The sequence below is a fragment of the Schistocerca serialis genome, chromosome 12 (genome assembly GCF_023864345.2).
Source record: "Schistocerca serialis cubense isolate TAMUIC-IGC-003099 chromosome 12, iqSchSeri2.2, whole genome shotgun sequence".
NCBI lineage: Eukaryota > Metazoa > Arthropoda > Insecta > Orthoptera > Acrididae > Schistocerca > Schistocerca serialis.
The window spans coordinates 98,371,528-98,443,616 of NC_064649.1; positions in this window are offsets into that span (position 1 = coordinate 98,371,528).

Consider the following 72,089-nt stretch of genomic DNA (forward strand, 5'->3'; position numbering starts at 1 on the left):
CTGCCCGCCGCGCACGGGGTATTTAACGCGAAACGTTGGCCAGAATTAGTAATTTGTATTTTCTATAGATCGTATTTATAGAATGATGATGTATTGACATACATCGTAACATGAAATGAAACGGAAGTATAATATTGTTATTAGATTCTCTATTTCTGAAGCTGTAATACTGCACTACTGGCCATTAAAATTACTACACCACGAAGATGACGTGCTACAGACGCGAAATTTAACCGACACGAAGAAAATTCTGTGATATGCAAATGATTAACTTTTCAGAGCATTCACACAAGGTGGGCGCCGGTGGCGTCACCTACAACGTGCTGACAACAGAAAAGCTTGTAACCGATTTCTCATACACAAACAGCAGTTGACCGGCGTTGCCTGGTGAAAGGTTGTTGTGATGCCTCGTGTAAGGAGGAGAAATGAGAGAGAGATCATCACGTTTCCGACTTTGATAAATGTCAGATTGTAGCCTATCGCGATTGCGGTTCATCGTATGGCGACATTGCTGCTCGCGTTGGTCGAGATCCAATGACTGTTAGCAGAATATGGAATCGGTGGCTTCAGGAGGGTAATACAGAACGCCGTGCTGCATCCCAACGGCCTCCTATCACTAGCAGTCGAGATGACAGGCATCTTATCCGCATGGGTGTAACGGATCGTGCAGCCACGTGTCGATCCCTGAGTTAACAGATGGGGACGTTTGGAAGACAACAACCATCTGCACGAACAGTTCGACGACGTTTGCAGCAGCACGGACTATCAGCTTGGAGACCACGGCTGCGGTGACCCTTGCCGCTGCATCACAGACAGGAGCGCCTGCGATGGTGTACTCGACGACGAACCTGGGTGCACGAATGGCAAAACGTAATTTTTTCGCATGAATCCACGTTCTTTTTACAGCATCGTGATGGTCGCATCCGTGTTTGGCGACATCGCGATGAATGAACATTGGAAGCCTGTATTTGTCATCGCCATACTGGCGTATCACACGGCGTGATGGTATGGGGTGCCATTGGTTACACGGTCACCTCTTGTTCCCATTGATGGCACTTTGAACAGTGAAGGTTACATTTCAGATGTGTTGCGATTCGTGACTCTACCCTTCATTCGATCCGTGCGAAACCCTATATTTCAGCAGGATAATGCACGGCAACATGTTGCAGGTCCTGTACGGGCCTTTCTGGATATAGGAAATGTTCGATTGCTTCCCTGGCCAGCACATTCTTCAGATCTCTCACCAATTGAAAACGTCTGGTCAATGGTGGCCGAGCAACTGCCTCGTCACAATACGCCAGTCACTATTCTTGATGAACTGTGATATCGTGTTGAAGCTGCATGGGCAGCTGTACTTGTACACGACATCCAAGCTCTGTTTTAATCAATGCCCAGGCGTATCAAGGCCGTTACTACGGCCAGAAGTGGTGGTTCTGGGTACTGATTTCTCAGGATCTATGCACCCAAATCACGTGAAAATGTAATCACATGTCAGTTCTAGTATAATACATTTGTCCAACGAATACCCGTTTACCATCTGCATTTCTTCTTGGTGTAGCAACTTTAATGGCCAGTAGTGACGTCTCTCAGTCTTCAATAGCGAGCATCGGAATCTCGGAATCGTGGTTGTCTAAAAATTTCTATTGTAAATGAATTCATGAATTTGCTGTGAACCATCACTCCCTCCCCCCCCCCCAACCCCCACCCACACCCTCCCCCCGTTTATACCTACGTTCCAATTTGGAAGATCGTTTAAAACCTCTTCCAAATGTAATATTAATCGCTCTCATCTCTGACTAGACGAGGATTGAAGTTTAACCTCCACAAATGTGACAGTCACCTGACAGGATTCAGTCACAGGGCAGCACTGCTTTATAGTATCTTCAAAGGTACTGAAACACAGGTACACCTATTTATCAGCTGTTCAGATTATTTCGAATTGTTTGCTTGTCAGCGAGGCTGCTACAAGGACTGACAAGGGTTGTCTGTAGGAAATTTTTTTTCCGATCTAATAGTTTCTGTAAGTAGCTCCTCACGGAACGGAGAGCAAGTAATAGATTCAACCATTATGGTACTATCACCATTTCCAAATTCTCGGATCTTCATTTGACTGGTGCACGTCAACTGAGTGGCTTCAAAATTGTTTCTCAGTATCTGTGTCTTGCGTCTTTTTCTGCGTTCGCTTAGCTTTAGGAACAAATTTGACGGCCAATCAACTCGAGTTTTGCATCATGGAATTTTAGTGGTTTTTTGCAGCCAGTTGTAATTATTTTTTAAGGAGGTACTGTCCAGTTTGTGTGAAGTAAGCTATAATTCCTTTAATTGTGACTTTATGTAAGGAATTTTATTTTTAAAATCTTCATTTTCTTCATTAGGGAAGGCAGGATCTGATTATATACAATTTTTCACGAAGTCTAATCTTTTTACAAACACTTTTCCACATCTCTTCATAAGATCATGGAGGACTTTCGAAGAGCCTGAGATAAAAACAAAATGATTTCAGAATTCATTTCTGAGGTATTTTTATAGGTGACAAATCAGATATGTGGCACAATCGTACAAAATCAAACTGCGGTATTCTACGGCTATTTTTTTTTTTTAAATTTCGAGTAGAGGAATGATTTTTGTATCACGCCCTATTAACAAGAATGCAGAGAAACGCCCTGGACTATACCAAAAACAAGATTAGTGATAGAATTGGTAAATAATATGAATGAAAATAATTACAAATAACGGTACATTTTCTGATATTCGGAAGCTATATTGTTGTTCACGACGCACACTTTGACACGGTAAAAGGAGAATCATTTTAAGCCAGTGGAGAAGCATCACATGCGCTACAAACGAGACGTACATACGGACAAGCTCTTGTATCAGCGCACAGTACGCAAATAGCACACAGCCTCAGCAATGCCCCTTCTATCAGACTATCGCAAGAAGTAACGCATTCCGGCAACGACGCGAATTTGAAAAGCAGATTCCAGAAACATCAACTAACGTTACGATGTTCCTAAGAGTGTAGGTTTCTTGTTCAGTAACAAACAAAAACACTCAGGGTGGATCACGTCGCAATTTCTCTATATGTATATTAAGGATCAGAAGCTTAAAGACTCTACTGGCTGAGCGTATGTTACGTAGCTCGTAGGCCAGTAAGTTCTACAATCACCTGCACAGAGATCGCGTCTAACCAGACGTATATACAGGGTGGTCCCGAATTCATGGTACAAACTTTAATGGTAGGTACAGGACATTGTAACAAGGATTTATTGTATAGGAATGTATAGTCGCAGGTGACGCGGTGAGGCGTAAACAGGGGAAAGAGAAATGGAGTGATCGGTTGGTGTCACTGCCGGTAGAGGGCAGTAGATGAACATGATGTATCGCAGTAGGGACAAGCGCCATTCACAATTGTGCTGCCGTAGACGATGGGTGACTTTACGTATGCAGAAAAAGCAGACATGCATTACATGTACAGCCGTGCAAATGGTAACGCCAGAGCTGCGTTACGAATGTATCGCGCGGAGTATCCTAATCGACGAATGCCGGATCATAGAATTTTTCAACGGTTACATCGTCAACTTTGTGAAACAGGTACGTTCGACGTCAACAGACATGACGCTGGTCGATTAAGAGCTGTACGCACTCCAAGACTGGAAGAACGCATCTTGAACATAGTGGCTGATAGACCCGAGTCAAGCACAAGAACTGTTGCGCGTGACGTACATGTGAGTCATCAGACTGTATGCAGAGTGTTAAATGAAAATCGCTTACACCCCTTCCATTTTCAAAAAGTACAAGCATTGAATCCGGCAGATTATCCTCTTCGCGTGAACTTCTGCCAGTGGTTGTTGCAGCAATGTGCGTTGCAGCCGGATTTCGTAGGTCATGTGCTATTTACAGATGAAGCGACATTTTCACGCGAGGGTGTCTTTAATGCGCACAATTCCCATGTGTGGGCAACAGATAATCCACATGCAACGCGTCCACATGCGTATCAACAACGTTTCGGTATTAATGTGTGGGCTGGTATTGTGAACGACTTTTTGATTGGGCCATACTTACTACCCACGCGACTCTGTGGCGAAAGCTATCTTATTTTTCTGCAAGAAGTGTTACCAGAACTGCTGCAAGATGTTCCGCTCGCCATTCGTAACCGCATGTGGTTTCAGCACGATGGAGCGCCAGTACACTTCAGCACTGCTGTACGGAATTACCTGAATGCCACGTTTGGTGCTAGATGGATTGGGCGTGGTGGACCAGTCCCTTGGCCACCCCGATCTCCTGATTTCTCTTGCCTCGATTACTTTTTATGGGGACATCTTAAGAGTCTTGTTTATGAGACTCCAGTTGACTCAGATGAGGATCTCGTTGCTCGCATATCTGTAGCTGCTGCAGGTGTGCGTGAAATACCAGGCATCTTTGAACGTGTACGCCAATCGCTGCACCGACGCTGTCAAGCATGTATCGCTCATGGTGGACGCAATTTTGAACACTTACTGTAAACATGACACTTGTCAACAACGATTTCAATAAAATCTTTCGTTTTCCTTTCGGCCGTTATTTCCCCTGTTTACGCCTCACCGCGTCACCTGGGACTATACATTCCTATACAATATATCCTTGTTACAATGTCCTGCACCTACCATTAAAGTTTGTACCATGAATTCGGGACCACCCTGTATAAAATTACGAAGATTAGTAAAATTATTCTTTAGATAGGTTCATTCCACGCTAGCGGTAGAGTTGTAGGCGCTGAATAGTATAAATGCTTCTGAAAAATTATCTTTGGGAATCTTTACGTGAACTGAAACCAAATGCTTTCTTCTATTAGTTCATCTATTACTATACGAACCACGATCCGCCGGCACAATTATCTCTCGTAAGCGCACCAAAATTCGCAAATGCAGGTACTTTTTAATTATGTAATTTGAGTTCAATTTCGACGTCTCTTGAGTAATAAAACTGATAATGTTTAACTGATATACACTATCAGATCATTATGCTTTGAAAAGCTCTGCTAGATTCACAATTCATATAACTTCTCGTAAACTCAATAAGTCAGAGACTAAGCACGACTTTCTCTTCGCGTCGTAAGATATATAAATATTCCCTCAGTAAAAATCATCGCTGTTCCTGATTCCCACAAACATCTCAGTATAAATAGTCATCGATTTCCAAAATAATTAATTCTTCGACGTTTTGTCTTTTTAGAAGTCACAAACGTATTTCGTAACATCTTACTCAAATGACTGCTACGCAGGTATTCCACTGTACATGTGGCATCACGAAGCGTGGCTCTTTCACAACAGGTAACATAGAACTATGATGGAGGACTGAAGTAACAACATATTTTCGTTTGTGTCTGTCGTCTGCGTCCGGTGACTTCAATTTCCGGCCCTGCTGGAAGATTCCTTCCGCTGCCGCTTAGCAGCAGCGCCGCTCATGTAACGTAAGGAACAGAGCCCACCCACCCCTCCTCCCCAGCCCCTAAACACACACACACACACACACACACACACACACACACACACACGCACACGCACACACACACACACACACACACACACACACGCACACACACACACTCTGTGTAGGTTTCAATACAGAAATTAACGTAATTCCTACAAACATCGTCTGTGTTTGGTATACTCAATATGTATAAGATCAGCCAGACTCTGCCATATGTCGTAGCTGCGTTAACTCATACTGTGAAAAATACTGTACCATCACAATACGTGACAGCAACATTTCAAGGCGTCGTTAATTTTAATTGCCGTCGGTGAATTTGACCGTGAGCTAAGTATAGTGTGCCGCTTGTGTCAGGAGCAAAATTGTATGTAGCGCGGCCACTGCGGGCTTAATGGAAGTGAGAAGGGGAATATTTTACTATTTGTTCCCCAAAGCTGACAAGTGAGCGTGAGAAGCACCGATAGGTTGCTATGGTACAAATGTCATACGGAAGTAACATGGATTCGTGAACGCACGTTTGAGTCAACATTTGTGAAACTCTAATTCCCTCACAATTCCGAAGACGGCAAGAGCTGACAAGTGCGAGAATTATCGCACAATCAGCTTAACAGCTCATGCATCGAAGCTGCTTACAAGAATAATATACAGAAGAATGGAAAAGAAAATTGAGAATGCGCTAGGTGACGAACAGTTTGGCTTTAGGAAAAGTAAAGGGACGAGAGAGGCAATTCTGACGTTACGGCTAATAATGGAAGCAAGGCTAAAGAAAAATCAAGACACTTTCATAAGATTTGTCGACCTGGAAAAAGCGTTCGACAATATAAAATGGTGCAAGCTGTTCGAGACTCTGAAAAAAGTAGGGGTAAGCTATAGGGAGAGACGGGTCATATACAATATGTACAACAACCAGGAGGAATTAATAAGAGTGGACGATCAAGAACGAAGTGCTCGTATTAAGAAGGGTGTAAGACAAGGCTGAAGCCTTTCGCCCCTACTCTTCAATCTGTACATCGAGGAAGCAATGATGGAAATAAAAGAAAGTTTCAGGAGTGGAATTAAAATACAAGGTGAAAGGATATCAATGATACGATTCGCTGATGACATTGCTATCCTGAGTGAAAGTGAAGAATTAAATGATCTGCTGAACGGAATGAACAGTCTAATGAGTACACAGTATGGTTTGAGAGTAAATCGGAGAAAGACGAAGGTAATGAGAAGTAGTAGAAATGAGAACAGCGAGAAACTTAACATCAGGATTGATGGTCACGAAGTCAATGAAGTTAAAGAATTCTGCTACCTAGGCAGTAAAATAACCAATGACGGACGGAGCAAGGAGGACATCAAAAGCAGACTCGCTATGGCAAAAAAGGCATTTCTGGCCAAGAGAAGTCTACTAATATCAAATACCGGCCTTAATTTGAGGAAGAAATTTCTGAGGATGTACGTCTGGAGTACAGCATTGTATGGTAGTGAAACATGGACTGTGGGAAAACCGGAACAGAAGAGAATCGAAGCATTTGAGATGTGGTGCTGTAGACGAATGTTGAAAATTGGGTGGACTGATAAGGTAAGGAATGAGGAGGTCCTACGGAGAATCGGAGAGGAAAGGAATATGTGGAAAACACTGATAAGGAGAAGGGACAGGATGATAGGACATCTGCTAAGAAATGAGGCCATGACTTCCATGGTACTAGAGGGAGGTGTAGAGGGCAAAAACTGTACAGGAAGACAGAGATTGGAATACGTCAAGCAAATAATTGAGGACGTAGGTTGCAAGTGCTACTCTGAGATGAAGAGGTTAGCTAGCTCAGGAAAGGAATTCGTGGCGGGCAGCATCAAACCAGTCAGTAGACTGATGACCCAAAAAAAAAAAATAAAATAAAAAAAAAAATAAAAAAAATCCTGTCTCTCAAACCCCACCCTATGGAGAAAAGGGAGTGTTTTAGAGAATCAAAATTTACGAAGTAAATAAGTATTTTTTATTTATCCGTAACCATTTTCCACGCATAAATGAGAACATGGGTTTTTGAATTGTAGCGCCAACTACCAAGAATCAAAACAAATATTCAAGACAAAATGTACGTAGTTTTTTATGTAGAATCTGATACTGCAATAAGAAATGGGGGTTCCCATTTTTAATTTTAAAGTTGCCTCGCGCCCCACCCCCAGGAGGCAGGGGGTGGCGGGCTAATTTTAGCACCAGGAGATGTCCCCCTCGAAAATAATCAACTTTGGATTCTACACATTTTTCGTGTGAAGCTTATTTTTCCAGTTATTCTGGTTTGTCAACTTAAAATTTACACCCTGTAGAGACGATCATAACTCTTATATAACTGATTTACCTTACCTCTCGTCTATGGGAAGTAATAATTTTTACATCAGTGTTTAAACAATGTCTTTTGGCCTACAACTGTAGTTCTTTATTATTTATTTCAGTTTGGTAGATTCCTCTGTCGACTACTAATGCTGGCATGATGTACGATAGTGAAAAATGGCCAGACTAGTCATCGGGAAAACATGCGAAGGTGGTCATCCCCGTAAGAGTTAGTTACTTCCAAAACATGCGCATGGTACAACAGATAAAACCGACTTCTGAAAACTTCCGTGTACAAACCTATCATCCACCATTCTATACATTTGTGAAAATTTTGAATAAATTAAGTTACATTACCTACAACCGTTTCTCTTTTTTTCTATTAAGCCTAATACGAAAGGAGGATCAAAAAGAGTCTGCTGCAGACGCTTAGTATTCTTTCAGACAGTAAAGTGTGGAGATACGTAGAAACTGCTCCAGGAAATCAGAAAAGCAAACAGGGTATCCCATTTAGACGCGGAAGACTGGTCGCTATTTAAGCCTTCAGGTTCAAATGGTTCAAATGGCTCTGAGCACTATGGGACTCAACTGCTGAGGTCATTAGTCCCATAGAACTTAGAACTAGTTAAACCTAACTAACCTAAGGACAACACTAGTTAAACCTAACTAACCTAAGGACATCACAAACATCCATGCCCGAGGCAGGATTCGAACCTGCGACCGTAGCGGTCTTGCGGTTCCGGACTGCAGCGTAAGCCTTCAGGAAAATGCATGTAGTGCTAATATATTATTTTATGTTTCACTGTCCGCCCCGGGTAGCTGAATGGTCAGCGTGACGGATTGTCTATTCTCTGGGCTTGGGTTCGATTCCCGACTGGGTCACGGAATTTTTACTCCGACCAGGGACTGGGTGTTGTGCTGTCATCATCATCATCAGTTATTCAAAAACAGTCTTAATCGCATTTGTTGTTATTATACCGCCAACCGGTTTCAACCCGACATAGGGGGTTATCTTGTGGCGTTTACACCATTGGTCGACTGCTGGTGGTGTCACTCCTGTCTACATAACGGCAGGAAACTATCACTATAAGAACCTTCAACATCGCAGCGCGTCAGCAATCGTTTTCTTTTTCGTTTATAAATATATAGCTATGGTGTTCTTTTAATCATTGACAGGTCTTCTTAGGCACTTGTGGGTTTTATTGTTGTTCTGAAGAAGATGTAGTTATCTACGCTGAATCCTGGGTTAACACTAGGTGCTTTTGGCGCAATCGAGGCGGGTTTTTTGTTTTTTTAAAAAAACTATCACTATATCCTTTTGTCGGGTTGAAACCGGTTGGCGGTATAATAATAATAAATGCGGTTAAGACTGTTTTTGAATAATTGATTAATCATACTAATTGTTGCCTCATCTCCACAACCATGTTGTCCAAAACCCTCATCATCATCATCATCCTATCATCCTCATCGAATGCAGGTCACCGAAGTGGCGTCAAATTAAAAGACCGGCGCCTGGCGAACGGTCTGCCCGTCGGGGGGCCCTAGCCATACGAATAAATACAATTTTATGTTTCACTTCAAAATGTTTGCTCTTATACCATGCAATATGCCGATTCACATGTATAATTCCTAAGCATCTATCAACAACACTTTGGTAAAAACTGAATTATTCTTGGAGTGGCCTCTTTACTCCCTCCCTCCCCCCCCCCCAACTCCTTTCCTATGGGACTCGAAGTGTCGCTCTGCAATGAGTAAATTGACTGCTAAGGAAAAATGTTTGACGACAACTGACCTGAGAGGTCCATCAATTTTCCATTGTTAAGCCATCAACAATAGTATTCCAGTCGGCACTGAAGCTTCATTTGCCAATGCTGTGTCTGCTTACCCTGTAGAGGACCGAAGGTTGAACTGTCAACCTGTATTGCGTTAGTGGCTAACAGAAGCCGTTTCGAGCTCATTGGGGAGACCACCTCAGGTGAAGCAGCAGCATTAGGCTATCGGTGAGGCAGCGGCGGCGGCAGCAACAGCAGGTGTTTGTGGAGGCTGGCAGCCCCGAGGCGATTACAAGCGGCGGCGCAGTCACCGCCGCAGACGGGAGGCCTAATGGACGCCGGGAGCGAAACTGCACTGGCTGGCTTTTCAGTCGCGGAACGAGAAGGCGCGTTAGTGCAGCAGCGCCGCCGCCTCTGGCTTCAAACGCAGATAGCGCGGGCAGCACGCGCACACAATCGTTCTTGCGTCAATATGCTGTCACTACCACTAAGAATATTTCCTCGTGTCCATTTGGATTGTACGACAATGCTGATGGTACATTTAGATTCAGCGGGTAAACCCCTCAGCCCTGATATTATTTTGGGAATCGAATTCCCTTACATAAGAGCTTCAGATGTCAAACTACTTTATCAGCGATAGCGATGGAAATGTTACCGAAGATGGTGCCACTCAAGCGGAGTTACTAAATGCAGTTTTCCGTGATTCCTTCACGAATGAAGAAGAAGTAAATATTCCAGAATTCGAAACCGTAACAGCTGTTAGCATGAGTGACATAAAAGTAGATATATTAGGTGTTGCTGAACCACCCAAATCACTTAAGAAAGGCAACTCTTCTAGTTGAGGCGCAGCGCCGTATAACGATCCTACCTTGGAGGCGGTCAAGTGGGAGATGTGTCTCAGAGCTGGATAGTGACAGATGGTGACGCGAGACTGGACGCGCACGTAGTTTATGTATCAGCCGATAGAGGACAGTATTGGATAGGGGACTGAGATGTAGTTTCGATTGTGCACAGTAGAGTGCACTAAAGTAATAGAATGTTTTTCGCAAACTGTTATAGTATTTTGATAAAGTGTTGTTATGTCGTTATCTGTATGTAAAATGTTACAAATGTGTTTCAGCAGTGTAAATGATGCGTGTGGTTTAAGGTTAATAAGAAGATAATTGTTTAACGAGTTATGTAGTAGGATTTAGTGTGGGAACATTTCGAAGAAGTATGGATATGGACAAGGGGACTTTTGTAGAATAGATTTGTAAAGTAAGTGTATGGTAAAGGGAAAGTTAATTCAGGTATAGATAACAATAGTAAATAAGTTTATGCATAAACAAAACTTCAGCATATTAGATAATTACGTCGGTAAAAAAGTGCAGTCGTTATGTTTACTATTTTACGATTGGGTATTGATGGAAAGCGCGGACTGACGCGGGAGAATGTTGGTTTGCTATTGGCTGTTGAGTAAACTGACCAATGGTAAAGCAGTATTCTGCACGCGCCTTTCTCTGCTGGTAGAGAAGACTTAGAGTATGCTAAGGAGGAGTCGGAGCCTAGCCATGAAACAGTTCGGACGTCTGTAGTAGCAGTTCCGATGGAAATGGTAAGTTGCCGGATCTAGCAGAGTTTCATACATCAAAAGTGTGGTAAAATGACGGCATAATTATTCCGATGGGCGTGTAGAAATTTCGGAATTTTTACGTGAATTTTGTGACGAGAAAAGACATATATTCCACTTGGCGTATTGAGCAGGTCGGTGGCTAAAAGCTGTGACTGCATTTGGTACCGACAGACTTAATATTTGGCGAGCATCATCAATCAAAAACAATCAGTATTTTTGTAGCTATTACGTTTCCGGGAAATGCAACACCATAAACTTGCTAACGTGGGTGAAAGGGATTGTGAGTGACTGTGCTAAGACTAGCACGGGCTTGGCAGTGATACTTGTTCACCTAAGTTTCAGAACATATTAACTGAGGACACAATTTCCAAACTTTCATTTGTTTGAAAACTTTCTCCCGAAAGGTAGTTTAGTGACTTAAATTGCAGCCTGGCTCACGTCGAAGCACAGTAGGTTTCAATCGGCTTTCCTACTGATGATCTGTGGAGACAATGTTCACAGGTAGGTGCAGGTCCGTCGTAAAAGGGACGGAAAGAACCGCGCCGCCGCACAGTCCAGATGGTGTAACAATCAGATTCCTTTCAGAGTATGCTGACACAACAGCGCCTTTCTTAGCATTCATATACAACCGCTCACTTGACGGAAGGTCCGTTCCTACAGACTGGAAAGTAGCACAGGTCACACCAACATTCAACAAAGGAAACAGGAGAAACCCATCGAATTACAGACCCATATCACTGACCTCAATTTGCCGTAGGATTTGGGAGCATATACTGTACTCGAACATTATGAATCACCTTGAAGAAAATGACTTATTGATCCATAACCAACACGGATTCAGAAAATATCGTTGTTGTACAACACAGCTACGTGTTTATTCCCATGAAGTAATGAGTGCTGTCGACAAGGGATCTCAGATCGATTCCATATTCCTAGATTCCCACAAGGCTTTTCATACCGTTCCTCACAAGCGACTATTAATCAAATTGCGTGCATATGGAGTATCGTCTCAGTTGTGTGACTGGATTCGTCACTTCCTCTCAGAGAGGTCACAGTTCGTAGTGATAGACAGTAAATCATCCGGTAGAACAGAAGTGGTATCTGGCGTTCCACAAGGTAGAGTCATAGGCCCTATGCTGTTCCTGATTTACATAAATGATCTAGGTGAAAATCTAAGCAGCTCCCTTAGATTGTTTGCAGATGATGCTGTAATTTACCGTCTAGTAAAATCATCAGACGATCAATTCCAATTACAAAATGATCTACAGAAGTTTTCTGTATGGTGCGAAATGTGGCAATTACCACTAAACAAATAAAACTGCGATGTCATCCACATGGGTACTAAAAGAAATCCGATGAATTTTGGGTATACGATAACTCGCACAAATCTAAGGGCTGACAATTCGGCTAAATACCTAGGAATTATAATTACGGGCAACTTAACTTGGAGAGACCACATACATAATATTATGGGGAAGGCGAAACAAAGACTGCGCTTTGCTGGCAGAACACTTAGAAGGTGCGTCAAACCCACTAAAGAGACAGCCTACATTACACTTGTCCGTCCTCTGCTGCAGTATTTCTGCGCGGTGTGGGATCCTAACCAGGTAGTATTGACGGAGGACATGGAAAAAGTGCAGAGAAGGGCAGCTCTTTTCGTGTTATCACGCAATAGGGATGAGTGTGTCATTGATATGATACGCGAGTTGGGGTGGCAGTCACTGAAACAAAGGTGGTTTTCTTTGCGGCGATATCTATTTACGAAATTTCAATCACCAACTTTCTCTTCCGAACGCTAAAATATTTTGTTGACACCCACCTACGTAGGGAGAAATGATCATCATAATAAAATAAGAGAAATCAGAGCTCGAACGGAAAGGTCTAGGTGTTCCTTTTTCCCACGCGCCATTCGAATATGCAATGGTAGAGAAGTAGTATGAGAATGATTCGATAAACCCTCTGCCAGGCACTTAAGAGTGAATTCCAGAGTAAACATGTAGATGTAGATGTAACAGTGAGTTAAGGGAGATGTCCATGAAAAACACACTCTGCTTAAAACATATAACAAATTCACAGTTTTGAAGATAAGGAATGCAATTTTGTACCATATTTTATATTAAATTAACACACTTACGGAACTTCTTTGGTTATATGTATTTAACCTTTTTACTGAATTTTATTTTCAGAACATAGTATATGTACCTTCTTCTCAGAAACTATTCCCTAGCAAATTTTCTGTTTAATCTCTTTTCATACAGTAAACGTCTCTGATAAAGTTTTTCGTATATATCGAATAGGAGAATTTAAATAATTTCTTAATTATGACGGAATAATACGAATTTCATGCAAAATTCAAGCACTTTGCCCCGTATCTCAGCTTATGCTATCGTTTTCGAAATTGGCTCTTGAGACATCATCTACTCAGTGTGAAGAAATACGTGCAGAAAATCTCATAATTCTAGCTTTCATGCAATCTGAGAAAAAGGTAAATAAACTAAAAAAATAAAATTTTCAGAAATTTTAAATTTCAGTACAGTTTTTTCTCTAGTCATCTCTTCAGAAAGTTCCAGATGTGTACTCAGTGTCATCCTTTCCCTGAGGACTTCTCTTCTTATTTCTTCTATTTTTGCTTTCTTTCCTTTACCAGGTCTTCAACTGACTTTTCAGTTGCAGAGACTCGCTGTAAATCTACTTTCTCAAGACGTCTTGAGTGACTTTTTCTATCTTAAAGCCCATTCTTCATAATATCACCCCTCTGCCTACGTTCCCATCTACCAGAACTGCATAATAAGGTGCAATTCTGACAACTGTAGCAGGCGAAAATGGGAGTTCCAGGGCATCGTTTCCATATGAGTGAATTTAGAGACTCACTTGGATTCTGGGTTTTGCCATGAATACACTTGTTTTGTAAATTCAGGTTGGTCCAGAAACTTGTATGTGGACTTGACAATATGCAATGTATAGGATACATTTTGAGAGCCTCTCCTTGTGAATATAAGGGTTGTTATCCCTTTGAACCTGAAGATATCTGCACTTGTTTATGTGGCACAGATGATGAAGTACATGTTATCTCTATTTTTCAGGCACTTCGGATGCGATTTCATCATTGGGACTTATTGTCCATGATTTCTACTAATAAATAAAAGATAAATTTAATACTAACACTTGCGGTCATTTTCATGAACGTCCTCCCTTAAGGAGATAAATATTTGACGTTAACCATTTATATCTGAAAGGCTTCAGAAAATGTTGAAATCATGTTTAGCTCGTTGCTTGCAAGCCGCAAAGTGGTTCCACTATCAATCACTGCATGAATACAATCGGTGAGATTTTCCTCTCCGTTTTAAGCAAACGCACGCGTCCATGTAATTTTGATTACCGTGGCTTGAGGATATGCGGATGACCAGGTATTTTTTCCTTGGCGGGAGGACTGGAATGTGTTGCACTGACAAGGAGAGCGCGCCTACTCCACAGCAGCCATATCCTCCAAACATTTTGGTCTAATCAAAACGACAGAAGTGGAAACTCCGGATGCCCAAGCGTTTGGGAAAAGTACCATTTTTGAGGGGGGTCAGCAAGACATGAGCGACTTATTTTAACGTAGTTTCTGGGCAGCGATTTCCGTACAGGAAAGGCTACAGAACGGTAATCCGACGGTCTTGAGGTCGAGTCCCTATGTGGAAACGTATTACTTTTATTCTTGTTTTTTCAACTTCTACGTTACTTAACAACGCAAACAAACCGTAATATAACTCACTCGTACATTGTATCAATAGCTATTGTAAAACTGTGTTTTTGTGTGTGTTTCCTACATCTTCTCCTAATCCACTTGGTCGATTTCAGCCAGACTTCGTACACACATCCCTTACTGTCAGGCAACATGAGCAAGAATCACTACCTATCACTGTTCAGGAGCTACGACGACGTAAACAGTGATATGCGTGAGAAACTGCTGCAGCATACACAACGTTTAAATGTGTTACTTCTGTGCTACTAACTGTATTCGTAAGAAATTTCGCAGACATCCATATACGCTGGTAAATGCACCTACGAAAGTGTATCATGGTAACACACGTAGCTCAAGAGATACGGCATCCTAAACACTGACATGCATGTAGAACTACTGCATCATGTATGGCTTTTAAACTAATTACGAGGGCAGTTCAATAAGTAATGCAACACATTTTTTTTCTGAAACAGGGGTTGTTTTATTCAGCATTGAAATACACCAGGTTATTCCCCAATCTTTTAGCTACACAACACTATTTTTCAACGTAATCTCCATTCAATGCTACGGCCTTACGCCACCTTGAAATGAGGGCCTGTATGCCTACACGGTACCATTCCACTGGTCGATGTCGGAGCCAACGTCGTACTGCATCAATAACTTCTTCATCATCCGCGTAGTGCCTCCCACGGATTGCGTCCTTCATTGGGCCAAACATATGGAAATCCGACGGTGCGAGATCGGGGCTGTAGGGTGCATGAGGAAGAACAGTCCACTGAAGTTTTGTGAGCTCCTCTCGGGTGCGAAGACTTGTGTGAGGTCTTGCGTTGTCATGAAGAAGGAGAAGTTCGTTCAGATTTTTGTGCCTACGAACACGCTGAAGTCGTTTCTTCAATTTCTGAAGAGTAGCACAGTACACTTCATAGTTGATCGTTTGACCATGGGGAAGGACATCGAACAGAATAACCCCTTCAGCGTCCCAGAAGACTGTAACCATGACTTTACCGGCTGAGGGTATGGCTTTAAACTTTTTCTTGGTAGGGGAGTGGGTGTGGCGCCACTCCATTGATTGCCGTTTTGTTTCAGGTTCGAAGTGATGAACCCATGTTTCATCGCCTGTAACAATCTTTGACAAGAAATTGTCACCCTCAGCCACATGACGAACAAGCAATTCCGCACAGATGGTTCTCCTTTGCTCTTTATGGTGTTCGGTTAGACAACGAGGGACCCAGCGGGAACAAACCTTTGAATATCCCAACTGGTGAACAATTGTGACAGCACTATCAACAGAGATGTCAAGTTGAGCACTGAGTTGTTTGATGGTGATCCGTCGATCATCTCGAACGAGTGTATTCGCACGCTCCGCCATTGCAGGAGTCACAGCTGTGCACGGCCGGCCCGCACGCGGGAGATCAGACAGTCTTGCTTGACCTTGCGGCGATGATGACACACGCTTTGCCCAACGACTCACCGTGCTTTTGTCCACTGCCAGATCACCGTAGACATTCTGCAAGCGCCTAGGAATATCTGAGATGCCCTGGTTTTCCGCCAAAAGAAACTCGATCACTGCCCGTTGTTTGCAACGCACATCCGTTACAGACGCCATTTTAACAGCTCCGTACAGCGCTGCCACCTGTCGGAATTCAATGAAACTATACGAGACGAAGCGGGAATGTTTGAAAATATTCCACAAGAAATTTCCGGTTTTTTCAACCAAAATTGGCCGAGAAAAAGAAATGTGTTGCGTTACTTATAGAACTGCCCTCGTACATTTATTCTTTACTGCTAAGGCAGTAGAGTCAACGTAAGGAAATCGCTGATTCCTAGCAGCACTTTTGATAGCTTTCAGTTGCGAAACAAAAACGGCTATAGGCGAAAGTAGAGCTCTGTAGAGTTATGCAGAGGGGTTGCTATAGATACGTTTAGCAGATCGCATTGTAGACACGCGAAGCAGCTGCGAGCAGGGTACAGTGTGTGTCCGGGATACTGTTTCTTAATCTGGATACTGTACCTGTATATTTGTACATTATGCGTATTGCTTTGTACGACTGTTCCACAATTTCAAACGTGTTTTCACGATTTCATGCAAATGAAATTATCCCGACAATACACTACAAAAGGAGTTAATTTTTTTCGTTTCTAATGGAAAACGGAAAAATTAATACCTGAACAATGCCGAGTTAATCAGCTAGTGTATTAATATTTTCAAAAAAAAATCATGGAAAGGAAAGGCAGTGGAAAATCTGGGATGGCAAATACATTTCCAAGAGAGGCTTATACTTACAGCATCCGCGAGGATTCTGCAAATAACTTTTTAAGAAGAGTACAGGATTTGGTGTTTCGTTAATTTCATTTTGACTTTGAAGCAGCACGCGCCAGCTGTACAATCACCATAGGTTCCCTGCGCAGCTAAAATCGACCGATCTGCCGCTGGTAACAAAACTAGCTGCGCCTAAGGAGCTCATTCGCTTGCTAGCTTTCGGCCGAGCAAGGTGAATTTTCAAGAACATTGTGAGAGGACAGTGGGAATATTGTGAAAAATATCCAGTCAACCAAAAATGTCTGACAGTACTAGTGAAAATACTGATGTGTCTGCAACATCGGCAGAATAAAAACGGAGCCACGTAATGGTATTCTTCACGGCAAAGAGTCAAAGCAAGAACTGAAAATGGTGAAGTAGTATAATATACATCTTTCGCCCGAAAGCGATCTGCTCACATCATAATGTTCCATGGTAACACCTGAAGAACTGATTTGAAATTGAAATAAAATATATGAGAAAGTATTCGGTGTGTGTGTGTGTATGTGTGTGTGTGTGTGTGTGTGTGTGTGTGTGTGTGTGTGTGTGTGTGTGTGTGTGTGAGCATTTATGAGGTCACGTGGTCCGATGAAGTAGAGGATCGAGAGGAATATGAATGAAGTAGTGGAGGGTGACTTCATGTGAGGTAAAAAAGTTGAAAATAATAAAATTTTTCTGCATAGGAACTGCCGTTCTAGGCCCAAACCGCACCAAAATGTAGCTTTCAAAGTGAAATAGCACGGAGAGATACGCTGTAAAGTAACTCCGTTACCATTTAGGAATACTACCTTCTAGTACTGAAGCTCAAAAATCTTGTCAACGTAATATCCGGTCTGACGCGTAAAATTAGTCTTGCGTTATTTCAGCTTCCCGTAAGAAAACTATCTAAATTTTACTGATCAGTGCTTTTCTTTTAATATGAGTAATATGCTCTGCTGCAGGAGGGAAAATACGGGATTCAGAGGAAAAATACTATCGAAGCAAGAAATGCAAATATATTCCTGTTTATTTAAAAGCGTGTGACTGAAAAGTGCGGCACCAGCTGCCTCATTCTACCTTCCTTTTTTCTCAAAAAGTTTAGCATACGAACATATTCGCCCTTTGCTATGCTGTGAGAGAAGAAGACAGTGACAGTGGAAAAGAGACGGAAAAGTAATGAATACTAGTAGACAGTAGTTGTGGCACAGAAAGAACGCTGGAGACAATGACACAAGGACGCAGTTGCAGTGGGACAACACTGACAGTGAGAGAACAATTCTAGGAAATGAGTGAACAGTGACAGAGGGCGGGTGCGGGCGTGGGAGACCAAAGAGCTAGTGAAGGCGGAAGTAGGTGAGAGCCAGTGATAATGAGGCAGAATATATGATAACGAGGAAGGGAGGGAGAGTGACAGGGAGAAGAGAGAGCAGCAGTGGGAGGGAATGAATGAACTATTAGCAGTTAGAGAGAGAAAGAGGGACACACTAAAAGTGAGGGAAGACGTTAGTAGTAGGACAGAACGGAGGAGAGTGTGGCTGTGAGACTGGAAGCTGTGACAGTAGAGAGACAGAAAGAGATAACAAGAATGAGTTGGGCTGAATGAGTGAGAGAGAGGGCAACTGGTATCGGATGGCTTTGAGCGATTTACAGTCATGGACTAGTGGACGTGAGCTAGTTAGGGGAGCTTATGAGGGTGAGAGGTGAGCTGCATGTTAAACAGACCGCGAATATGCTCACATGCAAAAATTGTTGGGAAGATTTTTAAAGATGTTGAGGAAGATAGAATGAGGTAGCTCGTACGACACATTTAAGTTAGTCTTTTTAACACGAGCATATTACCTTTTTTAGTGCTCGGCTAGGAGCATTTTTCCACTGGTTTCTATAGGTATGAAAATAAACTATACATTATTTAGTTAAGACTTTCTCACAATTCAGCTTGGCGCACATAGGATTACAACGGTTCAGAAAGTATCTGAGGCGAACTGCTTAGCTGAACCGATCTGTGTTGATAGAGTTGTGACTGCGTTCAGATTCCATGGACCCATCTTCAGATCTGAGTATATCGGCTCCTAGACTAACCCGACGGATTCTGTAAACAATGTCTATCTACGTACTAGAACAAATCTGCAAATTGAAAATCATAAATGTATTTTTCGGTGTTTCTTCTAAACCTTCTCCCCATTACTGTACCAGTTTGGTTAGGTGTTTCTCGACTTGCGGAAGGCTTTCGATTACATGAGCGCTACTGCCTAATGAACTAAATAAAAGCGTTCGAAATATCGGTCACGCGCTGTGACTCTGAAGTTTCTATCAAGCAGGGCGCAGCATGTCATTTCTCAGTAGAAGGAAATCTTCAAACTAATATTTGCTTCGGGCGTGGCCCAATGGACTGTTCCTAAAACTTCTTAATTCCGTCCACAAACCCTGTCGGAACCATTGATTTCATCCATCGCCAGTGGCGTCATTGGATGCACTGTGAATATGCGTGGGGCTAGTACACAGACCTTCCGGCTGTGGTCAGCTGTCGTGATCTACAGCCACTAATGTTCGGTCAAGTGGGTCCTCAGTTCGCATCGCGAGGCTGAATTCGCACCGTTACAGTCGTTTCACCAAGGAACCAGGGGTCCTTCTCAAGGGATTCATCTGCGCCGACCACTCAACTGGAGGCAGACTGTTAAACCATCACTGTCTACAGCATATATACGGTACTTAAAGTAAGACGCTTGCTCAGAGTCTGGGTGTTCGCCTGCCCGTATATCGCTTAGTCCGGTCTTCGGACAGTAACACTGTGCCCAGGCCCCCTACACTATATGACAGAGTATACGGTGTTTTCTTCTGAGATTTTTGTGAAATTTCTGACCGCTATCGTTTACACGAAGAATCAACGAGTATTTCTTTTGTTGAACTATGCAAAAACAGAATCTTACGTGGAATGTCGGTTCACATCCATCCGAAAATTTCCTGGTATGTTCCTTCGCAATGATCAGCGATACACCAGGGTCTTTCAATTAGTAATGCAACACTCCCCCCCCCCCCCTTGAAGAAATGAGGGCCTTGTTGAGGGACATCGTGGAATATTGCCGCTTCAGCCCCCATAGTTTTAGGAAGTCCCGACGAGGAATGGCGCTAAACGTAGCTTCATAATCGCCTCTGTGAGGAAGTGGGTTCCAAGCACAGGGCTGTCATTGAGTTCCCTTTGATGGAAAACCAGAGCATCGCAAATAATCATAGGGGCCTGCAGAAGGTCTACAGAGATCCGGGAGTGGACAAAATCACTGAGTCGTTGGGCCAGGTGTCTGTCATCATGACAACCTCTCCGAGCTCCCACGTGCCACCCGTAGTGGCCGAGCGGTTCTAGGCGCTTCAGTCTGGAACCGCGCGACCGCTACGGTCGCAGGTTCGAATCCTGCCTCGGGCATGGATGTGTGTGATGTCCTTAGGTCAGTTAGGTTTAAGTAGTTCTAAGTTCTAGGGGACTGATGACCTCAGATGTTAAGTCCCATAGTGCTCAGAGCCATTTGATCCACCTCCCGCGTGCCGGCCGGTCGCACTCTGCTGTGACAGTGTTGGAACGTGCGGACACTCTTTCCAGATGAGCGACGAATCACGAAGAACAGCGGGCGCTGGGCTCCTTGCCCCCTAACAGAAGACCATAAACAGCAACGAACGACCATTTGTGCCGAGTTGCTTGCGCTTTACGAGGCTGATCGTGATAATTTTTCGTCTAACACCGTCACACGCGACGAAACACGGGTTCATCACTTCGAACCTGAAACCAAACAGCAGTCCATGGAGTGGCACCACGCCAGCTCTCTCCCGAAAAACAAGGTACATAGCCGCGCACACACACAGCCCGTAAAGTCTTAACGGCGGTATTCAGGGACTCGGAAGGTGTTATTCTGTTTGATGACTTCCCTCATGGTGTATTGCGCTATTGTCAGAAAATTCAAGAAACGTGTTCGTCGCCACAAAAATTCAAACGAACTTTAGCATGACAATGCAAGACCTCTCACAACTGCGCACCCGAGAGGAAACTTCACTGGACTGTTCTTACTCATCCACCCTACAGCTCGGATCTCGCACCCTTCGACTTGCATCTGTTAGGCCCAATGGTGGATGCACTCCGCGGGGAGCAGTAAATGGATGACGGGGAGGTTATTGATGCAAGGTGAGTAGTAGAGTGGTACCATCGGACATACAGGCCCTTTCAGAAAGGTGCCTTAATGCCGTCGCATTGAAGGGAGATTACGCCGAAAAATACGGTTTTGGACTCAAAGAGTGGGGAATAATTAAGCCTATTGTTAGCGTGAATGTACCAACCTGCTTTCTGAAAAAAAAGGTGTTGCATTTCTTACTGAACCTCCCTCGTAGATGAGTGAAGAAATTTGAAGAGTAGAGTCCACAGCCTCTGGTCTCGCGGTCGCGGTCTCGCGGTCGCGTTCTAGCTCCCAGAGCACGGGGTCCCGGGTTCGATTCCCGGCGGAGTCAGGAATTATCACCTACCTCGAGATGACTAGCTGTTTGTGTTGTCCTTATCATTCATGAAAGTGGCGAGACTGGACTGAGCAAAGGTTGGGAATTTGTACGCGCGCTGATAACCGCGCAGTTGAGCGTCCCACAAACTCATCATCATCATCATCATCAAGAGAGTAAATTCGTGTTAGACAAACGAAGGTCTAGTGAACCCAGTGGTTTAACTGAAAATTAATTAGACAAGGTAGGATAGGCCTTCGAAAGAAGTCAGAGAGAATCATTCAGACTGGAGTGTCAGTAAAATCAGCTCTCAAAGCCTTGCACAATCTCAAACTGAAGCGGTACAAAGTAACGGCAGAGCATCGACGGCTAGCTCTACTGTCACTCGTCGTCATAACTGCAACTGGTTGCTACGAGGTGTGTATGATGGGGATGTAGATCCTGAAGTGGGCCTTTTGCTGTTGAAACATTGCTACATTTGTCAGGCTACGTAAACTGAATTGTCCCATTGTGGGATGTTACACGCAAAAAAGGTGTCCAGATAGCATTCTAGATATTTCTATAAGAAACAACAGAAAGATTGAGCAACAGAACAATGATTCTCAGTGGAAGAACACTAGAGAACGTCCTGATGTGAGAATAGTTGTCACTGTACATTACCCTGCAAGGTCGAAATGAGTCGCGGTCAGAATCAGTGGTACACTGGCGTGTCTCGGTCCGGCAGCGCCCCATTGTGGTCTCGTCCTTTACTTGTAATAAGACTCGAAATTAGAGTGACAGAGAACTGCAGGTGGCGGTTATACAGAGTGAGTCACTAACTATTGCCACCTAGAATAACTCCGAAAGTATGATAATAGCTGAAAAGTTTGTGGGGGCAAATGTTGCATGGGGCAACGGGGGCCGTAATATGACATTTGTTTTTCATTACTAGGTGGGGTCGCTTCAGAGATGCGAAGGTCAACTTTGTTTTCTAAATGGGATGCTGCAGTTTGGTACTTCTTTTCTGATACAGGCATCGAGACGAATCCAATCATGTGTAACAGAAAAGTCTTTTAAGGTCAACGAAGGTCACAAAGGTGGCATGAACGTCCATTTACAGAAGGTGATCGAAGTGATGATCATTGGTACCAATGCAGTGCTGCAATCTCCTTATCATGGATTGAGTGGTATTCCTTATCACATCGGTACTTATCGAAGCCAATGATCTGACAATTCTCTCTAGTATGTCGTCTAAATAGTAAATATTCGCCGAATACAGCGTATCAATCTAACGTCCCATTGACATGCAGTGTGTATCATAATTAATGGCGTAAACGCATACAGTTGAATGTACATATACTAGAAGAAAAAAGTCTTAGTAAACGTAGTGTAAAAAATGCATACCTTAAGAAATGGCTCTGAGCACTATGCGACTTAACTTCTGAGGTCATCAGTCGCCTAGAACTTAGAACTAATTAAACCTAACTAACCTAAGGACATCACACACTTCCATGCCCGAGGCAGGATTCGAACCTGCGACCGTAGCGGTCGCTCGGCTCCAGACTGTAGCGCCTAGAACCACACGGCCACTCCTGCCGGCTGCGTATCTTAAGAGCTACGAGCAATTTTTCATCTTCGTTGCTATGGAGCAAATCTCTTCTACTGCAAGCTCTTTGCTTTCCATATTTTGGGAACTGGTAGTATTGGCCAAAACAAGAAAAAAGTCCACTAAACATGTGCTCTAAAAAGCATTCCTTAAGAGCTATGAGCACTTTTTCATCTTTGCTACTTTGAAACAACTCTTCGAATGATAAAGTGCTCGTAACTTTTATGATATGCGCTTTAGAGCACATGTTTGCTGGACATTTTTTTCTTATTTTGGTCCATACTACCACTTCCCAAGATATGGAAAGCATAGAAATGGCAGTAGAAGAGAATTTTTTTCACAGTATCGAAGATAAAAAATTGCTCGTAGTTCTTAAGGTGTGTATTTCCGACCCTATGTTTACTGAGACTTTCTTTCTTCTAGTATCGTTTACCTTCAACTGTTTACGTTTACGCCATTATTTATGATACACCCTGTAGAAACACAATTCGACGATTTCGCAATACAACACTAATACCAACGGTAAGGCTAGTATCGTCGAATCAAGCGAATGATGTACTCCTTCGAAGAACAAGTCGATATGTTTCTGATTTACGGAGAATGCCAACGAAATTCAGTGAGAGCTACTTACACCCTGAAAGATGTCCTCAACGTACTCACCATACACGTCGTAGATTTAAATGTGTGTATTATAAATTGAGAAGAACTGGATCCTTTACGCATCGGAAACATATCCGGCAAAGGACCCGGAAATTCTTACTCCTGCCGCTGTGGTTCGAGACCCTTGTGTTAGTTCGCGTCATATCGCAAGGGAATCTGCCACAGTAGTAGTGTTCATGTTCTGCCATGAATATCATCCTTACCATATCAGTCTCCACCAAGAATCAACTGGTACAGAGTGTATGCGTCGCATTCAATTCTGCCGACACATGAATTAATTTGATTTTATTTACTGACGAGGCTACATTCACGAACTACGGAAATGTTAATTTGCATAAGATACATTATTGGGCAACTGAATATCCATGTTGACTGCGGCAAGTTGCACACTAAAAACCGTAGCCGGTGATTGTATGGTGTGGGATTCTGGAGGACAGAATAACAGGCCCCTGTTTGATCGAAGGAAATCCGAATGTTAGGAAGTATCCCTGCAAGAAACATTAGGTCTGTTATTGGAAGAAATACCTTTAGGAACAAGGAACAGAATATTGTATCAACGGAATGGGTGGGCGGCACATTTTACGCTGATGGCTAGAAATGAGTTGCAGAGACAATTCCCAAATCATTGGGTTGGACGCGGAGGTGATGTGTCGTGGCTGGCTCGATCGCCAGACTTGACGACTCTGGATTTTTTTTCCTTGTGAGGATTCGTAAAAGACATAGTTTATAGAGACTTTCGAAATACACCTGAAGATATTCGAGAGAGAATTGTCAGAGCATGTGCTTCGATAAGTGACGATGTGATAAGGAATACCACTCAATCCGTGATAAGAAGATTGCAGCACTGCATTGATACCAATGGTCATCACTTCGAACACCTTCTGTGAATGGGCGTTCATGCCACCTTTGTGACCATCGTTACACATCATTGGATTCGTTTCGATTGCCGCTATCAGAAAATAGCTACCAAACTGTAGCATCTCATTTAGAAAAACAAAATTGACCTTCATATCTCTGGAGCCACCCCACCAAGCAACAAAAAATGAACATCATATTATGGCACGTTGTCCCATGCAACTTTTGTCCCACGAACTTTTCAGCTCATATCGTACACTCTGAGTTATTTTAGGTGGCAATAGTTACCCTGCAGAAAGGCCGGCCAACTTATGAATAATAGGAAGTGTCCGGCGTCAAGTGTCTTTTCGGATACGAAACGGTGCCGGCTGGTCCGATTATAGTGGAGTCCACCTTACTGCAGCTAACGGCGCAGTGAAGTCGCGCAGCGACAGCTGCAGGCGGTTGGCTTCTCGGCAACCCGCAAGGCACTGCAGTTGGGCGGGATTGCCGCAACATCAGGCACCAATGACACACGACATTCGCCTCCCATAAGGAAGGTAATGGCGAAACCACCTCGATGCTTAGACAGAAGCCTCATCGGAGGCGGCAGCCACTGACATGTCATAAATTCTCATAAGAATCGGCGTTCAAGCTCGTAAAATCCTCATCAGAAGCATAAGTAGCCTCTGCATGAGGAAACAGAAGCTTGGTGTGTCATTACTACAAGACGAATTATTGTACCAATTTTTTCGATGAAAAAATAACTTCTGATAGTTGGGTCAACAATATATTTCATCCTTTTCTAGAGAACTAACACCCAAAGAAAAGACATGCGGTTTTTCATTCAGGAAAATGCAAGATCTAGGGCTTTTGAAGAAATATCGATATATCGCCATTATTTTAAATAAGGATCGATAAATATGGGGACATTTATTCCACCCACTATCGATATCAAAATGGCAATATCAAGAACAGATATTTTTATTTTGTGCTATATATTTTCCACAATTTTCGATAAATATTTGAAGTAGAACATAATCTTACTTTCACTGTGCGAAGGAATCTTACAATTTCTTACGCTTTCATCATGTTCAGTCTTTCTCTTTGTGCGAAGCAAGTATAGATGCCACAGAGTTGTAGTCAGATTGCACTGGTATGTGGTGGTGTGAATGGAGTAACAAGATATCCGATGCGAAGAAAACCGTTTTTAGCGCAAGTAGTGTGCTATTTCTTCACATCGGCAACCTTCAAACACTGAAACTGATGAAAAAACGTAAATGACAAGATTGGTCTATGCGATAGGCGGTGACTGTGTGTGTGTGTGTGTGTGTGTGTGTGTGTGTGTGTGTGTGTGTGTGTGTGTGTGTGTGTGTGTGTGTGTCTGGGGAATGCTGACGTAATCAGCACTCGGCGTTACTAACCCAAACTAAAACGTTTAATTTCACCACGGAATTTTGACACTACAACTGATACCTCGCTGGCGTTTTCAGAACTAAAAAAACGCAGGGACTTCGACATGAAGCGTTCCGCACAAATCTAAGTGACGAAACTGAACGACGGACCATCGTACACTTTTCATTGTGCCACTTAACCTGCAGTTATCATGTTAACGAAGTGGTTATCGCCAACGTGAATGTGCGTCATCTTTCTTTCAATTCTTGCTCTTAGGGGGATAAGCAGGCTGCTAGTTTGTTGATCCACAGAATATCTAATAATAAATCAATACTTAAATACACAAGTCTAAAACTGGCTGTATATTTACAATGTACAGCCATAACTGTGTTTCGGCCGGTGCATCGATAACTTTTTCCGTCAATAAATCGCATTTCCGATATTTTTTAAAAGTACCAACAGTCCTAGCAATACCATACACAGCCAATGCTTCTATTACAGTAATAAGAAGTGTTTTCGACGATAGGATAATCGACTGGCCGCCTCGTTCTCCGTAAGTAAATCTGTGTAATTTTTATCTTTGGGGGAATATTACACTCCTGGAAATTGAAATAAGAACACCGTGAATTCATTGTCCCAGGAAGGGGAAACTTTATTGACACATTCCTGGGGTCAGATACATCACATGATCACACTGACAGAACCACAGGCACATAGACACAGGCAACAGAGCATGCACAATGTCGGCACTAGTACAGTGTATATCCACCTTTCGCAGCAATGCAGGCTGCTATTCTCCCATGGATACGATCATAGAGATGCTGGATGTAGTCCTGTGGAACGGCTTGCCATGCCATTTCCACCTGGCGCCTCAGTTGGACCAGCGTTCGTGCTGGACGTGCAGACCGCGTGAGACGACGCTTCATCCAGTCCCAAACATGCTCAATGGGCGACAGATCCGGAGATCTTGCTGGCCAGGGTAGTTGACTTACACCTTCTAGAGCACGTTGAGTGGCACGGGATACATGCGGACGTGCATTGTCCTGTTGGAACAGCAAGTTCCCTTGCCGGTCTAGGAATGGTAGAACGATGGGTTCGATGACGGTTTGGATGTACCGTGCACTATTCAGTGTCCCCTCGACGATCACCAGTGGTGTACGGCCAGTGTAGGAGATCGCTCCCCACACCATGATGCCGGGTGTTGGCCCTGTGTGCCTCGGTCGTATGCAGTCCTGATTGTGGCGCTCACCTGCACGGCGCCAAACACGCATACGACCATCATTGGCACCAAGGCAGAAGCGACTCTCATCGCTGAAGACGACACGTCTCCATTCGTCCCTCCATTCACGCCTGTCGCGACACCACTGGAGGCGGGCTGCACGATGTTGGGGCGTGAGCGGAAGACGGCCTAACGGTGTGCGGGACCGTAGCCCAGCTTCATGGAGACGGTTGCGAATGGTCCTCGCCGATACCCCAGGAGCAACAGTGTCCCTAATTTGCTGGGAAGTGGCGGTGCGGTCCCCTACGGCACTGCGTAGGATCCTACGGTCTTGGCGTGCATCCGTGCGTCGCTGCGATCCGGTCCCAGGTCGACGGGCACGTGCACCTTCCGCCGACCACTGGCGACAACATCGATGTACTGTGGAGACCTCACGCCCCACGTGTTGAGCAATTCGGCGGTACGTCCACCCGGCCTCCCGCATGCCCACTATACGCCCTCGCTCAAAGTCCGTCAACTGCACATACGGTTCACGTCCACGCTGTCGCGGCATGCTACCAGTGTTAAAGACTGCGATGGAGCTCCGTATGCCACGGCAAACTGGCTGACACTGACGGCGGCGGTGCACAAATGCTGCGCAGCTAGCGCCATTCGACGGCCAACACCGCGGTTCCTGGTGTGTCCGCAGTGCCGTGCGTGTGATCATTGCTTGTACAGCCCTCTCGCAGTGTCCGGAGCAAGTATGGTGGGTCTGACACACCGGTGTCAATGTGTTTTTTTTTCCATTTCCAGGAGTGTAAAAGGGAAAGCGTATGCAAACACTCCCCATACACTCGAAGAGTTCGAGGCCAGGGTTAGGCTAGTCATTCCCTAAATTTCGGCAGCCGAAGTAAAGGAAGCTTAATTTAGCCAGACTGCATCCATGTGTTACGGTCAACTGGACTAAGCGCCTGCAGACGTCTTATGACAGATGCAGGGAGCAACAGGCTGTGAGTCTACCTTGTGTGCTGCCAGCTTCGCCCATGCTTAGTACATGAAACACCCTGTATAAACGACCTGGAGGATAACAACACACCCGTGCTTGCTAGAGCGCCGAACCCGAATCCAGTTCACCCAGCTGAGTAACAACGAGCTTCGCCGAGACGGTCAGCTTGGATGCGGTTTTTCCCCACAACCTGCTACGTGAATACCGGGCTGAGCCGAGCTCTCTCCCAACTATGCGTTTTCGTGAACTTGGCTGTCTATCTGTGTTTGGTTTCCCGCCCTTGTCGCGGTTACATCGTGGTTCTTCTTGCTTCTACGTGTGGCAGCAGTGATGTGTATCGATATTTGAGGAGTGTACCATCTTTGGTTTGGTGCATACGAGGTGTGGCTAGAAAAAAACCGGACTAGTACTGGTGAAACAACAAAACGAATGCAATAAGGCTGAAAGTCGCGTGGCCTGTCACGTGACTCTCGCTCCGCCTACTGCTCGAGTTTCATCTGCCTCCTGCACTCAGTCTGCCCGTGGCGTCTGTTTTAAGTAGTTGACGTTTTGTCTGTGCGTCGGAAAATGTTGAGTGTACAGAAAGAACAGCGTGTTAACATCAAATTTTGTTTCAAACTAGGAAAATCTGCAAGTGAAACGTTTGTAATGTTACAACAAGTGTACGGCGATGATTGTTTATCGCGAACACAAGTGTTTGAGTGGTTTAAACGATTTAAAGATGGCCGCGAAGACACCAGTGATGACACTCGCACTGGCAGACCATTGTCAGCAAAAACTGATGCAAACATTGAAAAAATCGGTAAACTTGTTCGACAAGATCGCCGTTTAACAATCAGAGCAGTGTCTGAGTTAACAGGAGCTGACAAGGAAAGTGTTAGGCAGATTCTTCATGAAAGTTTCAACATGAACAAAGTGTGTTCAAAAATGGTTCCAAAGTGTCTCGCAATTGAACAGAAGGAACTCCGAGGAATGATTTGTTCTGACATCCTGGAAAACATTGAAAGTGATCCCACCTTCTTACAAAATGTTATTACTTGCGATGAATCGTGGTTTTTTACTTACGATCCCGAAACTAAACGCCAATCGATGCATTGGAAAACTCCTGGTTCTCCATGACAAAAAAAAAAGCACGAATGTCAAAATCGAAATTCAAGGCAATGATGATTGTTTTTTTTTGACATCAAGGGGATTGTGCACATTGATTGGGTACCAGAGGGACAAACAGTGAATCAGCATTACTACATTAGCGTCCTGGCTACCCTACGTGAGCGAGTACGGAGAAAACGGAACGATTTGTGGAGAAAAAAGTCATGGATCCTTCACCAAGACAATGCCCCAGCTCACAGTGCGTTGTCAGTGAAGACGTTTTTGGCAAAACACAACATTCCCATCTTAGATCATCCACCCTACACACCTGATTTGGCCTCCTGTGACTTTTTTCTTTTCCCTAAAGTCAAGTCAGCTTTGAAAGGAACTAGAGTTGAGACTGTTGAAGCAGTAAAAGAAAAAGCGACGGAAGTAATGTATGGACTTACCGAAAATGATCTGCAGCATTGCTATGAACAGTGGAAAATTCGTATGGAGCGGTGTAGAGAACTAGGAGGAGAGTACATTGAAGGAGATAACATGAGATTGTAAATAATTGTAAATAAATGTTTTTTCCAGCATCAGTCCGGTTTTTTTCTAGCCGCACCTTGTATAGTTTCCGGCAAGGTGGACTGGAGTGGGTCGGTCGGTTGTTGCCCACGAGGGAAGTTATCTCCGCGCGCTGCAGTCGGCTGGGACTGCAGGCAGGCCCTGCGCAGTGTCGGAGCGTGTGTGGAGCTGTCTGATCGCTGCGAGCTTCGTGGTTCGCCGACCCACGACGTCAAAGTTGAGTAGTGGTTTCAACTACCCAAGCCACGTCCATTCCTGTTGTAGTGGTTCGCTTCGATGGTTTGCTGTTGGGGAGGTTTTCCTGTGAGCAATACCGAGTGGTTCTACTGCTGAGATTTAGCCGCCATGGGTGCAATTAACTATTTTGGTCGACTAAGATTTGAGTGCACCAGTGGAATTTTCTGTCTTGTGGCAGTTAGTGTTCTGGTTACCTGCCCTGGCCACTAACGTAATTTCAGGCAGCGTCCTTTCCTCACCTGTTGTCGCTGTCCAACATGGTGTGTAATTTTGACAGCTAACACATACTCCATTGTGGATTATCACGTTTATAACATTGCCGGTTTGAGTTCACATGTACTGATTGGTGGGAAGTAATTCATTGTGTCGGTCGGTCCGTGGCTGTCCCTGATTGGGTTCCGACGGATCAAGTGTAGTTGGGCTCACCACCTGTCTCACCTAAGTGGACGAGGGCAGAGAGACCTCTCTGGAGGCCTTCTGAATGCCACCGGTGTAATTATCTTTGTCAGCTATTTTAAATTTTAGACTTATGGTTATTTGCTTCTTTTCTTAAAATTTTGCAAAATTAATTTCTAAATTTACCTTTCAAGCTTAAACACTGCGGCCTTCTTCCTTTAACGATTATGGTAACATATTCTAAAATTTTGGAATTTAATTTGGGCCCTCAGCCATTTGTATTGCACTTTGCGTATGTTGTTTTTTGAATTATTTTATTGCTATCTTAACTGGATTTTTATCTTGTTAAGATTTCTTGTTGGAGGCCTTCAGCCGTGAAAGATCTGCATTCGGTAAAGGTCCATCTATTTGCAACTTTGGTTGTAAAGGTTATGAAATTACAATAAATGACAATTAGAAGCAGAAGCTGACCTCAACCCTTGGCCGTTTCCACAATCCTATTACCTGTTCTCCCCAGCGGGTTTAGCGGGCGTCTCATGGGCTGGTACCCAGCTCCCGCTTCAGTTACACGAATCGCATTTAGAAAACTTACGCTCACATTCACATGACTGTCTAGACGCTGATGCTTAGGGTGTACCTACACTCTAAGAGGGAGGAAGAAACCTGCTCTCCACGAAGGCATTATCTGAATGAATGGGACGGAGACCTGTGCATGTGACGAACGCCTACAGCTAAACAAGTGATTACAATTTCAGAAAAAAATTAGATGACTTATCAAGAGAAACGGGTTCACGAATGGACCGAGTCAGTAAAGCGTTGGTCCAACACTGGCACTTATGCAAGTAGTTATTCGGCTTCGCACTGGTTTATGGACTTGGTGGAGACCATCCTGAGGTATATCTTGCCAAATCAAGTCCAATTCCCGCGTTGTTGTTGTGGTCTTCGGTTCTGAGACTGGTTTGATGCAGCTCTCCATGCTACTCTATCCTGTGCGAGCTTCTTCATCTCCCAGTACCTACTGCAACCTACATCCTTCTGAATCTGCTTAGTGTATTCATCTCTTGGTCTCCCTCTACGATTTTTACCCTCCACGCTGCCCTCCAATGCTAAATTTGTGATCCCTTGATGCCTCAAAACATGTCCTACCAACCGATCCCTTCTTCTAGTCAAGTTGTGCCACAAACTTCTCTTCTCCCCAATCCTATTCAATACCTCCTCATTAGTTACGTGATCTACCCACCTTATCTTCAGCATTCTTCTGTAGCACCACATTTCGAAAGCTTCTATTCTCTTCTTGTCCAAACTGGTTATCGTCCATGTTTCACTTCCATACATGGCTACACTCCATACAAATACTTTCAGAAACGACTTCCTGACACTTAAATCTATACTCGATGTTAACAAATTTCTCTTCTTCAGAAACGATTTCCTTGTCATTGCCAGTCTGCATTTTATATCCTCTCTACTTCGACCATCATCAGTTATTTTACTCCCTAAATAGCAAAACTCCTTTACTACTTTAAGTGTCTCATTTCCTAATCTAATCCCCTCAGCATCACCCGATTTAATTTGACTACATTCCATTATCCTCGTTTTACTTTTGTTGGTGTTCATCTTATATTTGGAAGACCCCGCGCATTATACTGCAAACAACTGGGGTGAGATCGGGCAAACTTGCTGATGTGTTGGTAAATGTGCCAACACCTTGCAGATAGAGGCGGCCTAAATGCACGCTATCTAACGCAGACGGGCGTGAATTCTGGAACAGGATAAGTAGTGAATTCTAATAATAAAAGTATGCAGCTCCTCGAATACTTAACTTTATTCTATCCTTGTGGTACATCGCTCTTGATAATACAAATAAGACTATCTTCAGATACGGTTAATAGCGCCTTGCTAGGTCGTAGCCATGGACTTAGCTGAAGGCTATTCTGTCTCTCGGCAAATGAGAGAAGGCTTCGTCAGTGTAGTCGCTAGCAAAGTCGTCGTACAACTGGGGCGAGTGCTAGTCCGTATCTCGAGACCTGCCTTGTGGTGGCGCTCGGTCTGCGATCACACAGTGGCGACACGCGGGTCCGACATGTACTAAATGGACCGCGGCCGATTTAAGCTACCACCTAGCAAGTGTGGTGTCTGGCGGTGACACCACACCTGCTGCCAAAGATAGGGTTAGACAAGTAGTAGACACTTCACCGTGTGTGTGGGCAGACTTTATCTTTCCAAATGCAAGCCCAGATTCGTTTAGTATGACAGGCAACAAAACAGGGTGCAGAATACCGTCGACGTACCGCTATGCTGTAAGGGGGCCGCGGATGACAACCGAAAGTGTCCTCCTATGAAAAGAAGTGACACTCCTGACTATCGCTCCTGGTTGTCGGGTGACAGTCGGCCTGGTGTCCCATGAGGCGTCTACGGATACTACTCTGCTGGTCATCGGGGCTCAGTTAGAAGCGGGACTCACCACTAAAGACAATTCCACTCCAGTCAATGAGACTGCAGGCTGGTGTCTGGAGACACGTCCCAACAACTAGGAATGATAGTCTAGGGTGTCACTTCACTTTATTGCAGGACCTTTCGGTTGACATCCGCAGCACGCTTACAACACAGCGGCACCTCCACAGTATTACATGCCTCGTTCGTTGCTCTTCGTGGCAATCCATCCCGGGCTTCCATTTCAGCAAGGTAATGCCCTCCCTTGCATGGCGACAGTTTCTACTGATTGTCTTAGTCCTTGCCAAAGGCAGTCATCCCCAGCAAGGCTCGTGGATCTCTCGGTCGTTGAAAGGACGTGGAACGTCATGGGCAGGGCCTTGCAACCAGCTCTGGATTTCGACGATCTCACATGCCAATTCGAATGTGGCACTCTATCCCTTGGGAGGACATCCTACAACTGTGTTAATCAACTACAAGCCGAATATGTGCTTGCGTTGGGGTCAGAGGCGGACCAACGCATTATTGATTTGCTCAGTTTGTGAAGATCTTTCTCTTGAATTTTCTATCATAAATTTTTTCTAAAACTGTCATCATTTCTTTGTCAGTACATATGTCACGTCTACAGATTTCAGTCGTATTCAGGTAATTCCTTCGTGGTGCGTCGTAGAGTATGTAACGTTCTGGATGGTAATGTGGTGGGTGTGGTGTCACCGCCAGACACCACACTTGCTAGGTGGTAGCTTTTAAATCGGCCGCAGTCCGTTAGTATACGCCGGACCCGCGTGTCGCCACTGTCAGTGATAGCAGACCGAGCGCCACCACACGGCAGGTCTAGAGAGACGTCCTAGCACTCGCCCCAGTTGAACAGCCGACGTTGCTAGGAAAGGTTCACTGAGAATTACGCTCTCAATTGCCGAGACGATAGTTAGCATAGCTTTCAGCTACGTCAATTGCTACGACCTAGCAAGGCGCCAATTATCCTTTGCTATGTATCTAATGAAGCATGTACAGTAACAAGACCAATGTTCACCAATTGTGGATTAAAGTTAAGTATCCCAGCAGCTACGTACTTTTCTTTATAGCATTCATTACGTATCCTGTTTCAGACCTCACGCCAGCCTGCGTGAGTTCAAGCGCGTGCCTTTCGGTTACCCGTCACTGTGGATTGGCTGTCTTGCCAGTCCACAACAGTGGGTATAGCAGCGGCATGTGGTCACCCCCTAAAATATCCATGTCAAATCCGATGTCTATCTAGCACCGATGCGGGACAAAGGCACAATAAAGAGAAGACGGCATAGTGCATAGCGTCGGAAGCTCCAGTGCGGCCTACTGGATAGGCTTTGCGCGGATAGTATTGCTCCACACACAGATGTGGGTGAGAGGTGCATGGCTCGTGTTTGTGTCGTTTATTGCTTGACATCTTGTCTTTGCGTTACTGCCCTCTCATTTCTTATTCGATTCACTGGCGTCACTAAGTTGCTGGCTTGCCTGCCCGTGAGTGACAGCAGCAGCGCTTATCGATAGGAGCGACAGCTTAGAATTTGCCGGTCGTCGTGTGTCAGGGGTTGAGTCGGGACTGAGCACCAGTGAGGTCCGGACAGCCATGACTCGCCCGACCATTGTCGGCACACAGGCTTGAGGACGACCTTGGTCTGTTGGCCGTTCCATCGGTCGTCTCCTCGGACGACTTGTATTTGGTCGCCGATCGCTTCTGGGTTCTCTGTGTGTTGTGATATTCGCTATTTTTGACTTCATTAAAATAGCAAATACGAGTAGTTAATACTTTCAGCCAGAAGGCAGATACTTGTTTGTAAATAATGATTAATGTATAATGAGGCGTCGCATGGCGACGGTGGAATTTTCTAAATAATGTAATTCGTCGTCTTTGGGCGGCAAACAGAAATATACGGATAGATATGCGATCCTTCACTATTTTGTTCGCTGGAGAACAAATGAAGCCTTGAGCGCTAAAAAAAGACTTGTACTGTTTTTCTCAAGTAAGACGGACGCAGATTTGTGGCAGTCTGATCTAATTTTTTACTAAATGTATAAAAACGTGTGATGTCTAAGTTTGAGTGAAGTGTAAAGAACTGTTATAACTTACCGTGACGACGCACGAGCGACTCAAAGAAGACAATGGCCATATAAAAGAGCGCTCAGTGAGCATGATACGGACATAAAAATCTACCGTCATTGTAGTACTAAGCTTAAGGTACGATATATGTTTTAGTTTATAATAAATATTTGTTCTGGGAATACTGAATCATCTAGCAGTGCTCATTCCTATCATCTCCTCAGTATTATTTTCATTTTAATTATGCATTTTGATAAGATTACAGACACGGAGATCAGCAGTCCAATGTGCGTGTTACATTGATAAGAAGAAAACTGTTTTATCGTCTTTTTGCATCAGCTTTAATATTGAATTTCCCTTTTGTGTGATGTTACAGTTGTTTTTGCCCCCTTAAGAACTTTCTGGTCCCTTAGGAAATTGTTTTCTCATAACAATAACTTCACAACCGGGTATGATCGTATCTACGATCATGAAGTAATTAGAAAGACGATAATGCGATTTCTTAGTCAATAGCACGCTAGTTGTGACTGCCTCAAGCCACGTCAAACTGCAAGTAAAAACTATTCACATCTCATAATGCAATATTTTATGACAATGGTCAATCCACGATTCTTACGCCAATTGTGGTTGATAAAACAGTAAGCTAAATCTCAATTTCCAACTTTCCATTGAATAACAACATCACTTTTATTTTGTAACATCACAGTGTGTCGACTTGGAATTAATCCTTGTTATTCCACAGTCACTGGTTTTAGTATTGTTCGAGTTGTTTGTGGAAGTGTTTTCGTGGAACATGTTTTTAGAAGCCAATTTTGAAGACGTAGCTCTGCTGGTATCTTCGTATCCGCTGATCCTTTCGATTGTCGTGCCGTTGGTCGGGTGGAAGGGAATTGTTTAGGTTGTTGGTCGGTCCACGCCTGGGTCGGGTTGCCATCCGATTATTTAACCATACTCTTGACTGCCTGTCTCACCTCACCTCACCTTTCGTTAGAGCTACATCCACAGGCCGACCCTTGGAACACTTCTGAGCACCACTGTTCTGCTGTTTAGATTGTGATTTTCTTTTAGTCTGAGGTACTGTGCGAGGCCTTCAGCCGTATATTAATTTAGTTTGTTTTAATTTTAAAATAAGGCCTTCAGCCGACTTAAATTAAAATTTGAAGATTCGTTTGTTTAAAAATATTTTTTTTTTTTAAAATTGGCTTCATCTGAAATTCTTGTTATGTTATCCTTGAGTTCTTCAATGTCTTGTGTGTGGCCTTCAGCCGAGTACAGGGTTATTACAAATGATTGAAGCGATTTCACAGCTCTACAATAACTTTATTATTTGAGATATTTTCACAATGCTTTGCACACACATACAAAAACTCAAAAAGTTTTTTTAGGCATTCACAAATGTTCGATATGTGCCCCTTTAGTGATTCGGCAGACATCAAGCCGATAATCAAGTTCCTCCCACACTCGGCGCAGCATGTCCCCATCAATGCGTTCGAAAGCATCGTTGATGCGAGCTCGCGGTTCTCGCACGTTTCTTGGTAGAGGAGGTTTAAACACTGAATCTTTCAAATAACCCCACAGAAAGAAATCGCATGGGGTTAAGTCGGGAGAGCGTGGAGGCCGTGACATGAATTGTTGATCATGATCTCCACCACGACCGATCCATCGGTTTTCCAATCTCCTGTTTAAGAAATGCTTCTGCTTTAGCCTTTTCCGTAAGACTTTCCAAACCGTCGGCTGTGGTACGTTTAGCTCCCTGCTTGCTTTATTCGTCGACTTCCGCGGCTACGCGTGAAACTTGGCCGCACGCGTTCAACCGTTTCTTCGCTCACTGCAGGCCGACCAGTTGATTTCCCCTTACAGAGGCATCCAGAAGCTTTAAACTGCGCATACCATCGCCGAATGGAGTTAGCAGTTGGTGGATCTTTGTTGAACTTCGTCCTGAAGTGTCGTTGCACTGTTATGACTGACTGATGTGAGTGTATTTCAAGCACGACATACGCTTTCTCGGCTCCTGTCGCCATTTTGTCTCAATGCGCTCTCGAGCGCTCTGGCGGCAGAAACCTGAAGTGCGGCTTCAGCCGAACAAAACTTTATGAGTTTTTCTACGTATCTGTAGTGTGTCGTGACCATATGTCAATGAATGGAGCTACAGTGAATTTATGAAATCGCTTCAATCATTTGTAATAGCCCTGTATTTACGTGAAATATCTTTTAAGTAAGGCCTTCAGCGGTGTGTGTTCTTCAAAGCAATTTTTTTAAAACTTGTGTTCAGGCCTTCAGCCGTTCTTGTTTTTGGTGTGGTTTTGGGCCTTTAGCCCAGGAGGTATTTCAAGCTTTCTTAACTATTATTCTGACCCTTTTAAGGCAATGTGTAATTAAGTGGTTCTTTGGAAATAAAAGTTTGTGTGTTTTGTGCAACCGACGGCCCCCCTCCACAACCATAACCTGATCCGCTCTATCCTGCGAAACCAGACCTTAGCAGGTTACGCTGAAAATTGTAACGAATTGTAGACAGACCTGCAGAGGATCGGTGCTTGGTGGAGGCACTGACAGTCGACCCTCGATGCAAAGAAATATAATCTATTCCGCATAAATAGGAAGAAACACCCGTTGTGGCATGATTACACTATTGAAAAATAGTCGCTGATTGGGCTGAAGCCATACTGAGATTCATTGCAAGAACCTTCAGGACATGTAGCGTACCCATAAAGGAGGTAAACGCTTTTTCGATCATTACTAGAATATTAACCGACAATGTGGGATACGGGTCAGGCAGGATTCGTAGAGGAACTAGAGAAGATGCAAAGAAGAGGCGCGGGTTTCGTTGCAAGCTCATTTAGCAAACACGAAACGGTGACGGAGATAAGCAGGCAACGCCACTGAGACACACTCAAGGACAGGCGTTGTGCATCACGTAGTGATTTATTGTTAATCTTCAGAAAGCGTACGTGCCTGAAAGGAACCACGTATGTGTCGTGAAAAGACCGTGAAGATAAAATCATATTCGAGCCCAGTCGTTTTTCACGACGAACGTACTCGGGTGGAAGCGGAAACGAGGGAACCGGCACGCCTGCACAAGTACCTTCCACCACACACCATACGGTGGATTAGGGAGTATAGATGTAGAAGAGTCCCCTCGAGTACCCTTAGTTCTAACACTAAACTTCCTCACTGTCATTATGTTTTTTATATATGTATATATTTTGTACTAGACGGACTGTACGGCTGCTATCACTTCCGCCTTCCTTGCTTAATTCAGAAACGGTTTATTTTCATTCTCAGGCATTACTCTTCTACTATACGAATCTCAGCAGCTTTGCATAGAAACAGATGTCATCGTCTAAAGCGTTAGTATGTTTTTCAAGGCAAGAACGCCTAGAGTTTAATGAGAAACAAAGACAGAAGCGTTCATTACATTACAAACAGGTACAATTGAACGCTGTATATTGAGACGACAGCCATTTTGGAGCCCTCTACACGGTTTTGACAACAGATTTCTGTTTTATTAATTCAGGCGTAACAGTGATTGTTAGCTGTGCTTTTTCTGGAACTGTGAAACTTTCATCAGGTTTTCAGTACGTCATTGTAGAGGCGAAGGAAAACACACAGCAGAGCGCACTATTAAGCCTCGACGTGTTAAATATGTGCATTTGTAATCTCTCAGTACAGACATTCTTCCGCCATTTCCCTGCTGTTACTTTTGTTCTTTAACTTTGAAATGCTACACGGGTGTGAGGTCTGAGTAGTAATGTCGGCCGGAGTGGCCGAGCGGTTCTAGGCGCTACAGTCTGGAACCGTGCGACCGGTACGGTCGCAGGTTCGAATCCTGCCTCGGGCATGGACGTGTGTGACGTCCTTAGGTTATTTAGGTTTAAGTAGTTCTAGGTTCTAGGGGACTGATGACCTCAGATGTCAAGTCCCAATGTGCTCAGAGCTATTTGAACCATTTGAGTAGTAATAAACAAACATTCGAGAACCATTATTTAGTAGTCTTCGTTTTTTCTGAGGATACTGTGTAACCAGACACTGAAATGTAAGCCCAGGATGGTTTCCCACGAAGCACAACAAACGGGGTGTACAATATCGTGCAAATACCGCTATGCTGTTCTAGGACTTCTAGAGTAAGGAGTCAAAAGATTGTCCACCTGCTTAATAGTTTGTTTGCCCGTCTTTCGAACGATATACAAAACTGACCTTCCGTATCAGTAATTCGACAGTTTGTTCGTGGCTTTGCAGACGCATGTGGCATTAGATGCCTACTCACAGGTTACATAATTCGCGAAAGTAACGGGCTGTTGATTCGCGTACGCGATAATTGCGCCAGATAACGATGCAGATGGGTTCCATACGTTTTACATGTGATGAAATTGGTCGCCGAGACACCAAAGTGAGTTCACTGTATTCCTCTTCAAACCACTGTAGCGCGCGCCGGCCTGAGTGGCCGAGCGGTTCTTGGCGCTACAGTCTGGAACCGCGCGACCGCTAAGGTCGCAGGTTCGAATCCTGCCTCGGGCATGGATGTGTGTGATGTCTTAGTTACGTTTAAGTAGTTCTAAGTTCTAGGGAACTGATGGCCTTACAAGGGAACCTCCCCATCGCACCCCCCTTTACTTACAAGTTGGCACAGTGGATAGGCCTTGAAAAACTGAACACAGATCAATCCAGAAAACAGGAAGTTGTGTGGAACTATGAAAAAAATAAGCATAATATACAAACTGAGTAGTCCATGTGCAAGATTGGCAACATCAAGGATGGTGGGTGCTCAGGAGCGCGGTGGTCCCGTGATTAGTGTGAGCAGCTGCGGAACGAGAGGTCCTTGGTTCAAGTCTTCCCTCGAGTGAAAAGTTTATTTTCGCAAAGTTATGATCTGTCCGTTCGTTCATTGACGTGTCTGTTCACTGTAATAAGTTTAGTGTGTGACCGCACCGCAAAACGTGCGATTAGTAGACGAAAGGACGTGCCTCTCCAATGGGAACCGAAAACACTTGATCGCAAGGTCATAGGTCAACCGATTGCTCCACAGGAAAACACGTCTGATATATTCTATACGACACTGGTGACGGCATGTGCGTCACACGACAGGAATGTGTTGTCGACCCACCTAACTTGTACACTTAGCGAATGGGTAGAAAGATTCTTCTACCTTGCCCGATTTGGGTTTTCTTGTGGATATGATAATGACTCCCAAAAAAGTGATGAAAACATGAGTTTGTCACATAAACTGCAACAAATGAATGCAACAGTTTCACAGTCGCACAGTTTTCCCTGTAGTCTGTCAAAAGATATGTTTTTAACGTTTTCAAATTTTCCCGTGTGTAGACCGTCAAATCCTGCAGATGTCCAAGCAAATCTGAACATGTCCTGGAATTTTGGAGAGCGAAGTTGATTATATAAAAAAATTAAACTTTTCACTGGAGGGAGGACTTGAACTAAGGACCTCTCTCTCCGCAGCTGCTCACGCTAACCACGGGACCACGGCGCTCCACTGTCCTGGACAACTCAGTTTGTATATTTTGCTTATTTTTTTTTTTCATAGTTCCACACAACTTCTTCCTGTTTCCTCGATTGATCTGTGTTGAGTTTTTCAAGGCCTATCCACTGTGCCAACTTATGACTAAATCTGAGGGGGGGTGCGATGGGGAGGTTCCCTTTTTAGAAGTTAAGTCCCATAGTGCTCAGAGCCATTTGAACCACTGTAGCGCGGTTCGGGCACCGAAAGACGAGCAATTACACTGCTTAAACGTAACACAGCCGTCGGGAAAGATAGCAAGCATGAAGGGATGCTGGTGGTTCACAGGTTTCAGGGTTTTTTCGATTACTGGCACAGGTCGCATGCAAGAGCAGGAGAATGTCTCACGTAGCATATCATTGCTCCCACAAGACTACGCCGCGGCGCGGTGCACGTTTGTGGAGACGACCATCGAACTAGTGTAGCAAAAATTCAGCCGAAGACCCGACACGTTTCCATTGATCGGCAGTCGAATCCCGATAGCCCTGTGCCCACTGATATTGTAACTGACGATATCGTTGTGTCGACATGTGAACAGTTACGGGTGGTCTGCTGCGAAGCTCCATCTTCAACAGTGTACGGTGAATGGTGTGCTCCCAAACGCTTGTGCGTACACCAGCGTTGTGCTCTTTCGGCACATATACCACGGATCGTCACCCGCTCAAGAGTAGCACATCTATTCGCCCGCACACATTTCCGCAGCCAGCGTCCACCCCTGTCATCTATGGCCTGTGATGAACCACAGTTAGCTCGCAGTCGGTTTTGGGTAGCTCCATTTTGCCATGCGTGGTATACTTCGACCGCGACAAGCGAACGGCTTACAGACTTAGCCGTTTCTGAAATGTTTTGACCCATGTTTCTAAATCCAATTATGACGCACTTTCGGACAACGACGATTGCACACTTTTGTGCGTCCTCGTAGTGGGTCCACCTGCCGTTTGTGAGTGGCGTCAAACATAGGTGGTGGTCACGCTACCCTGACTGAGCGGTGTATTTATGATGGTCTGTCGCAGCCTTCTTTACCCTCTGCAAAGTGATAGCGTGATGATCACAACGAATTTTCATAGATGATGGGATAAGGCTTCAGGAATTGCAGACATGACTGTGGAAATTACAACAGCAAATTCGACAATTTCAAACGCTCTGGCACACGCATGCCGTTTCAGAGAAGCATGGAGGCAGCGTATGTATCAGTCTGTCACTCCCAATTTTCACATGATGCCCTGTCATACATAACAAAATTTTAAATTTTAACAGCGAAGCCCAACATGGTGGGGGGGGGGGGGGGAGGGGAGAGGAGAGTGGGAAGAGAGAGACAGAAAGTCTTAATGTGGTTTATAAAATAACAAAAAATTTTTTTTTGCCGTCCCGGATGGCCGAGCGGTTCTAGGCGCTACAGTTTGGAACCGCGCGACCGTTACGGTCGCAGGTTCGAATCCTGCCTCGGGCATAGATGTGTGTGACGTCCTTATGTTAGTTAGGTTTAAGTAGTTCTAAGGGACTGATGACCTTAGAAGTTGAGTCCCATAGTGCTCAGAGCCATTTGAACCATTTAAAAAAAAATTTCAAGTAATAGTTTTTAATGCCTAGATCACAATTTTTCTGTCACTAGGTTCGGTAACTAGTTTCGCTTGCTATGTGCAACCTTGGTCAGATCTGTAACACATGTAGCAAACATAGTTTAAGAAATTCCACATATTTTTCTCAGGCTATGTTTCCTACATGTACTACAGATAGGCCCGCATCTCGTGGTCGTGCGGTAGCGTTCTCGCTTCCCACGCCCGGGTTCCCGGGTTCGATTCCCGGCGGGGTCAGGGATTTTCTCTGCCTCGTGATGGCTGGGTGTTGTGTGCTGTCCTTAGGTTAGTTAGGTTTAAGTAGTTCTAAGTTCTAGGGGACTGATGACCACAGATGTTAAGTCCCATAGTGCTCAGAGCCATTTGAACCATTTTTATTACAGATATGACGGTGGTTGCAGCTAGCAACCGAAACTAGTTATCGAACTTTAATCGTGATAGGAAAATTGCGATCTAGACATTAAAGAAAATATAACAGTAGGTTACCATTTCTCTGTGTCTTGCTGATTTTACATTGACCTATTTCAGCACTCTCGGCAAAACAGATCTTTCACCCATAACGACTAATTCGTGCTAGTCTTATTTCAAGTCAGGGGTAAAGGAAAGCTGCTGAAATATTTAATTTGGTAGATCCTTGTAAGGGACTGATTCAAAGCTGTTGGGGTGTGACTACATTACTAATCATTCAGAAATTCAAATGCTACTTACCAGTGAATCTTGCTTGGAGACCTGGAACTAATCCTTGGTTATTAATTATAAGGCGTGCCTCAACGTAGCAACACTAGTAGTTCGGTCTTGTTCGTCATGCAGCTTTCTGGAGAATCTGTTAGTCTGCTCGGCGACGATGCTGTAAGTAATCTGGAATTTCTAAGGACGTCATTAAGTGATGTCGCTTGATCGCCCGGAATCTGCTCGTTGTGCAGGTACGTCTACCCTGATGAAAAATGGATGATGGTTTCCAACACGCAGATATTAAAACAATTTGTAACAGTATTTCACAAAATAACAAATCGACTGAATTCTGACACTGAGTGTCGTACTAATGGACGTAACTTTAGTTGAATTGGAAATTAAGTAATAGCCTCTGCCAGCAATGTACCTGCTACACATATGATCCATACTTAGACTTACTCGTAAGAGTAGTGAGACAGAAGTGAAGTACGTAATTGAAGTTACATAGCATTACTAACGTTAAAGCTCGTCCGTTCACATTGTAACGCTGCGCCGCCACCAACGCTGATCCCTCTCGCAGCTGTGTCTATTACATTTGTAGTATATATTGTGCCAACACGTGTGTGTCTGTTACAGGTGTGTTGTGGAATTCATTCCAAATGCGGCAGGAGTAGACAGAGGTCCGAATAGGGGTTGAAACGTTAAAGCTTCATAATACCACTGTTTGGAAAGTTTGCTATGTGATGGTATAGGCCTTCACATTACATCATCGTGAGTGTCTGCTGTATAAATATTGACACAAAAACACAAATGAGGTGCGAGAGCGCCAATCGTTGCTGTTTTTGTTGTTGCTGTTGTGGTCTTCAGTCCTGAGACTGGTTTGATGCAGCTCTCCATGCTACTCTGTCCTGTGCAAGCTTCTTCATCTCCCAGTACCTACTGAATCTGTTTAGTGTATTCATCTCTTGGTCTCATTCTACGATTTTTACCCTCCACGCTGCACTCCAATGCTAAATTGGTGATCCCTTAATGCCTCAGTACATGACCTACCAACCAATCCCTTCTTCTAGTCAAGTTGTGCCACAAACTTCTCTTCTCCCCAATCCTATTCAATACCTCCTCATTAGTTATGTGATCTACCCATCTAATCTTCAGCATTCTTCTGTGGCACCACATTTCGAAAGCTTCTATTCTCTTCTTGTCCAAACTAGTTATCGTCCATGTTTCACTTCCATACATGGCTACGCTCCATACAAATACTTTCAAAAACGACTTCCTGACACTTAAGTCTATACTCCATGTTAACAGATTTCTCTTCTGCAGAAACGCTTTCTTTGCCATTGCCAGTCTACATTTTATATCCTCTCTACTTCGACCATCATCAGTTATTTTGCTCCCCAAATAGCAAAACTCCTTTAGTACTTTAAGCGTCTCATTTCCTAATCTAATTCCCTCAGCATCACCCGATTTAATTCGACAACATTCCATTATCCTCGTTTTGCTTTTGTTGATGTTTATCTTATAACCTCCTTTCAAGACACTGTCCATTCCATTCAACTGCTCTTCCAAGTCCTTTGCTGTTTCTGACGGAATTACAATGTCATCGGCGAACCTCGAAGTTTTTATTTCTTCTCCATGAATTTTAATACCTACTCCGAATTTTTCTTTTGTTTCCTTCACTGCTTGCTCAATATACAGATTGAATAACATCGGGGAGAGGCTAAAACCCTGTCTCACTCCCTTCCCAATCGCTGCTTCCCTTTCATGCCCCTCGACTCTTATAACTGCCATCTGGTTTCTGTACAAATTGTAAATAGCCTTTCGCTCCCTGTATTTTACCCCTGCCACCTTCACAATTTGAAAGAGAGTATTGCAGTCAACATTGTCAAATGCTTTGTCTACGTCTACAAATGCTAGAAATGTAGGTTTGCCTTTCCTTAATCTAGCTTCTAAGATAAGTCGTAGGGTCAGTATTGCCTCACGTGTTCCCACATTTCTACGGAATCCAAACTGATCATCCCCGAGGTCAGCTTCAACCAGTTTTTCCATTCGTCTGTAGAGAATTCGCGTTAGTATTTTGCATCCGTGACTTATTAAACTTATTGTTCGGTAATTTTCACATTTCAGCACCTGCTTTCCTTGGGATTGGAATTATTATATTCTCCTTGAAGTCTGAGGGTATTGCGCCTGTCTCATACATCGTGCTCACCAGATGGTAGAGTTTTGTCAGGACTGGCTCTCCCAAGGCCGTCAGTTGTTCTAATGGAATGTTGTCTACTCCTGGGGCCTTGTTTCGGCTCAGGTGTTTCAGTGCTCTGTCAGACTCTTCACGCAGTAACATATCTCCCAATTCATCTTCATCTACATCCTCTTCCATTTCCATAATATTGTCCTCAAGTGCATTGCCCATGTATAGACCCTCTAGATACTCCCTCCACCTTTCTGCTTTCCCTTCTTTGCTTAGAACTGTGTTTCCATCTGAGCTCTTGATATTCATACAAGTGGTTCTCTTTTTCCAAAGGTCTCTTTAATTTTCCTGTAGGCAGTATCTATCTTACCTCTAGTATCGCAGGAATTATGAAACTTCCGCTTAGGCGTCTTTGCAGTTCCGTATTTCCTGTAGCAAACGCGCTGCTTTCGTGTCATGTGACTTTCATGCTTTCCAATTGGCCGAGGTCAGACTAAATATGTTTCACATAACAGATTTTGCCAAACTCGTTTCCCTGTGTTCTAGTGCATAATTTTGATAGGTTTTATGAGTGATAATTTGTATGCTTATCACGATATATTTTTATTGAGATAACATTCTGGGAAGCGAGGCACTGAATTAACATTTATGAATGTGCCACTCACACTTTTACTACCCAGAGTTAAATTTTCCATTATTTGTCACACAGAGCAGGATGCAAAGTGACTGATGCACACAGATAAAAAAATTACCATAACAGACTGGAGCATATAGCGCAATGGTCAAGTATGGCAGTTTCTCATCAAACATTTACAAGTTAGCTGGATACATCTCTTAATAAGTACACTTGATAGAACTGGAAAACATTTCAAGGTATCTGAAATGCAGAGATAGGTATGTTTTTTTGAAGTATAAAATCCAGATTATAATGCAAAGCAATTCACACAGCGTAATGCCTTCGTGATATCTATATCATGGCAGATCTGCCTCTACACCATTTATAGTTCTTTCTAAAGAAGTTTGTTTGAGGTACAGGTACATGGAGTTCCCTCAGGTGCTCACAGCAAGCATTTGTATTATCATTTTATTATAAACTTCCCCAGGAAATCAGAATTGCTGTTGAAATGCAATTTTTATCACAGTATTTGAACGTCAAAAACAAAAGTATCGATGTACCGTTGTTGATACGCCTGAGAATTATGATACACAAGTATCAAGATGCCTATAGTGTAATAACTAAACATATCACATTTACAAAACTAAACACACAAACATATACATAGACAAATCAGATAATTATTCTTAAACACATAAACGAATAAATAACATATTCAAAAAAGTTAGTCAGTGAGTGGTGAGCAAAAACGTGTCTTCTGTGTGCAACAAATTTCAGAAAATTGTTCTAAGATAGCTACATGCACGATTTAGTGGACTAAACAAAATACAATCAAATATAAATTTAGTGCACATTGTCCAGAGAAGAACAAAATCAATTGAAATTTTACTGTTTCATTTCTGTGCCTATTCCAAGTCGTAGTTTAGAAATATCATTTTTGATACTTTTTCTCTTGAAAGACCGCATTGTCTGTTTGTTACTGTTTGCTCCTTATTTGAAAATAGGCGCTCACATGGAACAGAGGTGGCCATAATACAAAGACGTCGTTTCATTATTTCAGTGTAGGAAACAAAACATGATTTTCTTTCCAACACAGCAGTGGATCTTGTGACCTTTGTATCAGTGGCATCTTCATATATTTATCAAGCTCGTCTATACTTGCAGCGTGTGGATTGTCTACACTTTGGATCAAGCCACCGACAGTCTGGTCAAAATCTTGCCAAATGTTTCCCCTGCTAGAGGTGAATGTGCTCATCACAACCGTTTTGGCTGGTGGTGGATTTTCTGTAGAATACCGAGTGGGTTTCTGTCGTATTGCACAGCATTTGTTAATTACGGCGTCTTTCGTTTCTTTTAATCAATGCCCAGTTTTTGGAAATACATGCTTCCTGAAGCGAGGATCCAATAATGTTGCTTCACAAGCACATGCCTTATCTGCAAACTATTGAAGGAGGCGGGTACAAGTTTAGCAATTACTATATTAGTGGCTTCATTGCTGTGACCTGAGAGTTTCAGTCTCAGGCAATGACTTTGGGAACCTTGTCTTAATAAGACAACTTTCGACAAGGTTACATTTCTTTCACTGCTAATTTCTGTTGTGACTTGTTCAAAAGGAGATAGTATTTCACAAGATTTTTCAGTAACTGGCCAGTCTTTATTGGACAGTTTTGTTTTTGAATCCACACTGAGGATGGCGAGGGTGTTTTATAAAGGCTCTTTGATTTTCAAAAGCCTGGCAAACATTTCATACATGGAATTCTATCTTGTAGGGCAATCTTGCTTCGGTGTTAAAATAGGGAAGCCCATTTGCTTGTGAATATTGTGTAATTTCTCAAGTGCTTGATGGCTTCTTTTGAAAAATTCCACTATTGACTTCACTTTTGCCATTGTGTCTGTAATTGGTTCAAGGCTTGCTTGCACAACTATATTCAGTGTATGTGCAAAACTAGGTACATGCCACCATTTGCATATCATCACGGCCTCCACCATATTAGGTGCATTGTCTGTAGTGCAAGCTACAATTTTATTAGTAATACCCCAAGTTGAAGTCACAGTTTGTAATTCACTGGAAATGTTTGCCGCTGTATGCTTGTCACGGAATTTAAGACTAGATAACAACTATGACTTCAGATTGCAGTTTTCATCAATGAAGTGAGCAGTCATTGCAATATAATTCTCAATACTCAGAGTTTTCCATCCATCAGTTGTTATGGAGATGTAGGATGCAGCTAGCACTGCAGATCTTACTCGCACTAGTGTACTGTCGAACACTTGAGACAGTAAACAGTGGGAGAGAGTTATTCTACTGGGAGGTACATAGTTTTCATTTAATAAATAAGTCATTTTTCTAAACTCTACAGTCTCAGCTACATTAAATGGAAGGTATTCTTTAACAAGTCTTAAAATCTGTTCGTCTATTTTGGCTCGTTTGGATGAAGGCACTGGTCTTGATGCAAATCCAGTAATCTTTGTTTGCCTACCGTACCTACCCAGAACTGAACCGATGGATGTGCTGGGTATTTCTTCTACAGATTGTTCATGTTGATGCACAGGCACTGAAATGACAGAGTCCTGAACAGCTGCTGTGGAAACTGAACTGACTTTGTCACTGCCCAAATTGATAAAAACTGGTTTTGAACGAGATTCATTTATATTAACTGTTGGATGCTTATGTCGCAATTGTCTGCTTAAGCAAGAGGTTGAACTACTTTTAAACAACCATGCCCAGCACAAGTTACATTTAATTTTCTCAGGATTTATCTTCGCCATAGCTAAAGACAGAAGAACCAGTACGAACGGAACTGGACGCGGGAGCAAACTGCAGAAAAAACGGATACGCTACTGGGATTCCTAGTGTGGATAATACAGGGTGATTCAAAAAGAATACCACAACTTTAAAAATGTGTATTTAATGAAAGAAACATAATATAACCTTCTGTTATACATCATTACAAAGAGTATTTAAAAAGGTTTTTTTTCACTCAAAAACAAGTTCAGAGATGTTCAATACGGCCGCTCCAGACACTTGAGCAATATCAACCCGATACTCCAACTCGTTCCACACTCTCTGTAGCATATCAGGCGTAACAGTTTGGATAGCTGCTGTTATTTCTCGTTTCAAATCATCAATGGTGGCTGGGAGAGGTGGCCGAAACACCATATCCATAACATACCCCCATAAGAAAAAATCGCAGGGGGTAAGATCAGGGCTTCTTGGAGGCTACATTTTCATCACTCGTTCTCGGCTGTCCAGAACTTTTCCCTTCGCACAAACACCCATTCTCTGTAAACTGTTTATACCAACGTTTAATACACCACCTATCAGGAGGTTTAACACCATACTTAGTTCGAAATGCACGCTGAACAACTGTCGTCGATTCACTTCTGCCGTACTCAATAACACAAAAAGCTTTCTGTTGAGCGGTCGCCATCTTAGCATCAACTGACGCTGACGCCTAGTCAACAGCGCCTCAAGCGAACAAATGTACAACTAAATGAAACTTTATAGCTCCCTTAATTCGCCGACAGGTAGTGCTTAGCTCTGCCTTTTGTCGTTGCAGAGTTTTAAATCCCTAAAGTTGTGGTATTCTTTTTGAATCACCCTGTATATACCCGTCCCGCCAATTTCCCTGTGAAATCATAGTGGAGAATAGGCACATTGACTATACACTCACAAATAAAGCCAAGTAATTAGAATGAATAACAAAGTATAAAAGAAAAAAAATTTGTCCCCCAAGGTGTTTCGAGCCCTTACTGTAAATCCACCATGCTTCTCAGCCGTTCCCGTTCACCATTACATCATCAATGATCCGTCAATCACATTTCTTGAAAGTACATCCAATTTACGTATATATCTAAAAACTGCCACTCTACGCCTTTTTGAATTCAAAATGTTGTAGGTTTAATTACGTTTTCCATATGATTACTTTACATGAACAGACAAGCGTGTGTTATAAAAAATGGCTCTAAGCACTATGGGACTTAACATCTGAGGTCATCAGTCTACACTTACAACTAAGTAAACCTAACTGACCTAAGGACATCACACACATACATGCCTGAGGCAGGATTCGAACCTGCGACCGTAGCAGCCGCGTGGTTCCGGACTGAAGAGCCTAGAACTGCTCGGCCACAGCAGCCGGCGCTTATGTTATAGGAGATGTGTAATTTAACCGATTGTTTTTCACACTTTAATTATTTTGAATTCGAATAGTGTGCTTTATTTTATTGTTTGTTAGCGTTTATAAAACATGTATTACGCCATTTCGGAATAGAGCTCTCAATTAGAAACGAAGCTTTATTTTCGGAAATCTTAAGCTTCATGCTGTTGTGTGTGAGAAAGATTTCGACACTCTAGAAAGTGTTTTATGAAGTAGTATATTAAACGTATTTCAGTATCTTTACCGTGCCCGAATCTCGTGCGAGACAGCGCGAAATGAAACATCACTGTTACGGTACAATTATTTCGTTCCAAGCACAAGTAGACTGAAACAGCGTTATTTTGAAACACCGATACAGTTTCTGCGGCTGTCTCGAGATCGAATCTAGTCCCGTTACCCGACACAGAGCGGAATGAAACACCACTATTTCAAAACAGTGAAACATAGCCGTTTCGAAACACTGAAGCAGTTGCACGTATTAATACACTGTATCGAAACATAGAAACAGTAGACAAGTCTACTTTGGACACAATACAAAGCTCGTGCTATTGCAGAGATGCTGCTTCGGTATTCCAATTAGCATGCGGCACAATAACGAGACAAGGTAGCGAGACGGGGATTACGCTGGTGCCGTTCTAGGTTCCTAAAAATTGACGCCATCGGACAATTTGATGTTGGTTCCGGACGAGTTTTTAAATGCTCTGGTGTTTTTCGAACTATGGCTCAGACGACGAGAATTCCGCAGAGACTGAAGATCATCCGCTGACATTTTGTATTGTTCATGACACTCCGTAAGACGCTGAGTCAGATCGCGGGAACGAAACGCCTACGAAACCGGATCCCTCAGCAGGTAGCTGTTTGCAAAAACACACAGCTTGATAAAATAGTGAAACACGTAGAACGCATGGTCGAATGCGTCAAACTTACTTGACGCATGAACACGTCATCGGCTGGTATGTAAATGATTTGGGGCAGCAAATCTGTGACAACAGTCACCAGGCCTGGTTGCATCTATAATGATGAGTGTGAACCGTGCCATACGCTGAGCTATCAGTGTGTAGGACACGGAGATGCCGCATACTCATGTGAGACGGCGTTGCCAGCAGCTGATAGAGACTGAAAGGAACCCAATTGTGTGTCTCCATTTGAACAGGCTGGTCATATCGTGCAGTATCAAGACACCTTTTTTTTTGTCATCAGTCTACTGACTGATTTGATGCGGCCCGCCACGAATTCCTTTCCTGTGCTAACCTCTTCATCTCAGAGTAGCACTTGCAACCTACGTCCTCAATTATTTGCTTGACGTATTCCAATCTCTGTCTTCCTCTACAGTTTTTGCCCTCTACAGCTCCCTCTAGTACCATGGAAGTCATTCCGTCATGTCTTAGCAGATGTCCTATCATCCTGTCCCTTCTCCTTATCAGTGTTTTCCACATATTCCGTTCCTCTCCGATTCTGCGTAGAACCTCCTCATTCCTTACCTTATCAGTCCACCTAATTTTCAACATTCGTCTATAGCACCACATCTCAAATGCTTCGATTCTCTTCTGTTCCGGTTTTCCCACAGTCCATGTTTCACTACCATACAATGCTGTACTCCAGACTTAAATTCTCAGAAATTTCTCCCTCAAATTAAGGCCGGTATTTGATATTAGTAGACTTCTCTCGGCCAGAAATTCCTTTTTTGCCATAGCGAGTCTGCTTTTGATGTCCTCCGTGCTCCGTCCGTCATTGGTTATTTTACTGCCTAGGTAGCAGAATTCCTTAACTTCATTGACTTAGTGACCATCAATCCTGATGTTAAGTTTCTCGCTGTTCCCATTTCTACTACTTCTCATTACCTTCGTCTTTCTCCGATTTACTCTCAAACCATACTGTGTACTCATTAGACTGTTCATTCCGTTCAGCAGATCATTTAATTCTTCTTCACTTTCACTCAGGATAGCAATGTCAACAGCGAATCGTATCATTGATATCCTTTCACCTTGTATTTTAATTCCACTCCTGAACCTTTCTACCTACGGCAGCGAATGACACAGTGGCCCTGTGTTTCACTGCATGGGAATGTGAGGGCAGGAATACTTGTCGTCAACATTGCTGTCCATCACGTCTCACCACCCCAACGGCGGATCGCTATTTTGTGCACCAAGCTCTACCCATCCCCTTCGCCTTTCCGTCGTAGAACAAGTAATTGACTCCCTGTAGCATTCACTGTCATCCCAGATTATTTTTCGGGTATTACCAGCAGCCGCGCCGCGGAGTGTCCGTCCCAATCGTAGGCAGCTGTTAGTACAACAGAAACTACTGCGTTGGTAGTGGTGCGGTGACTGGGATGCATACTCTACTGATCAATGGTGTAACACTGTGTCCATTGATGGATCTCAGTTCTGCGCTAGCTTGGATGACTTGCGTCAGCAAGTATGGTAGTGACCTGGGGAGAGGTCTCATTCTTCCAGTATTTCAAGTTTGCAAATGCACCCGTTGAAGCCCTCGTTGTCATTTCGCGTTTTGGCACTGGTGCATCTTTTAAGAAAACCTCCACTGAACAGAAATGCGTACAGCTGTCGAATCTTTTGTTGAACTTATTCTTCGAGCCCCTGTAGTTGGCCGATGTTTTCGGTCGCCTCACGGTTCCATTCACTACGCTGTAACCTCTAAAATACTTTCACAATCCAAAAGTCCTTCTCGAGGCGTTATCTGTATGCTTTAGTGACTCAAACTGTGTAAAACAAAATAATTCTTTTTTCATCAGCCTCGTCCAGAACCTCCCCTAAAACCGGCCACCATGACCTGGTGCCATATAGAGCGGACTCGCCATAAACCGCCAGGTGGCTCTTGTCGGGCCGCCAGTTCACGCCGAATTCTCATCGTTTGACTGAGTGCAATTGTTGTTCGACCGGACGCCTCTTTAACCTCTGGCATTCGCCTCAGATTAACCTCAGAAGACGCCCAATTCACGACAGTCCTCGCAATGAGGCACAGCCTGTCGCTATTGCAGCTCCTAATGCCAGTGAATATTGTAATCCAGCACTGGTGGAACAGACTGCGGAGAATCTCTAGGAAACACAATTATGTATCCCTAATACTGTGTGTGTATGGAAAATAAATACATTTATGTTGTAATCATTCTATAGCGTTTGATGTGTTGTAGAGCGTTCATCCACCTTGTTAAACCGATGGATAAAATAAATGCATCCAGCCTTACGTACACAGAAGTACTCCATTATCTCAGTACTTATTTTTACGACCACCAGTGCATCGACTTTTAGGGTTTTGTGCCACAGTTTGTAAAAATGGAACCATTATACGATCACTTTGTTGTCTGTCTGTCTGTTAAGAAACCTTCTCCTCAGGACCAAGAAGACGTAGCAAATTCAAATTTATGCCACGTCTTAAGGTCTTTGCTAACTCAGTTCAGTCAAAAGATACAGCCATTTATGTCACATATTAGTTTAAGTTTTTGAAAACAGCCACAAGTCGCACTTCGGAATTACTATTGACGGGTTGCGCTCCTCAAATGAATAAGAGCATCATCAGATTATATAGTCTAAATATGGCTCACACCTCTGAAGGTTGAACTGGCTGCTGTACTGTAGTACTTAAACTGACGCTTAAAGTACGTCTTATGTACACTAGAAAATGACAATGACAGCGCCAATAATGAAGTGGACTCTATATTCTGATACTCGAAACCTCACTCCTGAAAACCTATATGGTGCTTCCTGTTGACCCAGAACCATGAAATTTTGCTAGAAGCAATATTTCGCACTACATGTAAAGGAAAAAATCTGAAAATTGTTTATCTGTGGTTCTATGACAGAAAGATATTTTTGTCACACGTTATCCCACTTCAAAATGAAATTATATATACAGATAGTAACTGTTCTCGAATGCCGCGCGACCGCTACGGTCGCAGGTTCGAATCCTGCCTCGGGCATGGATGTGTGTGATGTCCTTAGGTTTAAGTAGTTCTAAGTTCTAGGGGACTGATGACCTCAGAAGTTAAGTCCAATAGTGCTCAGAGCCATTTGAACCATTTTTTTGTTCTCGAATGACCGTGCAGCTTCTCTAGAATAAATGATAATAAATTGAAACAATCAGCTGCCGACAGGTGTTGTTGATATACCTCAATGGGAACAGATGAAAATGTGTGCCCTGACCGGGACTCGAACCCGGGATCTCCTGCTTACATGGCAGACGCTCAATCCATCTAAACCACCGAGAACACAGATGAATAGCGCGACTACAGGGACTTATCCCTTGCGTGCTTATTTGGTAACGGAACCCTCAGTGCACGAGTCCTCCTTGCATATGGCCAATTACCCCCCCCCCCTCCTCATCTGACCCCTACCCCCGCCCCTCTTCCCTGACACTCCTAACATTTCACTGCCTCAGAATTGCAGGCAGGTTATCATCAAATTTTCGCTACCTCAGCCAGTGTAGAGGGGAAGCTATTAACCGTATGGGTATCCAGCAACACAGGAGTTATGTTCACATTGTATGTTGCAGTATTTGCATTGTTAGTGGTGTTAGTGTCATGACTTGCAGTTATGCGCCGGTGCTGGTACGGCGACGTAGAGCTGAAACACAAGCATCCGTATGCGTTACAGTTGCAGACACTCAACATGGGTCTGCACAGGTGAGCGGGGCTTTGCTGTTAAAGCTGTCTTATCGAAGCAGCAGCAACAGTGCTGTTGCTTTTCGCGAGTATCGACGCACTGAAGGAATACGGAGGGGTCCTCTTTCTGCACCAGGGTTGAAGAACACGATTTAGAAATTCGAATTAACTGAAGATTCGGGAGTTGCTCCTAGGGGAGGCCAACAGCCACTTAGCCCACAGATTGTTGAAGATGTTGAAGGTGATCCCGTTTGTGGGCGGTACCAAAATGACTGACTGAGAACCTGGCAGGGTCGTACACAATGAAAGTTTCCTTGGCAGGGTCGTACACAATGAAAGTTACCTTGGCAGGGTCGTACACAACGAAAGTTACCCTGGCAGGGTCGTACACAATGAAAGTTGTGCTGGGATGGGACGCCACGATGAAAGTTAACAATTGGGGTGACTATATAAAAGTGATGATTTGTTTGAGAATGTAAGCAAAATTTAGTTTAGTGACAATATTTATTTTCCCAAAAATAAAAACGACATAATTACGAGGTGCATTCAAGTTCTAAGGCCTCCGATATTTTTTCTAATTAATTACTCACCCGAAATCAATGAAACTGGCGTTACTTCTCGACGTAATCGCCCTGCAGACGTACACATTTTTTACAACGCTGACGCCATGATTCCATGGCAGCGGCGAAGGCTTCTTTAGGAGTCTGTTTTGACCACTTGAAAATCGCTGAGGCAATAGCGGCATGACTGGTGAATGTGCGGCCACGGAGAGTGTCTTTCATTGTTGGAAAAAGCCAAAAGTCACTAGGAGCCAGGTCAGATGAGTAGGGAGCATGAGGAATCACTTCAAAGTTGTTATCACGAAGAAACTGTTGCGTAACGTTAGCTCGATGTGCGGGTGCGTTGTCTCGGTGAAACAGCACACCCGCAGCCCTTCCCGGACGTTTTTGTTGCAGTGCAGGAAGGAATTTGTTCTCCAAAACATTTTCGTAGGATGCACTTCTTACCTTTGGAACGCAATGGGTAAGGATTACGCCCTCGCTGTCCCAGAACATGGACACCATCATTTTTTCAGCACTGGCGGTTACCCGAAATTTTTTTGGTGGCGGTGAATCTGTGTGCTTCCATTGAGCTGACTGGCGCTTTGTTTCTGGATTGAAAAATGGCATCCACGTCTCATCCATTGTCACAACCGACGAAAAGAAAGTCCCATTCATGCTGTCGTTGCGAGTCAACATTGCTTGGCAACATGCCACACGGGCAGCCATGTGGTCGTCCGTCAGCATTCGTGGCACCCACCTGGATGACACTCTTCGCATTTTCAGGTCGTCATGCAGGATTGTGTGCACAGAACCCACAGAAACGCCAACTCTGGAGGCGATCTGTTCAACAGTCATTCGGCGATTATCCAAAACAATTCTCTCCACTTTCTCGATCATGTCGTCAGACCGTCTTGTGCGAGCCCGAGGTTGTTTCGGTTTGTTGTCACATGATGTTCTGCCATCATTAAACTGTCGCACCCACGAACGCACTTTCGACTCATCCATAACTCCATCACCACATGTCTACTTCAACTGTCGATGAATTTCAATTGCTTTCACACCACGCAAATTCAGAAAACGAATGATCGCACGCTGTTAAAGTAAGAAAAACGTCGCCATTTTAAGTATTTAAAACAGTTCTCATTCTCGCCGCTGGCGGTAAAATTCCATCTGCCGTACGGTGCTGCCATCTCTGGGTCGTATTGACAATGAACGCGGCCTCATTTTAAAACAATGCGCATGTTTCTATCTCTTTCCAGTCCGGAGAAAAAAAATCTGAGGCCTTAGAACTTGAATGCACCTCGTAAAAAAATTCTGGTAGATTATCGTAAACAACTAAGAGGTTGTTAAAGACCACAATGGACAACGATTTTGGGTGGCAAAACTGAGTGAAGTACTCTGGCCCTAAAAACGTGTATAACGCAGTATGAATTGTTCTGACTTTGAGCAGACTTTTATCGATGATCTACGGAAGTTTCGAAAAGTGCAGCTGAGAGAAAGTGGCGATTGGGATTTGTTCACCCGGACAAGGCCAGAGCGGCAGTACTTTACCACGTTTGCTTCGTGCAGCGACGTTACTTGCAGCTGGAGAGTCGTGTGCGACAGAGACAGCACCGGTGAATCGATCGCGCCCACGAAAGGAATGCAAAACCTCACGATCCAGCGATCAGGCAGACGGATAGCAATTTACTGCCTACCAGAGCCTTGAAATCACGGTAGATTTCAGTGTGACACACCCCCGTTCGCCGGTCGTACCAAGGACCAATGTGGCTCACTTATACGACAGAGCGCACAAGGATGCCAAACATCAAGACTGGTAAACCCAAAACGAATAAGTGTGCCCTCGGCAAACGAGTAGTCCGAGGCGTTTGAAGTCACACTGTCGGTACAGTAAGAACTTCACCACATGCTCCCCAGTCCAGACTACTCGCAAGTGAAGTCAGTCTCAGGACAAGTCCCAAGTACCAACCATACATGCCAGAGCTTCGACCAGAAGTTCCTTCCAGACCAATGTCCAGAAGCAGGGTGCCTCACACCTCTCCAGATAAAAAATTCCGTTTTCCTGTAAGGTGCACGAACGACACCACCTTCACCCCGTCTTGAGCCAATCACGGGGGTTTAGAGGCACTAAATATTCCCTCCTACACGATAGCACAAACAAGTGTCGAACCAGCGCAAGAATTAAGAAGTCTGAGTCTCTGAAAAAAAAAAAGAAACCGCCAATTACTGGCCTTTTTAAGTTTTCGCGGAGGGAGATGATATTTTTCTCTGAAGTCTCGTCGCTTCCCTCAGCAACAAGCGAAAAGATACAATCTGAAAGATCTGCCTTGGAGCATGCTAGTTCTAGCTAGGAGGTGTCATAAAGATTTTATCTCTCAACGTTTCTTATACGCCAGAGTTCATCTACATCTACATTTATACTCCGCAAGCCACCCAACGGTGTGTGGCGGAGGGCACATTTCGTGCCACTGACATTACCTCTCTTTTCTGTTCCAGTCGTGTATGGTTCGCAGGAAGAACGACTGCCGTAATGCCTCCGTGCGCTCGAATCTCTCTAATTTTACATTCGTGATCTCCTCGGGAGGTATAAGTAGGGGGAAGCAATATATTCGATACCTCATGGAGAAACGCACCCTCTCGAAACCTGGCGAGCAAGCTACACCGCGATGCAGAGCGCCTGTCTTGCAGAGTCTGCCACTTGAGTTTGTTAAACATCTCCGTAACGCTATCACGGTTACCAAATAACCCTGTGACGAAACGCGCCGCTCTTCTTTGGATCTTCTCTATCTCCTCCTTCAACCCGATCTGGTACGGATCCCACACTGATGAGCAATACTCAAGTATAGGTCGTACGAGTGTTTTGTAAGCCACCTCCTTTGTTGATGGACTACATTTTCTAAGGACTCTCCCAATGAATCTCAACCTGGTACCCGCCTTACTAACAATTAATTTTATATGATCATTCCACTTCAAATCGTTCCGCACGCATACTCCCAGATATTTTACAGAAGTAACTGCTACCAGTGTTTGTCCCGCTATCATATAATCATACAATAAAGGATCCTTCTTTCTATGTATTCGCAATACATTACATTTGTCTATGTTAAGGGTCAGTTGCCACTCCCTGCACCAAGTGCCTATCCGCTGCAGATCTTCCTGCATTTCGCTACAATTTTCTAATGCTGCAACTTCTCTGTATACTACAGCATCATCCGCGAAAAGCCGCATGGGACTTCCGACACTATCTACTAGGTCATTGATATATATTGTGAAAAGCAATGGTCCCATAACACTCCCCTGTGGCACGCCAGAGGTTACTTTAACGTCTGTAGACGTCTCTCCATTGATAACAACATGCTGTGTTCTGTTTGCTAAAAACTCTTCAATCCAGCCACACAGCTGGTCTGATATTCCGTAGGCTCTTACTTTGTTTATCAGGCGACAGTGCAGAACTGTATCGAACGCCTTCCGGAAGTCAACAAAAGTAGCATCTACCTGGGATCCTGTATCTAATATTTTCTGGGTCTTATGAACAAATAAAGCGAGTTGGGTCTCACACGATCGCTGTTTCCGGAATCCATGTTTCTTCTACGACCGAGGCGGCCGATGGAAGTGGGTCACAGGCCTATTTGTAGAATCGGCGAACACGGAAACCTATAAATTTTATTAGGCGTGGCGCAGACCACAATGCCTGGTCTACGACTCCACTGTGTAGACTCGTCCCTTCAGTCCGTCGCCCCAACCCCGCCCTTCGGCTGGCGCCAATGTGGGTATAGCTCAGCATTGTCCTGCTGGAGACCTGTCTCGACTAGGGCTGCTCTGCCTGCCTTATACGACCGTGGGCGTGTCCGGGAAGATTTACTGAGGGATGGGCTCGCCGCCACTTGCTTCCAACATTCCGTTTCTACGAACTAAGAACCATAAAAATACCTCACGCTTTTAGCGCCTACCAGGCTCCATCAACACCTGCTCAGGCCGTTAACTTTCTAGAGTCTAGCTCAGGTTGCCTAACGTTGTAACAAAATCTTTATGAAAAATAGGTGTGCGGGTAACTTGTCCTCTCTCAAAGTTACTGATGACGTGGCTGAGAATGCTGGACAGAATCTGCAAACAGTGAACGAGTTGTGTCACGGCAGGTGAACATTCGATGGCCCACCGTTAGAGAAACGCTGCCAGCAATTACGGAGTGGTACCTGTAGCGCCGTTCAAGGGTATCGTGGATGCAGATGCTCATCACCCTGAGCAACGTTTCTACCCTGGAACGTAAACATGGTACACAACTAACAGACGTTATCATCTCACCTTTCTTTCAATGGTTTAGTCTTTACTTCTCTGCCACATGCCCTTAAAAATGTTTTCACGAAGTTTCATTGCCCTATGATTATTTGTTTTTCGCGAGGACCCTTTCAAGTAGGGTACCTTCAATTTATATGCAACCTTTTGAATCGTGATGTGTGTTTAGCAAAGGTTATCCGCTAGGTTAACGGTGCCTTAAATACTGGGAACAGCTATATCGACTACATCACAGCTGTGTTGTTATTACAGTTTGAAATTTCCCGAGGATGACCGTCATCATTAAGTTTATACTTCACAATTTTCCGTGACAGTCCACGCCTCAAGGTCAACTACTCTCCACGCTTGATAGGATCGCCATCGGAGTAGGGAGGGGGTAATGCAAATTTTGATTGTCTTTTCTGAAAAAATGTTGGCACCACATGACTTAAGTTGCCATATTATAATCTGCCAAGGCGAACTGGTTCATGAAACACGTCATATGCAAGGTCAACTAGCGAAAAGCGTCATGAAAAAATTAGATGCTGTGTTTCTTCCATAACGGACTTATTTCCATACTCTACGTACTTATTTACATAACTTACTCAATGGATCACACGCATTGTCAATCGAAACGATTCGGTAGACAATCTGAGTATACATGTTGCTTATATATAAGACAGCATACTGGCGATCTGCAGAGTAGCTAATAGCCAAGTGGCTTGTATTTAAAAGAAATATACATATTAATCCTCAACACTTCCACTTTTGAAGTGAAACACAAATTTAAGACAGTCTGAAATGTCCCCTTACAAAAATTATGAATGACAGTGCTGGAAAAACTCTTACGTTATTTGATTTTCAAACAGCTGAGCAAAACTCAACGTACTCAGTTTTCTCTTTACTTATTTTTGTCATCACTATACTGACACACAATCTGACTTTCAATAATCCCTACAAAAGAATGGCCCTGACTAATAATAGCCTATACCCTTCATGAATCACTTACCTCACAAAAATCTTCGTTACTCGAACTACTGCAAACAGCGAGCGCCAATACTGCCAGCTAGATAACAGATTCTAACTACTGAAAGCACTAACTACTGATAGGCATAGTTAGCAAGTGAAAGATTTTGACACACACACACACACACACACACACACACACACACACACACACACACACACACACACACACACACACGGGAAAACACATTAAAAAACAGAGGCACAAAGGGTATAAGTATGGTCCAAGGAAAGAACAAATTTGAAGTAAAATGTTTAGCCTTTGCGGATGATATAGCATTGATAACTGAAAACGGAACAGACGCAACAGTTATGCCTGATATGTTAGACGAGATTGCTGAAAAGACTGGGCTAAAAATATCCTACGAAAAAACCGAGTATATAGAACACAAACATAATACAGAAAAGTTTATGAAAACAGAGTATGGAAAAATTAAAAGAGTTGATAGATTCAAATACCTGGGGGAGTGGATCCAAGCCAATGGACTGGATAACACAACAAATAAAGAAAGAATAAAAAAGTTGGAATTTGCATATAAATTAACACAAAACTACTACAAGAAGAACTCAATATCCATACAAGCGAAGATTAAACATTATAATTCAGTTATTAGGACACAAGCAACATATGGATCAGAGTGCCTAACATTGAATAAGAAAGGCGAATTAAGAGAACTAGAAAAAAGAGAGAGAAAAATATTAAGAAAAGCTCTAGGTCCTGAGAAAAACAAGGAAAATAGGTGGATTAAATGGGGAAATGAAGACCTATACAAAAATACAGAAAAGATCACAGATACAATGAGGAAGAGACGGCTAAAATTTTATGGACATTTAAAAAGAATGGAAGAAACACGGATTACAAAGAAAATTTTGAATTACGTTAGTAAGCTGAAAAACACTGTAGGATGGATAGAAGCAGTAAAGAAAGACGCCAACAAAATAGGTGTTACAGAAGAAATAATACGTGACAGGAATAACTTTAGGCTACTTATAGAAAACGCAAACTATGAAGAAGATGCGCTAAAACCTCGATCCAAGAGTGTGTGGACAGATGAGCAGAGACGAGCAGTTGGCGAGAAAATGAAGAAGTACTGGGAAGAACGGAAGAAAAAGAAACACCATAAGTCTTAAGCTCTATGCGGTCCATAGCTGGCCAAATTCATAATAAAAAAATATATATATGACATCCATCTTTACAAATACTAGTCAATGAAATAAGTCGTCCACAAGAAATGATTTTACAGTAGTTTAAAAATTAGCCTTGCTATCTGTCATACATTGCATATTATCGAACAAATGATAAAAGATTTTTCTGTCTGTACTACTATGTTGAGCTCTTTTTTTTTTCTCTTAGCTGCAGCAGTTCCAGCAACGAGTAACGAACGTAATATTTTTTCCAAGTACTGTAGCTGTGTTATTACTAGTCTCCTCACTCTGTAATACATTATTTGTAGTGAATTTCATTAGCAGGTATAAATAATGTGAATGTGCTGTTAAAATGTGTCTCTTTGAAGAGACACTGCAATAACACCACATTTTATAATGTGTTGTGGAATCAGTATTTCATTTCTACGTGGTGGATTACGACTGAATATAACGAAATTGAATATTAATTAATAGAAATATGAGAAGTATGTTTTAGATTCCGACTCGTGTGTTTCAAAAATGAGAGATTACTTGAGGAGGAAAATTTGGCGAATTAATTGCTTTAGAAGTTCAGTATGTTTTGCTGTCCGTATATTATCAGTATTGACATTGAAAGGTTTGGAGCATTATATCCTGCTGACTCACTGCTGTTCACGATATAAATTAGTTTTTTGGAAACGTTATATCTACACAACTGAATATGCTGTATTTGATTGATTCTTTCGGTATTAATTCTTTCAGAAACCTGTTAACTGTATTTTCTGTTACAGTATAAAGGAATTACTATGCGAATAAAATCAATTCCATCTACGAATATTACCAACTCAGTTTGATGTGTGTTAAATGGAAGGCTTTTCACATTTTTCACTGTGGGACTACATTCCTGATTAACTACCAGTTTTTAAAATTTTGTCTCCTTTCACAAATTTTCACTAGTTTGTAGATCATTTCGGTCGGTTACGATTTGCACAAGTGATTTGAACACCATTCATTCCGTACAACCTACAGTTTTTTAAAAGTAGTTTCGTCATGTACACGCAACCATTTGCTTGACATGGGTTTGAGAATCATGTTGCGCAGGCTGGCAGGTCCCGTTAACAATTTTTTGGTGTTTGCGAATTAAATGACTGGACTGAAAATGTTCGTATAGCGACATACGATATTCTCTGTAATCACGAAAAAGTATTTAAAAAAATAAGTAAATTTCTTCATGACTACTTTGCATATGACATGGTGTCAAAATAATGAAAGGCATAAAGAAGCCGACCTGTAAAATCAGTTTGACAAGCAAAGTAATTCCAAGTGAGTAACCGAAAGCAATTAAACAAAATACACACGTTATAGTTTTTAGGCCTAAAATAAGAAAACAATGAACTTTGTATGGTATTTTACAGAAATAAACCGAGACCCACTGAAGATGATACACAGATGTCAAAACAAGTCAGGGTTAATGAAAAAGGAATACATTTTTTTTTGCGTAAGGCGGAGTTAAAAAAACACTATAATTTGTTTAGAATGGATCACACAAAATACCAGCTAGCATTATTTTGTTATTCAAGGTTCTGTAAATTGGTTGAGTGTTGTACACTTAACATTCTAATTTGACCACACTTTTGGGAACTGAAACTTTGGTGTACTAAGCAAGGTGTTCCCACGTGGACAACTCTCCAGTTCATTAGTTTCTGGAACATTTTGGAACGAGACGTCAGTAAGGGAGAAATCAGACGAAAATCATTCCCGTCTTTTCCCCTTCTCAACTTTCGTGTAAAGAAGTAAAGACTCCTATATTTAAACAGGCCGGAAGTAGTTCACTGTGCTTGTAATGTTTTACATAAATTGCCAAGGATATAACTTCTAAATTTGAAATAAGTCTTCAGAATTTTGTTAGACGTTCGGTCAGCGTTTGCCGCAGCCATTGTATTGCCCAATCTGTGGAGCCGAGAATCTCAGCCTGTTTACTATAGCTCCTGGAGATATATAATTTTCGTTTTTAATTCGATGACCGGACTATCGTCATCGATGATATACCACGGCAGTAAAGCTTTATCTTCGCACTCACTTCGCGCGCTTCTCCACGGTTCATGGTGAAGAGTACGTCGTACTAATATTATCAGTTTTCTTTCCTATTCTATTCTAATACTGAGCGAGGGAGAAATGGCTACCTATACGTCTTTGTACACGCCCACTCTCCCTTGTTTTATTCTCATGAGAATTGTATGATGTGTGATAGCGTCACGCTTAGAACAGAGGTTCTGTAAGATTACCCACTAGGATTTTGCGACAGCTGTGTTGCCTTCGTACTTCGGATCCCCATAAGGTTCCACGGCCATTTGTGATAAGCTCTCGTAGGGCATAGACCAATCTTTCGGAAACTCCGACACGGTTCTCTGAATTTATTCGATGTATACAGGGTGCGTAACAAGATGGTAAGGAAAAACTTTCAAGAAACGTTTCTGACACGTAGAGGAAGAATATATATTTTATGGACGTGTGTCCGGGTACGCTTTTTTGTTCCATATTGGAGCTCAGTTTTCACTACTCTTCAGGACATTAAACATGGGAGACACAGAAAAAGAAGCTATGAGCACAGTATGAAACAGTTTCCTAAATGTCGAAATAATCTCTGTTCGCTGGATACGTGCATTAACACGCTGTCATGTAGAATCCAATGTTGCTTAAGACGACGACAAATTGCCTGAAATCTTCGTTGATCCATTATGGACCTGGCCACCAAGAGCTTTTGAATAACGATTTGATTCACGGATCCAGTTATATGGCTCCTTCCGTGTATAGCGATTTTACGACTATGACGAGTGGGGCCTGAAGATGGCATCAATGTAATGCCGAAACTGGTAGCACATAAGTTCTGAAAATAAATTTCTACAATACATACGGCTGTTGGTAATTTATTTCATGAAGAAAGAGCATTGCCTGAAATGTCTTCCTGTCGGGGCGTTCTGAAAATCTCTCCAGATACAAAAGTTCAGCACCACGGCCATTGCCATGTGCAAATTTGTACAGTAAAACATAAAGGTTAGTCGTATGTCCACAGAAGCATCGAAATGAATCACGTGTCAACGTTACCTTCATAGAATGGGACCAAAGACCACTTGGCGGTGAACCTAAAAATTACAATTCACTGTAAATTCCAACCATCCGTAGCCAAGATCGTATTTTGAACATTTAATGCGAACGGACGTGTAATGTAAAGCTGGTATATTGTTTCTTTTTTGTTTGTTGTTGTTGTCGTGGTCTTCAGTCCTGAAACTGGTTTGATGTAGCTCTCCATGCTACTCTATCCTGTGCAAGCTTCTTCATGTCCCAGCACTTAATTCAACCTACATCCTTCCGAATCTGCTTAATATATTCATCCCTTGGTCTCCCTCTACGATTTTACCCTCCACGCTGCCCTCAGCATTGTTCTGTAGCACCACATTTCGAAAGCTTCTATTCTCTTCCTGTCCAAACTATTTATCGTCCATGTTTCACGTCCGTACATGGCTACACTCCACACACATACTTTCAAAAACGACTTCCTGAAACTTAAATCTATACTCGATGTTAACAAATTTTTCTTCTTCAGAAACGCTTTCCTTGCCATTGCCAGTCTACATTTTGTACCCTCTCTACTTCGACCATCATCAGTTATTTTGCTCCCCAAATAACAAAACTCATTTACTACTTTAAGTGTCTCATTTCCTAATCTAATTTCCTCAGCATCACCCGACTTAATTCGACTACATTCCATTAGCCTCGTTTTGCTTTTGTTGATGTTCATCTTATATCCTCCTCTCAAGACACTGTCCATTCCGTTCAACTGCTCTTCCAAGTCGTTTGCTGACTCTGACGGAATTACAATGTCATCGGCGAACCTCAAAGTTTTTATTTCTTCTCCATGTATTTTAATTCCTACTCCGAATTGTTCCTTTGTTTCCTTTACTGCTTGCTCAGTATACAGATTGAATAACATTGGGGAGAGCCTACACTCCTGTCTCACTCGCTTCCCAACCACTGCTTCTCTTTCGTGCCCCTCGACTCTTATAACTGCCATCTGGTTTCTGTACAAATTGTAAATAGCCTTTTGCTCCCTATGTTTTACCCCTGCCACCTTCAGAATTTGAAAGAGAGTATTTCAGTCAACATTGTCAAAAGCTTTCTCTAATTCTACAAATGCTAGAAACGTAGATTTGTTTTTCCTTAATCTATTTTCTAACATAAGTCGTAAGGTCAGTATTGCCTCACGTGTTCCAACATTTCTATGAAATTGAAACTGATCTTCCCCGAGGTCGGCTTCTACCAGTTTTTCCATTCGTCTGTAAAGAATTCGCGTTAGTATTTTGCAGCTGTGACCTATTAAACTAATAGTTCGGTAATTTTCACATCTGTCAACACCTGCTTTCTTTGGGATTGGAATTATATTCTTCTTGAAACCTGAGGGTATTTCGCCTGTCTCATACATCTTGCTCACCAGATGCTTGAGTTTTGTCAGGACTGGCTCTCCCAAGGCTGTCAGTAGTTCTAATGGAATGTTGTCTACTCCCGGGGCCTTGTTTCGACTCAGGTCTATCAGTGTTGTCAAACTCTTCACGCAGTATCATATCTCCCAATTCATCTACATTCTCTTCCATTTCCATAATACTGTCCTCAAGTACATCGCCCTTGTATAGACCCTCTGTATACTCCTTCCACCTTTCTGCTTTCCCTTCTTTGCTTAGAACTGTGTTTCCATCTGAGCTCTTGATATTCATACAAGTGGCTCTCTTTTCACCAAAGGCGTCTTTAATTTTCCCGTAGGCAGTATCTATCTTACCCCTAGTAAGATAAGCTTCTACATCCTTTAATTTGTCCTCTAGCCATCCCTGCTTAGCCATTTTGCATTTCCTTTCGATCTCATTTTTGAGACGCTTGTATTACTTTTTGCCTGCTTCATTTACTGCGTTTTTATATTTACTCCTTTCATCAATTAAATTCAGTATTTCTTCAGTCACCCAAGGATTTCTACTAGCCCTCGTCTTTTTACCTACTTTATCCTCTGCTGCCTTCACTATTTAATTCCTCAAAGCTACCCATTCTTCTTCTTCTTCTGTATTTCTTCCCCCCATTCCTGTCAATTGCTCCTTACGCTCTCCCTGAAACTCTGTACAACCTCTGGTTTAGTTAGTTAATCTAGGTCTCATCTCCTTAAATTCCCACCTTTTTGCAGTTTCTTCAATTTTAATCTACAGTCCACATCTGCCCCTGGAAATGTCTTACAATTTAAAACCTGGTTCCTAAATCTCTGTCTTACCATTATATAATCTGTCTGAAACCTGTCAGAATCTCCAGGCTTCTTCCATGTATAGAACCTTCGTTTATGTTTCTTGAACCAAGTGTTAGCTATGATTAAGTTATGTTTTTTGTTACTCATGATTAATGTGATAATCACTAGCAGTAGAAAATGAGGTATGGATTGGAAATAAAGCATTTCCGGACTCATGTCCATACAGGGTGTTACAAAAAGGTACGGCCAAACTTTCAGGAAACATTGCTCACACACAAAGAAAGAAAATATGTTATGTGGACATGTGTCCGGAAACGCTTACTTTCCATGTTAGAGCTCATTTTATTACTTCTCTTCAAATCACATTAATCGTGGAATGGAAACACACAGCAACAGAACGTACCAGCTTGACTTCAAACACTTTGTTACAGTAAATGTTCAAAATGTCCTCCGTTAGCGAGGATGCATGCATCCACCCTCCGTCGCATGGAATCCCTGATGCGCTGATGCAGCCCTGGAGAATGGCGTATTGTATCACAGCCGTCCACGATCCGTGCACGAAGAGTCTCTACATTTGATACCGGGGTTGCGGAGACAAGAGCTTTCAAATGCCCCCATAAATGAAAGTCAAGAGGGTTGAGGTCAGGAGAGCGTGGAGGCCATGGAATTGGTCCGCCTCTACCAATCCATCGGTCACCGAATCTGTTGTTGAGAAGCGTACGAACACTTCGACTGAAATGTGCAGGAGCTCCATCGTGCATGAACCACATGTTGTGTCGTACTTGTGAAGGCACATGTTCTAGCAGCACTGGTAGAGTATCCCGTATGAAATCCTGATAACGTGCTCCATTGAGCGTAGGTGTACGAAACTAAAATGAGCTCTAACATGGAAAGTAAGCGTTTCCGGACACATGTCCACATAACATGTTTTCTTTATTTGTGTGTGAGGAATGTTTTCTGAAAGTTTGGCCGTACCTTTTTGTAACACCCTGTATAACACATTTTCTTCTTCTGTGGTTGAGGAAAGTTTCCTGAAAGAATGGCCATAGCTCCTGGTTGAACTCTGTCTTGCAGATTTCACAAGACCCCCAAATCTGGCACAGTACTCCATAACTGGCCGCATAAGCTTCTTGCATGCATAGCAGTTTCTCGCATCCCTCCCATAGAATATGTCTTGCATTCGCGTTGTCTTGGGGTGATTTTAAATGATCATCCCTTTGCATATAGCATCTTACTATATTCCAGATGGAGATTTTCAATCTGCAACTGAGTGTGCGTTGATATGAAACTTCCTGGCAGATTAAAACTGTTTGCCGGACCGAGACTCGAATCGGGACCTTTGCCTTTCAGGCAAATGTTCGGAGTTTGAGTCTCGGTCCGGCACACAGTTTTAATCTGCCAGGAAGTTTCATCTTAATATATTCCTTAAAGTGTTACAGGATCCGATGTGCTCAGCATATTAACCACTAATAATGTGGTCAGATAGCAACGGATTTTTCCTCTTTTTCTTATATGCTTGTTATTGCATCAAGAGAGCTGCAGGTCATTACAGCGAGTAGAGATGTTGTACAAGTCTTTCTGAAATTCTTTACTGTCTTCCGACTGTGATACTTTCTGTAGACAAGGGCAATGTGAAAACTCTCAGAATGTAACTGATCGTAATCTGTATGAGGCTAACGAAGTGCTTTCTTTCTGTGTTTCAGGTGAGTAAGCTCCTGACATCGCTGTAATTTCGAAGCCAGCCCTCAGTGATAGCTGTCACTTTAGCCAACAGGTCAGTAGCATGAAATCTTCACTACGCAGTGTGGTGTGCGCTGATATGAAACTTCCTGACAGACTAAAACGTACACACTGAGACTCGAAGTCAGGACACTTGCCCTTAGCGAGCAAGTGCTTTCCATCTGAGCTACCCATGCATGTGCTCCGATGATAGAGCGCTCGCCCGCGAAAGGCAAATATCCTGAGTTCAAGCCTCGGTCCGGCATATAGCTTTAATCTGCCAGGGAATTTCACTAGGTCAGTATACTGCTTGCGACTTACTCGGAACTCTTCACGTTGAAGTAAGGTGTAAAATTTTGCCTTTCTAATTTGGCGCTGGAAAAAACAGTACGTGATCAAATAAAAAAGGCAGCTATTCCGAATACTAGAGAAAATGTCTCAGGAATTAAGGCTAACGAGAAACACTCCACAATAACTAAGACAAATCTCCTCTCTTCATTACCTCACGCGTACATTCTCGTGGCAATAATAAACTTGTCGAAGATGGCATTGTTTTGACGCGCAGTTTCATTAGTTGTGGTAACTATTTTTCAGACGTCTCTTTGATTGCGATTTTTTCACTTCTTTTGAGGATGCATTGAGTTATGAATTGCTTGGACTCAAATCTCCATCATACCCAAATGTGCGGAAACTGTTTTAAAATTCTTTCAACTCAGTTTTGGTACTGCTTCTGAAAGTTTGCATTTTAGGGAAGTCTGTATCAAAAATTTCAACGCAAGCGCTGCGTTTTCCGGTTCAGTAGCGGCCACATATTCAAATAACCGTAAAAAAGTGATTGAGGATTCACATCTAAAACGTAGTGTACACAATAATAGCTGTTTAGATGTTCAAAAAAAGATAAGATGTAGTGAAAAATAGATCATCAATCAATATTTCAATTTTCAGGCCCTACGTTTTAGTTTCGCATGAAGCACGGCTAAATAATTGCTTTATTTGCAGGTGAAAAACTGCACTAAAATATCACCTTCAGTATTTACTGCAGCGACACATCTGGTTGATCACGTTAAGTGACCTCTTCGTTTCAAAAACGGTAAAATATTTTATTGGCTATTGCTTCGAGAGGAATGAGCATCTCGCTACAATAAGAGAGAACTGAACTAGTCTAATAAGATATAGTTACTCATTCTTCCCACGCCCCGATAAAGAAATTGTGCGGAATACATGTGTTCAACCTTCTGTCAAGCGCTTGAACGTGAACTGTGTCATTATCTATCAGGAGATTTCGAAAAGGAAGTTACGGGTTATTATGACACGCCATGTAACTTTTATTGAATCCTCTGCTACGCTTAAAAGTGACACAAATATATGACGAAGTTTCTGTAAAGAACGGTTGGACTAAACTTTGTGCACACGAGTGTTTCACGCTCGAAGAAAACGGTGGCCATGATCTTCCCTGCTCACGGCGTAGCTTTACTTTTCTTCTGTGGGGACGAAGAGGTGTGTCTCAATTCTATAGACGCTTCTGTGGGGACGAAGAGGTGTGTCTCAATTCTATAGACGCTGTATTAGTTGCACATGTGAAATGATGGACCCACGTCTCATCGCCCGTAATGACGCAGGTTAGGAAGTCATTGTCTCCCACGGAGTAACGCTACAGTAAGTCCATCGACTTGCGGCTTTGTGTGGAGTTGGCAGTAATGGCGGAACCCAGCGTCAGCACAACTTCAAATACCGCAGATAATCTCGGATGATGGAATGATTACTGCCTGTTGAGGCGAGCATCAACTGAGCAATGTCCCCCAATAGCCACACTGCGATATTTGTGAAAGAGTTCCTCGACTGCTCGGAGCTAATGTCTGTGGCCGATGTCTGTAGCTTTCCTTCTACATCAGAACCACGCACGTGTGTGTGTGTGTGTGTGTGTGTGTGTGTGTGTGTGTGTGTCGCGCGTCGAATTGTTGGCCCGGTTTCACAGGGGCTGGACACGATATTGCGTCCGGTCTATATACCGCAATAATTTCACGATAAATGTACCGAGCGAGGTGGCGCAGTGGTTAGCACACTGGACTCGCATTCGGAAGGACGACGGTTCAATCCCGCGTCCGGCCATCCTGATTTAGGTTTTCCGTGATTTCCCTATATCACCTCAGGCAAATGCCGGGATGGTTCCTTTGAAAGGGCACGGCCGATTTCCTTCCCCATCCTTCCCTAACCCAAGCTTGTGCTCCGTCTTTAATGACCTCGTTGTCGATGGGACGTTAAACACTAATCTCCTCCACCTCCTCCTCACGATAAATGTGTTCGCAAGAATCCTACTGTCCTGGGTAATTAAACTTTTGAGTAAGTTTGCACTCGACAAGCCAGTTCACCCGTTCTCAGTGGTGCACCTGTTACACACACTCGACACCAGGAATATGCACTCTCTTCTGGCAATGCGTTACTCTTGTCGCGCAATGGTCTTAGGGTGGAACGACATGGGTAACTTTGTAAAGTCCCTAATGTAGAGAAGTATTACACTGGTGAGCCACGGCATTTTGACCAACTGCTTAGTAGCTTGTTTTGTCCTGTTTCGCATTAAATACATCGCTGATTTTGCATATCAGGGATTAGACAGTTTGTTGGTAGAGTGAGATTTTCACTCTGCAGCGGAGTGTGCGCCGATATGAAACTTCCTGGCAGATTAAAACTGTGTCCCGGACCGAGACTCGAACTCGGCACCTTTGCTTTTTGCAGGCAATTGCTCTACCAGGAGAAGAGGTACTGGCAGAATTGAAACTGTGAGGACGGGTCGTGAGTCGTGCTTGGGTAGCTCAGACGGTAGAGCACTTGAACGCGAAAGGCAAAGGTCCCGAGTTCGAGTCTCGGTTGGGCTCACAGTTTTAATCTGCCAGGAAGTTTGTTTGTTTGGTAGGTTTGTGGAGTTATGAAGCATTAGATGTAATTCGAGTAAATAACGGCGTGCTGATTTGCGTGCGGTGCGTCCAATAGCAACACAGATGGGTTCCATAGGATTCACTTCAAGCGAATTCTGGCACCGAGACATCAACGTGAGTTCACTGTAATGCTACTTAAACCATTGTAGCACAATTATGGCTCGATACACGGACAATTGTGCTGCTGAAAGATGACATCGCCGTCGGGGAAGACACCAAGCGTGAAGGGAAGCAGGTGGCTCGCATCTGTCAGCGTGTCTTCTCAAAATATGGTATAATACCCAAAGAGATTCTGGTCGTACGTAAAGTACACCAGTGGCAAAAAACAGTCAATACCGTCACTGCGCGATAGTGATGGAAATGTTACCGATGATGGTGCTACTAAACCGTTACTAAATACAGTTTTAAGTAATTCCTTCACGAAAGAAGATGAAGTAAATATTCCACAATTCGAACCCAGAACAGCTATTGGCATGAGTGACATTAAAGTAGATACCTTAGGTGTTACGCAACAACTCAAATCGCTTAAGAAAGGAAGGCTTCCGGTCCAGATGGTATACTAATCAGGTTCCTTTCAAAGTATGCTGACACAACAGCGCCTTTCCTAGCAATCATATACAGCCGCTCACTTGACGAAAGGTCTCTTCCTAAAGACCGGAAAGTAGCACAGGTCACACCAGTATTCAAGAAAGGAAATAGGAGTAACCCATTGAATTACAGACACACATC